Consider the following 70,707-nt stretch of genomic DNA (forward strand, 5'->3'; position numbering starts at 1 on the left):
ACTTCCGGCCTCCTCCCAAAGCGCAACTCATAAGAAGTCACATTCAAGATCAAGCGTAAGAAAATTCGATTGGAGATATAACAAGCGGTACTAATAGCCTCAGCCTAAAACTTTCTAGGAGTCATATGCTCATCGAGCATCGTCCTAGCCATCTCCACTAAAGTCTGATTCTTCCTTTCAACCATGCCATTCTATTGAGGAACATGTGGAGCAGAAAATTAATGCTCAATACCATATTCAAGACAGAAAGCATAAAAGAGATAGTGCTTGAACTCGATGCCATTATCACTGCGAATTATTTTCAATGCACCAGAAAGTTCTTTGAACAATCTCAAAGCTAAGCTCCGAAAGCGTGAGAACACTTCATCCTTGCTCAAAAGAAAGAACACCCAAGAGTAACGAGAAAAGTTATCAACAATGACAAGTACATACCACTTCCCACCCGCCGAACGAACCCAGGAAGGACCAACAGTGTCCATATGGAGAAGTTCTCCCGGTCGTTCAGTCATCACCAGATTGACTGGTGGGTGATAAACGGCAATCATCTTGCCATACCGAGAAGGAGCACAAACCAGATTCTTCTCAAACTTAAGCTTGAGCAACCCTTGGATAAAGCCTAGGGCACTCAAACGAGAAAGCAAATCAAAAACTCATGTGCTCTAGTCTCCTATGCCACATCCAAAGCTCAGAAGAGGGTTGAGCAATTAAGCATCGAGAAAAACCAAAAGGATCAGAAAAATCAGCTCCAAAGACTCTCCCTACTCGAGAAATTCGGCAAATCAAAGCACCCGAGGAATCAAGAACTCTAGAAGTATCGCACTTGAAGCGCACTTCCAAGTCCTCATCCAGCAACTGAGATACAGAAACTAAGTTGTATCCCAGATGCTCCACCAAAAACACATCCTTGAGAGTGAAACTCTCACTTACTCTTACCAAACCTTTGGCCTTCACTCTACCTTTTCTATCATCCCTGAATGTGATGTACTCGTGTCGCTTCGTCAGGGTGAGGCTGGAGAACCATGATGCATCTCCAGTCATATGGCATGAACAACCGGAGTCGATAAGCCATTCGTTCTCCAGGCCTACACCTGCTACCTACCTATGAGAAGAATAATAGGTGAATGGCTCAGTACTGGGGTTAGACAAAAACCTCTTGGGAATCCAGTACTGAGTCATCCGCCCTGAAGCAGTAAAAGCAGGTGTATGCAAATCAACACTAGTGCGCTGAGGGCGAGTGCCATGATAGGGAAAACGTGGTCCGCCAAAGCGCTGGAGCTCAAACCCTCTTACACGTGAACCAAAACCATATGAATCATGCTAAAATCCACGGTGGGCAACACCTCTAGAAGGCAAACTCAGTTGTCACACACTCATATCTTGACTTAAGCTCCTTCAACTCATGAACCGCTTTCTTAAGTAGTATATCCTGACTAATAAGAGCATCATTCAAGGTATCAACCTGAGTAGAAAGCTGGTCGTAGGAAGGGGATACCTCAGAAAGATCAAGCTTGGGGTCGCTATCGTTGTTGTCAGCCATGAAGCAAAGGTCGGTGAAGTCCTTGTTCTTCCTCTTGTGCTTCACGGGCTGCTCCTCCTCCTCCGAGCTCTCCTCCTCACTTGAGGATGTGTCGACGTCGCTGAGTGCCGCCATGAAAGCTCGAGATGTCGCCTTGGCCACCTTCTTGGCTAACTTGTCGCGGTTCTTGAAAGAGGGCTGCTTCGTCTTCTTATGCTTGTCGTGGTCATGGCCGTGATCTTCCTTTTTCTTGAGCTTTGGAAAATCTGCATTGAAATGAGTGATATCACCACACTCATAACAAGCATGAGAGCCACCTCTCCTCCGGTCTCTTCTGTTGTTGTAGAAGTGGGTGGACTTTTTCACAATTAAGGCCAAATCATCGTTGTCGGAGGGTTAACTCCTGTCGCAGGGATTCTGAGGGACCCCTTTTTAGATATTCGGCCGGGGGGTGATCCTGAATAAGTTCACTGGAGAAATAAATGGATATGAATGCGATGGCTGGTGGGGTGGAACGATCTAATGTGGAAAAGAGTAAATGCACTGGGGGTTTAGACAGGTTCGGGCCGCACGGAGGCGTAACACCCTACTCCTGTATGGATGCTATAAATACCCTGAGAATGTCCCTCAAGGATGTTGCTGGTTATAAGAATGTCTGTCTATCCTAGAGCCTGGAGCTCCTTGTTCTTCGGTCTGTGTGTGTCTGTTGGCTTTGGGTGCCCTTGGATTTCTCGATCTTCTCTACTTCCTTAACTTCTTCAGCCGTGCAGAGCTCGCCGGACTTTTCAAATTTGTCTTTTGCTTCTTCTTTTTTCTTTTTTCGCTCTTTTTTCCTCTCCTTTTCGCCCCTCTTCTTGTCCGCGCTGCCGGCAGCTTTAAATACCTACCGGCAGCGGCGTGCCCCGGATGGGGGGGGCACGAGTTCCAAGGCACCATAAATGGAAAGGGCGTCATCATAGCCTCTGTGCGAAGTGACAGGGGTTGAAAATACACCCCACGCTCGGTCTTAGTCCGTCATCATGGCGCTGGCCACGGGCGCCGTGGAGAGGGCCCATCGGGCAACCACAGAGCGGCCCGGCGTACCCGTTCTATCTTGTTTGCCTACCACAGCAGCGCGGCAGACGGAACGCCTCGGGCCTTGCGATGCTATCCCGAGGCACGCCGGATAGCACGGGATGGGACCCATGCATTTAATGTCCCCACGCCCTTCTGCCAGAATATGGCAGGAACTGACACCGAGCGTGGTGGGAGCAGTTGGAGGTGACAGGTCACACACGCTCTTAAATGCGGCCTCGGGCCTTTCACCGGTTGACACCTCATTGCTGGGCCCCTGTGGGGGCCACTGACGGGGGGCTTCCTGTGTTGTCGGGGAACCGAGTGCTCGGGGGTCACTGTTCACCTCCCCCGAGCACTCTCTCCCGAGAATGCCCTCTCTTGGTCCTCGGGGAACAGAAGGCTCGGGGGCCACTGTTCATGGTCCGAGCACTCTCTCCCGGATTTGACTGTACAGATCCTCGGGGAACAGAGCGCTCGGGGGGCCGCTGCTCGTAGCCCCGAGCACTCTCTCCCAGAACTACCTTCATTGGGTCCTCGGGATACTCGGGTGCTCGGGGGCACTGCTTTACCTCCCTGAGCACTCTCCTCCCGGTACTCGGCTTTCCTGGCTGTCGGGGGACTTGGGTGCTTGGGGGCCACTGTTCACCTCCCCGAGCACTCTCTTCCCGGGCACTTAGTCTTCACAGATCATTGGGGAACCCGAGCACTCGGGGGCTACCGATTGTGGCCCCAAGCGCCGTCTCCCGGGACTTAGTCTTTTTTACCTCGCGGGGGTGACCCCGCGGGAGGGTGCCACGTGGCGGAATACTGGCCTGGCCTCGGGATTCGGGGACCCCCGGTTCCTGATTCATCGATAATCGTCATCAAGAGAATCCATCTGCTCCTCTGTGATGGAGGCCAAAGAAGACTAAGCAAAACCACTCGGTGAAGGGTTAGCACAAGAAAAGCCAACTCCAGTTGAACTACCACCACAAGGTCCTGAAATCAATGCCATGTTCTGAGACAGTGGGTTTTCTAGACCTATTCTAGTCGTCTTAGCTATTTCACTGGATTTGAGCTTACTGAAGAGTTTATCACAAATTAATGTGTCATAACTGGATGACTCCTCAATGCTCAAGATCTTCACTTCCCATGTGCTACGGTCAAGAGCATATAGAAGCTTAATCGCCCTCTCATGATCAGAGTAAGGCAAAATCCCAGTTGATCGAAAATTGCTAACAATCCCATCAAATCGAGCAAATTAGGCATCCAAAGATTCTCCAGAGCCTTGCACGAACATCTGATATTCTTGATTATACGTGCTCTAACACCGAGCCTTGATTTGGTTAGTGCCCTCATGAAAGACACTAAGAGTGGACCAAATCTCACGAGCGGTACAGAGGTGCTGGACTCTGTCAAACTCATTTCGACTCAGGCTGGTGAACAATATATTTCTAGCCTTGTTGTTGGCTTCATATTGTTCAATTTGGGCCTGAGAAATACGAGCAGCAAAGATCTTATAATTGGAGTCCACAATCTCCTATATTGTACTTCCTTGGCTCAAGAGGTAAGCCTCTATGCGCACCTTCTAGTACGAAAAATCTCGACCTTCAAAGAGAGGAATCTTCCCATATCTCTCCATTGTCGTCTACGGGTCACAAAGCCAGTAAAGGTCAACAAGTGATCAAATCGGCTCTGATACCAATTGTAGAAACGCAAATGGTGACTAGAGGGGGAGTGGATAGGCACCTTACCAAATTCTTTTGAATCGGATGGCCTTCTCCTTTGCTTCACCCAACGCTCCTCAAAAACTCAAGCGAAAGCAAAATCTGGAGAGAAACAAGTTGCAAACAAGAACACAAAGGAAATCATGACTCTCATAGTTGTATGTGAACTCTATGTTCAAATGAAACTCAATCCATGAGTCATCGCCATAAAAAGGTTGTAACTTGATAAAAGAAACACTTCGATCCAAAGAAGTGATCACCAGAAGAAATAACTCTCCAAGTTGATGATCTAGAGGTAGAGGAATTCAATATCCACTTGTATAAATTTGTATGTGAATTTTATGCCTCTAGCAACAAGAAGAACAACTTTCCAAGGTGGGAAAATTTCAGCACAACAATCGAAACAAAAACCCAACCGAAAAGAAAGAAACTCGCAACAAAGCAAGGGAGCCAATAGACAGAGACTAGAAGGAGATGAACATAAGTATCGAAAGAAACAATCTCTTCATTTCTTGCGGAGGACAACCCTCTTTTTGGCAGATTACAAGATGTTTTTCTCATAAAAAGCTCTCACTTATTACAAAGGCTAAGCTCTCCTCTCTTATTTCCTCTAAAACCCTAGCATACAAACTCAAGTGGCTGACCCACACCTTCCACACAGTCCTACCCCCTATTTATAGGTATAGGGAGGTTGCTAAACCCTTAAGCTTCCTTGTTGCCAAAATACCCCTCACTTCCAATGACCTCCTACCTACCACCAAGGCATTTTGATCCATTTTTTGCTCCATCCAACTGACGACCGTGGCGTCTTCACAACTTAGCTTCGCCTCGACGCAAGCTCTGCGATGATCTCACGTGCACTCCATCCTTCCATGGTTTTGAGGCCAAATCGCGAAACCGCCTCGCACGCTTCTTAAAATATGACTCACTACCACTTGCATACACCTTATGCAAACATCCCGATGTCGACACGTGTACTCCGTCTTGCAATCTTGATTGTCGGCAAGTCTCTCCAGCTCCCGATTTCTCGGGTCGTCTTGTCACTTGCACCGGCATCCCCTTCGCTTGACTTTGTCAACACGTCGTCTTCATCCATCTTCTCATGCTTTGCTTGACATTCATGTGCACAGCTAGGATCACCCTCGACTCCGCCCGTCCTCCTTGATCGTCCGGCACTAACCACCCCGCTTGGCCTCGATCATCCCGCCGTCGGCCGCCAAGTTGCATCCTTCATCTGTACAATATTAGACAAGCAAACACATATCTCCACCTCCATTATAGATTAGTCCATAATCTAAAATCCTCAGTTAAATCATATCTCAGAAAAATCGTGAACGCTGGATGTTCCGGCATTGTCAGCTTTTGAACACCGAATCATCCAACGTGTACTTCTTCTTTCGATTAGTCATCTTGCAACCTCTCTGCAAGAAATGCTCCGGTGAAGCACCCAGCATTTATCTCTTTGAGCGTCAGACCATCCGGCGAGTACAAGTTCACCAGAGCCAGTTCGCAACCCTTCTGCAAGAAAAGCTCTGACGTTCAGTTCACTCCATCACCGAACCATCCGATGTACTCTTCAATTTTTGCCTCTGGGATGAAATACTCCGGCGTGTACATTTCCCATTGCCAGACCATCCAGCTTGTACATTTCCCATCGCCAGACCATCCAGCTTGTATATTCTTGCCAGAATCCATTTTTCAATCTCTCTGCAAGAAATAGTCCTGCATACACCTCACTTCATCGCTGGATCATCCGGTGTACACTTCATTTTCTGCCTCTGGTTTGAAATGCTCCGGTGTGTACTCCATCTGAACGCCGGACCATCCGGCGTGTTCAAAATCCTAGGCGTCGGACCATCCGGCGTGTACAATTTTTCTGGACTCAGAGACAAAACGTCAACTCTATTTTTCTTTGCAACTTTGGTTAGTCATGATCATACTTGCAGTATATAAACATGTTCATGCAATCTCACATATCAATAAACCAAAATAACAACATTGTCAATCACTCATCACATATAAACCAAGATACATTTCAACTTGATTTCTCAATTTTCATTCCATATTTCACATTCCATGTACAAATAATGGTTGGCATGCCTCTCTGTGTCATGCCTGTCAATTAGGTCGCCATGTGCGGCTTCCTTTTTCAGATTCAACTACAATTACAAACTTTCCCATCCAATTACTTCATTGTGATTTATGGACATCACCAATTGTCAGTTGCTCTGGCTATAAGTACTACCTTGTGCTTCTCAATGATTATACACATTACTCTTGGAGTTTTCCATTACGCTCTCAAGGATCCAAATTGGTATCAAGCTATGTTTGAGGAATTCACTATGCTTCAGTCCAACAACACTTGGTCACTCGTTCCACCCTCTTCTGGCGTTAATATCGTTTCCGGCAAATGGATCTTCCCGCACAAGCTTAATCTAGATGGCTCCTTTCCTTGTTACAAAGCTCGCTGGTAGTGTGTGGCTGACGGGGGCTGTCAAACAAGACCTATTCCCCAGGACAGGCTCCAACGGCTTCAACGTCATCAACGACCACAGCCTCAACCGTGTCCACGATCTCCTAGTCCTTAGCCTAGTCGTTACGATACTGAACTGTGTGCTGTCAGCTCAAGCGTCTAGAAACGCTCCTGTACTCCGTCTATTTAAGGCCATGAGCCATGAATACAATACAGAAGCTTGAGCAATACTTTTCTACAAATATAGATCTGGTCTCCAAAGGGTAGACCGCTGACTTGTGGGTCGTCTGGCCATTTTCTTCCCATCGATCTCTTGGCACTTGGACTTAATTTCCACATAATTAAATTCTGCCCTCAAGAACTGTACTGGTTTTCCACAGATTTTTGCATTCGGATGCACGAGAGTTGTAAGGTGCATGACTTTTCTAACCCCTCGTTCTTCCCGATCGACTATCCATAAATACGCATGCTCCCTCCCACGCTACACAGCTCAGTGCGTAGACGTACAACAATTAGCTAGCATCAATGGCGTCCCCGGCCGCCTCCTCGGTCCTTCTCGTCCTCCTCGCCGCCTTCACTGCTAGCGCCAGCGCGGCCACCTTCAGCATCGTAAACAACTGCGGCTTCACGGTGTGGCCGGCGGCCATCCCGGTCGGCGGCGGCTTGCAGCTCAACCCGGGCCAGATGTGGACACTCAACGTGCCTGCCGGCACCAGCTCCTGCAGGATCTGGGGCCGCACCGGATGCTCGTTCAACGGCGGCAGCGGGAGCTGCCAGACCGGAGACTGCGCGGGCGCGCTCTCCTGCACCCTCTCCGGGCAGCCCCCCGCGACGCTGGCCGAGTTCTCCATCGGCGGCGCCACCGACTCGTACGACATCTCGGTGATCGACGGCTACAACCTGGCCATGGACTTCTCCTGCAGCAACGGCGACGCCATCCGGTGCAGGAACTCCGGCTGCCCCGACGCGAACGACCAGCCCAACGACACGAAGGGCCATATCTGCACTGGCAACAACAATTACCAGGTGATCTTTTGCCCATGAAGCAATGGTCGAACAAGTGAATGATCCACCGGAGACTGACAGGGCACATCCGGATCCGTCGGTTTGTTTATCCTGGTCCTTTGTACGGCAGATCACTGATGGAGACATCATCAGGATTGATATATATTCACATCATGCCCATATATATGCAAAACGCTTGCAAAGTACGAAGAAGAATTATAATGAGTTATTGATGTACGTGCATGTGTTGTTGGAAGATGTGCCCTCCGGAAGCCTCAAGAGCCATCTATCGATCCTAAAAACTGAGGAGCCATTGCAGCAGCTCGTGTCATGGACTGGTGAGCTAGCTAGGTAGAAGCATGTCGCGAAATATATGTCTTAATTTGTAGACATGATGCATGTCCAGATGAACATATGCCCGTCTGCTACCGGTGTTTTGGCTGGTTAATTATATAAACCGACGATCATACTTAGCTTCTTGTAAGGAGGAGGATAAAAAAACTCCGGACAAAACAATTTGCAGCTCGATCCGATCCATTGAGTGCAGCTTAGAAGAACAAGGAACCGTTTTTATTTATTTCAGGCGATCGCTGGGCGGGTCGCCGGCGACGGGCGACGGAGGAGGCCGGCAGACGAGGCAGCCCTTCAAGCACGCTCCCGTTCAGGGGGGCACTACTGCTCCTGGCTATGGGCCGCAGCAAAGTGTGGGCTCGACCGCAAATCTAATCAAAGCCGTACCATTTTGATCCAACGAACAAGATTACCTCGACCTGGACGGTAAATGAAACATCCTCCACCCTTGCTCGCTCCTCCGCCGTCGCGCAGCCTTCCAGTTCGCCGCCGCCGTAGAGATTGGCGTCACCTGAGACCACACCTACTGTGCAAAAGTTCCACGCTTTCACCGGACGCCCTTGCTGGCGCCTCTGCTCACCGCAACTCGTTCTGCAGCAGGCGCCGCCTTCTCCGTGCCCTCCCCATTGGTTGGCAGCACCGCAGCACGATGCCCAGCACGTCCCTAAGCGCCACTAACCTTCTCCTCCACGGCCTGCTGCAACCGCTACCTGGGGACGGCCTCGCCGGTGGTGACCTCGCGTGTGGCGTGGCCTCCTCCGCCACCATGTCCCTGTTCGGCATCGCAAGCATGTAAATTTATGTGAGTAGAGTCATTCCTCGAAAAATGAAAGAAGTTAGTAGAGTTGCGGTCGGTGGATGGACAACCTTGCGAATTTCGAGCTGCCATGAGTCAGTTTTATGATCAATTTTGCGTATCTCTAGTCCCTTGGCTGGCCTAAATTAGGGCAGCCCATGGCACGATGATTTAGCATAGTCCATGGCCGATACCACACAAGAAAATTAGACTGGATCTGCACAGCACGGATATGTGGGTTGGGCCATGCCCAAGGTCTAGGCACGGTGGGCGGCCTGGTTCGGCCCAAATATTAGGTTGTTCCTGAGTCAGATCGGCAAAAAATGACCCGAGGCCTGTTGGTTCCTTTCTTTCTTTCTTGGCATGTTGGGTTGTATGCTAGGAGCAAGTCCTCTCTGTTCCTCATTCTGCTTGACCACAAGAGCCCAAGCCAACTTCTTTGACTGCTGCACGATCTCTACACCGAGGACTCCTAGCGCGACTCGTACCTAAGGACCACCTGCCTAGCCGCCTGAGGGCTCCTGCAAGAGGGACGCCGCCCCAGCCATGAGCACCTATGACAAGCAACGCACTGCTGCCTCGCTCAAATGCCCTCCTACCCACATGAAATCAGACATGGATCGAGCAGAGAGAGAGGAACAGAGAGGAGGGGCAGAGGAGATCACTAAGTAAGAAACCAGCAAAAGATTCACCAAATTAGTAACGGCTGCTTAACACCCGTCACTAATGTCCTATAAGGACGCGTCACTAATGTGCCTTCTGATCGGGACCAGATATAAACCCGTCACTAATGAGTGATCATTAGTGACGGGTCGTAATATGACTTGTCACTGATGATAATAGTGATGGGTCAAGTTATAACCCGTCACTAAAGACTAGATCATTAGTGACGGATCATCCTAGGCCAGTTATTAGTGACGGGTCAAGCTGTGGCCCACCTCTAATGATAAGGTCATTAATAACGGGTCGTCCTAAGCCTGTAATTAGTAACGGTTCAAGTTATGATCTATCACTAATGACTAGGTCATCAGTGATAAGTCGTCCTAGGTCAGTCATTAATGACAGGTCAAGTTGTGACCATTGTACACTTTTTTTTTATTATTTTTATCTTATTTTTTCTCACCTTAGCAGCACTAGAATAGGAACTATTATATATTTCTGCTCAAGTTTGATATAAGGTGTGGCGGCTATAGACATAAACGAGCGTTTCGAAAATAGTACAAAAACTTTTGGGGTCGAGAACTCAATCTTGTAAGCCATTTTTGGCCAAAAAAATTCTCCAAACCCAATAAAATAGGGGCAGAAATGGATGTAATTTTTTCTGCAGATGTCCATAGAGTAAAAAAACGACAAAATCAGAGTCTGTATGCAAAAGTTATGCCCGCTTTACCAAATGCACTCCGGGTCACGTATTAAATTATAACCCTCAACAGAATTTGGCAAAATTAGTCATTAGTGATGAGTTATGATTATGATGCATCACTAATGACCTTTGGCAAAGAACGTTAAAAGAATAAAATATATGGTTTCTATCACAACAACGTGATAGCAGAGGTGGTAAGGTGACTACACACGCGAGGAGGAGTCACGGGTTCAATTCCCATGGAACGCAAACTTGAGCATAATATGAAAATGCGTGTGTCGGTGTATCAGGAACCAGGGGTCCCTGAGTCCCGAGGCCAGGCTAGCCGTCCGCCACATGTCACCATCCCGCGAGGTTCCTCCCGCGAGGTGAGGAAAGTCTAAGTTCCGGGAGAAGGTGCTCGGGGCCACAGTCCCTGGTCCCCGAGCACCCCAGTTCCTCGATGACCCGCAGAGTCTAAGTACCGGGAAGAAAGTGCTCGGGGAGGTGCCCGATCACCCCCGAGCACCCTAGTCCCCCGACGATCAGAAGAGCTAAGTTCCGGGAGAGAGTGCTCAGGGGCTGCGCGCAGCAGTCCCCGAGCGCACGGTTCCCCGAGGGTCAGCGTGAAAGTGCTCGGGAGAGAGTGCTCGGGGTTGCGCGTGGCAGCCCCTGGGCTCTCGGTTCCCCGAAAGATCTGTACAAAAAGTGCTCGGGAGAGAGTGCTCGGGGTTACGCGTGGCAGCCCCCGGGCTCTCGGTTCCCCGAAGGTTCATACAAGAGTGCTCGGGGAGGTAAACGGTACCCCCGAGCACCCGGTGCCCCGAGGACAAGGATAAGCATTCTCGGGAGAGAGTGCTCAGGGAGGTGAACAGTACCCCCCCAAGCACTCGGTGCCCCGACGACCCAGAAAGGCCCCCGAGGGGCCTGCCGATGAGGTGTCAATCAGTCAGAGATCTGAGGCCGCATTTAATTAGCATGCGCGGCCTGACATTCCCAACTGCTCCCGCCGCAGTGTCAGTTCCTGCCATGTTTTGGCAGAGAGGCGTGGGGCTATTAATTGCACGGGTCCCGTCCCGTGTCATCCGGTGTGTCTCGGGATAACATCGCCAGGATCAAGGCATTCCGCCTGCCGCCCTGCCGTGGCAGAAGAACAAGACAGGGCGGGCACGCCGGGTAGCTCTGTGGCTGCCCGGTGGGCCCTCTCAATGGCGCCCGTTGCCAGGACGTTTTATGGTGACAAGTGACCGGGCGTGCGCCGCATTTTTCCACCTCCCCGGTCACTTCGCCCAGAGAAAATGATGACGCCTTTCCTAGTCATGGCGTCTTGGAACTTGTGCCCCCTCCTTCCCGTTCGGGGCATGTCGCAGCCGGCGAATGCATAAAAAGAGTCGGCACACAGAAGAGGAGGCGGCCCCCAGCAATCAACAAAGGATAGACTGAAAGAGAGTCCGACCAAAGATACATCCGAGACGTCCAAGAGACCGCAAGCATCGAGCACAGAAGCACCAAGAATCAAACCGTAGTCTCTGCCCAAGAACAAGGAGTCTGAAGCTCTTAGTTAGACACAATATTCTTGTAACCAGCAACATCCTCGAGGGACTTCCTCAGGACAGTTATTACATCCACACAGGAGTTAGGTATTACGCCCCTGCGCGGCTCGAACCTGTCTAAACTCCGGTGCATTTACTTCCCTTTGCACTAGGTCGATCATCCCCCACCGCCGGCCGTTGCATTTACTTTCACTTCCATTCATTTCTCCAACGAACTTATTCAGGATCATCCCCCAGGCCGAATCTCTAAAAGGGGGTCTCTCGGGATCCCTGCGACAGGAGTTAATCCTCCGACAGCGTGACTTGTGGAGGCATATGGGATGAGCCTGCGTTGGGATGGCTCAAGTAAATAAATATTTTTTTGACTTTTTGTGTAAAAAAATACGAAAAATATTCATCAGTCATAGTGACGGGTTAAGATTACAACATGTCACCAATGTTCAGTCAATAGTGATGGGTCACGGTTACGACCCGTCACTAATGATAATTATCACCTGTCACTAATAACTTTTTTCATGTAGTAGATGGTGGTGGCCAGCGGCGAGATTGGGCAGCGGTGGCTCATGCAACCAGCAAAACGGAGCGACAGCTGTTGGATTCGGCCCGTGCGGGGGCGGATCTAGCTGGCAACGGCGAGAAGGCCGACGATGGTGAGGGGCAGCCAATGCCAGCGTGGGTGAGGACTTAGCAGCACCGACTCAGTCCTGCTGCTAGCACGCCGAAGGGGAAGTAGGATGCATCCGCCGAGGCGGAGAGCTTGGTCGCATCCGTGGAGTCCAGCTTCGTGCCGCCCGAGGCGTCTTCGCAGTTGGCACCGTCTCACCATCGAGTTCCCGAGTCGTGCCCGTGTTGTCATGGCACGATGAGGCCTGTCGTGCCTTTGTGACGTGCCTAGGCCTCGCCGAAGATGAGACATGCCGGCACGGCACAACACGACGTGCTGATCATGCCTGGGAATGACGGTCGACATGGCCCAAGGCATGACAGGGCTGGGTCGGGCCGACCACACTCAACGGAAAGCTTTTAGTCTGCATGCAATGCGAGCAGGTGAGGTGATCGACGAGGTATGCATGCTTTTTATTTGTTGCAGTCGATGCCCGTGTTGCCAACCATGAGTGCCGAGGAGGTCGACTAACGAGGCAGCCATGATGACGAGGCCCTTCACTCGACCCAAAAAAGGCTCATACTAGAGGTCATGAGGTCGACGGAGATTAAACCGTCATGTAAAAGTTAAAGAGCTTTAACTGCACACTTTCCAGAGCGTTATACATTTTGAGAAACCAAGTTAAAAATGAGTTTTGGATTATTTGTGATGAGTTATTATTTTGGTTTGATGATTTCTAGGTTTGCATAAAAGTGTTTTTTAATTAAAATTATGATCATGTCTAACCAAAGTTAGAGAGAAAATTGTGTTGGAAGTTTTATCTCTGATTTTAGAAAAATTTTACACACCGGAAGTTCTGATCCTCACCAGAAGGTCCGGTGCTAGGGTTTTGTTCATGCAGGACCATTTCTTGTAGAGCAAAAATTTTCGAAGGGTTCTATGCTGTATTGAACATTGGAAGTTCCGGTGAGTACTCTGAAAGTTCCGGTGATGATGTCAGATTATTTCTTGCAGAGAAGAATTTTTTAGATGGTTCTGTGTTGTACTAAACATCGAAAGTTCTAGTGAGGACTCCGGAAGTTATACCGGATGTTCTGGTGAAGATCACAGACAGTAGATGAGGTACACACACGATGTTCTGGTGTGCAAACCAGAACATCGGGTGTTCACGATTTCTGCGGGTTATATTAACAACTAAAGATTATTGAGTTTGATTAATTGGAGATGGCATTTTTCTAATAGCATGATCCGTAGGCTAGCTACCTCGCCATAATAGTCCCCAGCTGATTTGGTCCTCCCCGTCCGCGTGTGGCATGTCGCGATCCCCCTCACGCGATGGCCCACAAGATTCGGTCATGTTCTCTCACTGTCCACCCACCATGCGCCATCTATCTCGCCAGTCTCCTCTCTTGCGACGGCCACCACTCCACGCACCCATCCGCTGTCCACCCTGGCTCCGCGTCCCCCGCCTCAGCAATAGCCTATGCGCTCCCATCTCCTTCCCACCACGCAGTCATCCAATGCAAATGCGTGCACACTCCCTATCGGTAACATCTTGAGTTTAAGCATGCCAATTAATTACAAAATTCGCTCCAAATTAAAACTTTTAGGATTAATTAAGCTAGCTAAGGGTTAAGAAAATAGGTGTATGGGTGTATATATACCAGTATATATATATGCATTCATGTTTATGAGTGGTGCTAAGTTGTATAAGTGGTTCAAGGTGCCCTAGAGTCAATTTCAAAGTAGTGTATGCATTAAGTGGGTTCGTATGCTCTAGTTTGAGATTTCTATAGTTTTTTGTGTGGAGATTTGAAATTGAATGTCTCTCAATTTCAAATCTACTCTTAGAATCTATTCAGCTCAAATTTCTTAAATTCAAATCCTCTCCTAAAGATCTTTATCCAAATCTAAATCAAAGTTCAAATTTTCCAAATGAAATTGATCTTAATCCCAAGTTAAAATTTAAAATTCAAATTCAAAATTTTCCATTTTGAATTTTTCCCAAAAATCCCTCTCTCTTTTCTTTTCTTTTTCTCTTCCCCTTTTCTCCTTCTCTTTTCTCCTGGGCCGATTTCCTCTCCCCTCTCTCTTTCTCGGCCTAGCAGCCGGCCTTCTCCTTTCTTCTTTCTTCCTCCCGCGCGGCCCAACCAGGCGGCCCGCCCGACCGTTTTCTTCCTCCCGCGCGCCGCACCTGGCCCGCAGCTGCATCGAGCAGCCCAGCTCGCTTGTTTGCGCCCTGAGTGCCGCTCAACCGTCCGTGAACCACGCGTCGCCCATCCGCCCGCGCGCCTTCCTCCCTCTGCTTCTTTCTTCCCTTCCAGCGCGACCACGCCTTCGCCGGCTTTTGTTTCTCAGGGAAATATTCCCCGCGCTCGCCCGACCAGTCTCCACTTCCTCGCTCTCTCTCTTCTCTCTCTTACGCACTCCCTCTCTCCTCCCATGCCCTGCACGCGTGACTTCGGCACCCACGCCCATGCTTGGTCGGCGTAGGCAGCCCATACCCTGGAGAATAAGGTGGGCGCCGGCCACCACCTCGCCGTCGACGTCCCCGTGACGCCAGCACGCACACCGCCTCCCTGTGCTCCCTCACCCGTTTATAAATAGCGCAGCCAATCCTTCTCTCGCCCTTCTTCCCCATTTTGCCTTGCCACTGCGCTCCCGCCGTCGCCATTACCGCTGTCGCAACCTCGCCGTCATCAATCCGCCCACCATGTGCTGCCGAGGAGCTTCAGGACCTTGCCGCTGTCCAATCGCCGGAAACCCGACGGGAGCCCGCCCGAGCTAGTAGCCGAGCAGCCCTGCCCGTCGCCGTTCCTGCACTCGGTGAGCCTCCCAATTCCCTCTCACGTATGCATAGGTAGCGTGTAGGTGTCTCCGGGGCTCCCTCTTAGCTTATCGCCGCGCGCTGCAATGTGTCTGTCTCCACTGCCGTCGCCATTATCGCTACCGGCATGTTTCTCCTCAATAGTGCGGCCGGTCGTAGCGCCATGATGCTTAGAGGCACTAGGCCTCCTTCCCTTGCAGGTTGGCACCTCCCAGTGAAGGGGAGGTGCTTCTCAATCATTTCACGCCTCTGCGCTCTCCTTCGGTCGTCGTCTGGCAGTACCTCCGTCTCCGACCGTCATCGACGAGCTTCCCTCTGAGTCTGTCGTACCCCATAGTATCTCGACGTCCGCTCGTCGTCATGAGTCTCTGGCCGAAACGCGCCGTCGGCGAGCACTCCGACGCGGCTCTGCCGCTATTCTTCCCCCTTCACCGCCCTGTGCGTCCAAGCACCTGCGCGCGTGCGTAACCGGGCCGCTACCCATGCGCCTGCGGCCCAGCCAAGCCGACGTGGCTCGGCCTAGTAGAATGGGCCATGATTCAGCCCAACGACCGGCTGGCCTACCAGGCCAGCCTGACTGCCAAAGACTGAGAGTCCGTAGGCTGGCCTAGCTCTTGTAGCCCACTAAAACACCCAAGCAAAACCCGAGCGGGCTGACACTATGCAGTCTAAGCCCAGCCTGATCCAATTTGGGCCCATCTTGACCCAATCTGGGCCCATCTCGACCCAATAAGTACTGTTCATGTGGGCTCAAGTACTGTACATGTGGGTCCCACTCATGAATAGTGTCATTTGGTATTTTTCTGATTTAATTTAGATTAAAACTTTCAGAAGCCATAACTTCTCCATTCTAGCTCCGATTTCGATGATTCTTTCGCTAAAATTCATCAAAAATCAAGATCAACTCATCTGCCACATTATGATGTCCATTAGAACTCATTTGGCTTTTCATTTGGTGTTAATTGATTCTTCTCTTGTGTAGCCATTATTGATCGTAGTCGCAATTGTAGAGCAACCAGAGTTCTGCGAGTGCTGCGTAGGAAGCATTAGGAGCGAGGAGGACACCATTACAATCAAGACTTCCAAGAAAAATCTGAGGAATGCAATTCCTATATCCTTGATCATATTGAATCTATGTTTTCAAATAATATTCATGATCAACTAAAACCGGACTTATTATCGCATGTGCTATGTATTACGCTTTTACAAACTACTGGTAATAGTTAATCCTATCAAACCTATGCCATGTCTTGAACATTATCGTCCAAAATACGTATCACCCTAGGATTACCTATCGTTATCTATATTAATGTCGGACGACTATCGTTATCTATATTAATGTTGGACGATGCCATGATATCTAGTATGCTTAGGATTGAATACGTCTCCTCGAAGATGTCGCTTTTAAAACACTTCTCCTCGGAGATAAGATTTACTGTTATCAATGACAACTCATATACCATGAATCCTTGATGTCATGTGGGATATTGATGGTGATGTGTAAAAATGGGTGAAAACTATTTTGGCGCGGGCAGGTAGAGTGGCCCTCTAGGGAGGATGCTCTTGGGGATTTGAGTTACACGATGGTATTCATTGCCCGTGAAGATGCCTAACTCGGCCACTTAAGAACCGAGTCTTGCACCGTCATGCTTAGCCACCCCCGTGCAACCATGCATCCTGTATGGGAAGGACTTGACTTTTCTTTCACTGGACTGAGTTGGGCATCATACCAGGAGGCTGAGAGCAACGAGCAACCAAGGGTCCATCTGTCCCGCTGTTTGGAGGTTTCAGGGACCGGCTTAGGCTTAAAAAGGGATGCTGCCCTTCGGAACATGCAGCTCTGGGACTTGGCGTGTCTCGTGAAAAAGCCAGGCAGGAAAGGTGTTTGGAGAGTCTCGTTATGATTCGCTCCTCCGCTAGCTACGGTTGGAGGCTGAGCATATTGTGTGGGTAAAGTTGTATAACCTCTACAGAGTATAAATATATTCGAATAGCCGTGTCCACGGTCATGGACGTGTGAAGGCATGGTAACGCTTGAATAGACTCCGGGTGCGTGAGTCTTGATGAGTGAGTGTGTGGACTAGATGTCCGTGTGATGAGGTTTCTGGCTCACTCCGCCAGAAGTTGTGTGGTACTAGAGGTACACCAGATGTGATAAAAGGGACTGCGGAGTGAGGTATAGCCCCTCCCAGGACCGAGAAACCCCAGATACAGCTCGTTGCGGATTTTTGAACTACTTAAAATGTTTTGAAGCCGATCATAGTTGATACAATTGGTTATCTACATAAACTGCTTTATGCTTAAATCTAAACCGTAAAACTTATCCTTGAATAAACCCTTTATGCATCTATCAACACCTTAAAGTAATATAGGGTTTGCTGAGGACCTTCCATACTCACTCCTGCTGTCATTCAGATGAAGATCACAATGCCGACTTCGCTGGAGGTGAAGCCGGGGATGAAGAATAGTCTCTAAATTCGTGTTTGCACCCTCGCTGCTTGTGGCTTGGGCTTTTGTTCCGCTGCGTATTTTGATGGCCGTTAAGCCAAGCTTGTAATATGCAATACAGGTTGTACCCTTTTGAATTCTGAACCTCTCTATAATGTACAAAGTTTGACTGTGATATTACGACTGTTATACTGTGAGTATCAACTACGTAATCCAAGTACTAATACTGGTGGCATAGGAGATCCCAGTAACCTGGGGTCTTACACCATCAGCCATCTCCCCAATTTCGTCCTCCTACCGTTCGGCTCTCAACAATCCGGAATATTGGTACCGAGCTATGCTTGAGGAATTCACCACACTTCAGTCCAACAACACTTGATCAATCTTTCCACCCCTTCCGGCATTAATATCGTTTCCGGTAAATGGATCTTTCAGCACAAGTTTAATCCAGATGGCTCCCTTTCTCGTTACAAAGCTCGTTAGGTAGTGCGTGGCTGAGAGGGGCTGTCAAACAAGACCTATTCCTCGTGTGTGCCTGGCTCCAACAGCTGCAACGTCCCAACGTCATCAACGGCCACAACTTCAACTGTGTCCACGATCTCTTGGTAGTCCTCAGCCTAGTCATTAGGATCCACAACTGTGTGTTGTTAGCTCAAGCATCTAGAACCCTCCTATACTCTTGTAGCTCAAGCGGCAGGATCTGGGGCTGCACCGGATGCTCGTTCAACGGCGGCAACAGCCACTGCACGACAGGCTATTGTGCGGGCCCGCTCTCCTATCGCCTCTCTAGGCAGTCCCCGCGACACTGGCCAAGTTCACCATCGGCAACGCCACCAACTTCTACGACATCTCGGTGATTGACAGCTTCAACCTGGCCATGTACTTCTCATGCAGCAACGGTAGCGCCCTCTGGTGCAGGGAATCTCTGGCTGCTTGGACGCGGTCAGCTTGATCACACGAAAGAGACAAGTCTTTCCATGGGCGATTTTCATCCTACCAATCAAACCAAAGCCAATGAACATGCAAAGCACGTGCAAATCTTTGTAAGTTAGCGATGCCAAGTCCTCCCCTCTATTTTGGTTTTGTAATTATCGGCCAACTCACCAGGCAATGGCCTTCACAAACTCTGTTCGGCTCCTCCCCTCTCCAAAGGAAGTTGTGACGTATGCGATCGATCTTCTTTTGCATCCATTTTTGTAACGGCAGGACGGTAAGGTGAAAAGTTACCTGAGAGGAAAGAATATCCTAGACCAATGTCTCATGACCCACAAAAGAGAAAAGTTTTCCTTGCTATCCTGGCAATTTGTTTCCAATCTTTTTTATAAGTGGTTGAACATCTACCCTCCGAAGGTGTCGTGTATGAAGTGGCAATCCTAGGTATTTGCAGGGAAATGCCCCACCTTTCTATGGAATCCCATCATAGCCTCATCAAGGTCTAGTTCATTGCAACAGATAGGGTAAATTTTTGTTTTTTTTAAGTTTGTTACTAGGCTTAAACATTTGACGAAGGCGTCCAAAATTAGTCGTAGGGCATTCAAGTCGTTTCTGTCTAGGGAGGCAAAAATGGCCGCATCATCCACATATAGAGAGCAACGAAGGTGTGCCGTTCTGGGCAAGATTTGCTTGAGGATGTTTGTACGGGCTGCTTCTGCGATGATTCTTTGAAGGGGATCGATTGCTAGGATGAAAAGCATGGGTGAGAGTGGATATCCATGCCATAGCCCTCTGGCATGTCGGAACTGAGGTCCTGGGATCCCATTTAAGATGATCCTGGAAGAGGAGGTCGCAAGCAAAGCTGAAATCCAATCTCTCCATCTGTGTTCGAACCCCATCACCTTTAGCACTTCGATCAAATATGGCCAATTTACTGAATCAAAAGCTTTGGAAAAGTCTAGCTTGATGAAAAGAGCTGCTTGTTTCGATCTGTGCAGTGCCTTTACTACATTTTGCACATACATGAAGTTATCATGTATTCAACGCCTCTTTATGAAGGCACTTTGGCTCATCGGCAGCCACGCATTGAGGCGAGTTGCTAATCTGTTGGCTAACACCTTTGTGATGAATTTTTATAGACTGTTGATCAGATTAATTGGTCTATAATTAGCCACTGAAAGAGCTCCATCCTTCTTGGGCAGTAGCACTATATTTGCTTCGTTGATGAGGCTTAGCTTGTCTGAACCCAAGCTGTGAAAAACATTAAGCACTTCAAAGAGGTATCATTTGATGATTTCCCAGCAATTTTTGAAAAACATTCCGATGAACCAATCCAGGCCTGGGGCCTTTTCCAAATGCATGCCTTTGATGGTGGAGTGTAATTCCTCTTCATCTAATGGGGATTCTAAATCTGACAAGTCTTGCGGTTGGTAGTTGAGACCATCCCGTCTATGACTAATTCTCTTCTTTTACTTGCGCCCAATAGTTGCGAAAAATGTTTGTACAGCACGGCCTCTTTTTTCTCATGGGTCATTGCAACCCCCCCCCCCCCCTCAGAGGTTATGATTGCAATGAACTTCTTTCTTCTTTTGCCGTTTGCTTTGATGTGAAAAAACCTCGTGTTTGCATCTGACTTTTTAATCATTGTCATTCGCGAATGTTGTCTAGCGCGTGCTTTCTCCATTGCGGCAAGTCCAACTATTTTTCCTTTGAGCCATTTTCTGTGTTTTCTTTCCTCCTTCAAAAGCGATCGTGATTCCTGCACGATTTCTAATCTATGAATAACTTCTCATGCGATATTTAGACGCGGCTGTAAGTCTCCAATGTTCAGTTTTTTCCAAAGCCTGGTTGCTTTTGCGGTTCGGTTTAGCTTGACGTGCATTCATTTGGAACCGGTGCTGCCACGCCGCTAAAACCGTCTCTTTGAAACCCGGCAGCCCATCCCAAAACAATTATAATATGAAGCATGTGTACCGGTGAGGAGGGTCTCACCGCTGGTGTCGGTGTATTCGGAACCAGGGGTCCCTAAGTCCCGAGACCAGGCCGTCCATCCGCCACATGTCACCACCCTGCAAGATAAGAAGAAGCTAAGTCCCGGGAGAAGGTGCTCGGGGCCGCCGCCTCTGGTCCCCGAGCACCCCAGTTCCCCGATAATCCGCAGAGCCCAAATATCGGGAAGGAAGTGCTCGGGAGAGAGTGCTCGGGGCTGCACGTGGCAGCCCCCGAGGACTCGGTTCCCCAAAGGTCTCACCCAAGTGCTCGGGAGAGAGTGCTCGGGGCTGCACATGGCAGCCCCCGAGGACTCGGTTCCCCGAAGGTCTCACCCAAGTGCTCGGGAGAGAGTGCTCGGGGCTGCACGTGGCAGCCCCCGAGGACTCGGTTCCCCGAAGGCCTCACCCAAGTGCTCGGGAGAGAGTGCTCGGGGCTGCACGTGGCAGCCCCCGAGGACTCGGTTCCCCGAAGGTCTCACCCAAGTGCTCGGGAGAGAGTGCTCGGGGCTGCACGTGGCAGCCCCCGAGGACTCGGTTCCCCGAAAGGTCCCACCGAAGTGCTCGGGAGAGAGTGCTCGGGGCTGCACGTGGCAGCCCCCGAGGACTCGGTTCCCCGAAGGTCCCACCGAAGTGCTCGGGAAAGAGTGCTCGGGGCTGCACGTGGCAGCCCCCGAGGACTCGGTTCCCCGAAGGTCTCACCGAAGTCCTCGGGAGAGAGTGCTCGGGGCTGCGCGTGGCGGCCCCCGAGGACCCGGTTCCCCGAAGGTTCGCGCAAGATCATTCGACGACCCGAAGGGTCCCATCGTCGGGGTGTGAGCCAGTCAAAGGCCCAATGCCACATTTAATAAGCACGCGCGGCCTGACATCCTGACATTCTCAGCTGCCCACGCCCCAGTGTCAGACCCTGCCATGCACTGGCAGGGGGGCGTGGGTCCATTAAATGCACGGGTCCCATCCCGTTTCATCCGGGTGCCTCGGGATAACGTTGCCAGAATCGAAGTGCTCCGTCTGCCACCCTGCCCTGGCAGAAGAACAAGACAGGGTGGGCGCACCGGGCACCTCTGAGGCTGCCTGGTGGGCCCCCTTTATGGCGCCCGAGGGCTTCCACAGTGGCGGGTGATCGGATGCGCGCCGCATTTCTCCACCGCCCCTGTCACTTCGCCAAGACGAAATGATTACGCATTTTTCCGTGGCACCTTGGCATTCGCATCCCCTCTTTCCCATTCAGGATATGTTGAGGTCGGCGCGCCTATAAAAGGAAAGGATGGAGAACACGTAAAAGGGGACCGGAAGTGTGTGAAGAAGAGGACGCAGACGCTCGAACCAGCTCAAGCCAAACTAGAACACGAGAGCCTCAAGCTCTCTGTAAGTGGCTCTCTCTTTTGTAACCAGTTACATCCTTGAAGAATTCCCTTCAAGGATAAATATAGCGCTCACACAGGAGTAGGGTGTTACGCCTCCGTGCGGCCCGAACCTGTCTAAACCCCGGTGCACCCATTTTTCTCGCATTAGGGCGATCATCTCCCACCAGCTATCGTATTTGTTTCCGTTCCCGCTTATTTCCCAAACAAGCTTATCCAGGATCATCCCCCCGGCCGAATCTCTAAAAAGGGGTCTCTCGGGATCCCTGCGACAGGAGTTCACCCTCTGACAGCTGGGGTATAGCGGACTATGGTCTGAGTTGATAGACGAGAGAGCTGAGAGATATGCTCTCGGGAAAAGCAAATCCAAATCCGATGACTGAGATAAATGGTCAATTCTTGTCATGGTAGGGTTTTCTCAAACATTGCTCCAGGTGAATCTGCGCCCATTGAGTTTCAGTTGTTTGAGACCCATGTTGTCGATTTCTTTCCTACTTTTTCTCATCATGCGCAGGTTTAGGTAGTTATTGCTCTTGTTTTGTGCCTGGTAAATGAGATTAAAATCACCATTAAGTAACCACTCAGGCTTCATGAGAGGCCGGAGAGAAACTAGCTCGTCTAGAAAAGGTATCTTGTCCTCGTCACTCTGCAGTCTGTACACCGTGCTTAAAGACCAAGTTCTATTATCTGCTAACATCATGATAGTGGCTGACAGGGTATGTTCGGTGGCCCGAGAGTCTGACATAGTGAAAAACGTTTCATCCCATGCTCGCAATACACCACCACTTGCGCCATTTGCTTTTAGAGCAGTGAAGTTTCTGGTAAAATTTGGCCCAAGAGTCTCGAAGGCCAGCGCATCAGACCACTGTTGGATCTTTGTTTCTTGAAAACAAATGATTGTAGCTTTAGTCGACATCAACAAATTTCTGATGCTCGATCTTTTGGCTGGGGAGTTTAGTCCCCTAACATTCCAACATAAACATAAGCGTTATGTTGCGGCATAGAAGCAGAGAGATACAACTGGAACTGATACTGAGTAGAAACAAATTTATGATGGAGCGGAAAGTTATCTCTAGACACTGATAACACGAACAAGGACCAAGCGGCCTCGCTGACCCTTGGCACGATATCCCATAACTGTTGTGAGTCAGGGAGTTCCAAGCAGAAGCACTTGACATATGGACACTGAAGCATAACGATTGCATTAGCCTAAGACACAACATGGGTAACCAATGGCATATTATCCATATGTCGCTTCATGTCACCTTTCAACGCGGCGGAAGCAGTAAAACCGTGAGGATTGGCATCTAAATTGCTACTAGTGGAGCTTGTAAGCTTCTCTGTACCACTTGAAAAGCCACCACCACCTGATGACAACATGCTCGCGGTTTGATTGCTGCTATCACTTCATCATCAGTTTCTGTAAATGCATTTGATTTTAATGTTGATACAGTAATTGGTTTGTTGTGTGCCACCCCACCATCCCATCATCCTCCAAGACTATGTGCCTAAATATAAATAATAGCTCAATTACATAAAAATATAGATAATGGTTCATCTATTAACGCCACTAAGAGGTTCCCCTTGATAGAAATTTAATTTGATAGAGGAGTAGAAAGATTCTATAGAGTGGCAAGACTATCATCTGTTTGGGGCAAGATTAAGAAAATAGCCCAAAGGTCAGAAAACTCCCTTGCCATTTTAACCGTTTCTTGTATAATAATAAGAGCAAGAAACATCGAATTTTTTGTTTTAATTATGCATGCTGATTTATCACTACAGAACTAAATTATCTTGATTGAACAACAAATATATGTACTTAAAGGTGAATATGTTTGCATGAAGATAATGATCTACAGGAGTCACCATGTTTCAAAAGTCAACTCTGTGCAATGATCTAAACCCTGCATTACCCTTACTCGGAATTTCCTGGCTCAAAAAAAATCTCTCAAATTTCTCCATGCAAACAGAGTAGAAACAAAAATAAAAATAGAGACTTTGATAGATGTAATCAGGACTGTCGAGTGTCCAACAACCCGATGGACCAGCGCTGTAGAATTCTGAGGCATCAGGGTATTGTCATCTACATATTCTAGATACAACAACAACAACAAACATGAAAAGTAAGCATTAGATCACGATAGCAGAAAACCACTCTACTGACTGGGATTTTGGGAATAAAATTATAAAACTCTCTAGCATCCCCAAGAAGATGCATTCAAACGCAAACAAAGCAAGATGTACAGATATCAACATAAAGCAGTCAACACGAAAGGGTGGTGTCCAAATTCGCAACGTCGACAGTTTGATAACCAACCGACCCCAGCTGGGTTAACTGACCTGACAATTACATACACAATGCCTAGCAGAGATCATGATGGGCCACACACTTACATTGCTTAACAAATATCGAAAATATAGAAATATTGCCACTCTATTTGGAGCCTCTTCAATCATCAAAAAATAGCAGAATTCCCTGAGGCAGGGCTTTAATTTGCCATACGATGTTCTGAACATATACAGCACAATCCCCTCAGACAGTGGGGAAAAACATTGGAATGCAGAGCAACAAGAGAGAACATTTCGGCATCAAATTGAAATGGATACCACATGGGAATCCCTGAGGAATGTGGAATGGTGCTGTCCTCGAGGCCCATGATTTTGCTCTCGCTGGTCGACGGAATGTGGGCTTCGAGGCCCACCTGTGATTCTGCAAACGGAGTATAGAATGTGGATCAAACCAAAGTTATATTTTGCATTTCCACATTCAAAATCTAAAAAAAAACATAGATATATATCATGTTGTACTTCTTATTCCAATTTGTGCGTATATATTTCGTATGCAGAGTAAAGTAGCTGCCATATATTCTCTCTAATTTCATGCAGCACTTGGTTGGATCGGATATTCTTTTCAGAATTCGATTTGCTCCGTACTCGCGATAAACACTTTGCGTGTTTGTATCCATTAATTTTTTTCGCTATCGTTATCTGAATTCGAATTCAAGATATAATTTCCCCATATATAATACAGACTGATACAGGTGTAAGTACTTTAATTGGTAAAGTGCAGTTAATTTACTCCTCCTATTTCCTCTGGAGCTCCAAATTTCCTACACGTGTTCAGCTGTTGGAGTCGGTGACGAATCGAATTCCCGGTAAAACCCTAGCCCGATGTATGCAAGTGTACGTGTCTGATTGATTGTTGCTGGATCTACTCGATCTTGAAAACTGCATGTGATCAAGAACCATGAGCCTGCATTTTAACCACTGACGAGGTTAGGAACTCATATAGAGTATATATACACTTATTCTTCTGTTGTAGAATCTTGCTGCTCACTAGTCTAGTGCTACCATTCCATCACACACACAAATATATATATAGAGAGAGAGAGAGAGTAGGTACGGTCTCAAGTGTTCTCCGTCTTCCACTTTCCTCCGCCCCCACTCAGTACATCGACGAGCTCCCTAGCTCGTTGAAAGACTGGTGCCTCAACGTTTCCAAGGCCATGCCCAAAAAGCACGTCCTCAGGATCTCAATGTCGTGTTTATTTACATCCCGTGGAATGTTTGGAAAGAGGGGAACCTTGTAATTTTTCAGAACGCTTCGAGGCGTCCGAGCCAAATTGCACACCTTGCAATAGAGGAAGTCAATCTCAGGACTCAGGAGGCAAGCGTTTGCTTTCCCGAGTACTTCGTTCGAGTCGTGGTTTTTCATGCCGAGGGCTTTTTATTTGGTTTTGGGTTCATCCCTGTAAATATTGTAAACACTCGATCTCTTTCTTCTATATAATTGCCATTTGGCAAAAAAATTCATCATATATAACTCGGTGTCACTCTCACATGCTTAGCAGGTAGCCCAAGACACTCACTTTTCGGGACAAGGAGATGGTTGCATGTCCAGTACAAAAGCTGCGCCATGGAGCCTTCGGGCCGAATCACAAGAGGCATCTCGCGGGCCTGGATGCCGCCATTGACGGCCATGATGTTGATAACTAAGCGAAAAAAATAAAAAATCATCAGCGGTTTGGTGATCAATCATCTGGAGCTCTTTGTCTTTTCCGGCGAGCAGCAGTGGCGGATCATGGCGGCCTAGATCCTTGAGGACGACGTCCGTACTCTCCCAAGGGTGGCGCTGCCCTATCGATGCCACTAGTGGCAACCGGATAAGTGATGCACTGATTGATTACTGACTACTGCTGATATTAATCTTTGTGTGTGACGAGAAATAAATAATTAATATATTATAATTTGTGTGTGATAAGAACCGAATATATATATAATAGAAATATGGTATATTCTTAGAACTGATATTAATCTTTGTATGCGTGCTGGTTGTTGGCTTGCGGTGGCTAGCTCTAGCTTGGAAGTGCTCTAGAAGACATATATGCAGCTCGATCGCACTCATGTCACTAGTGCAGCGGCTCGTCGCACCAGTAAGGCTGGCAACAGGTCGAGTCCTCATGGATTTTAGATCCGACGAGGACGGATGCAAATTTTGCCCTACAGGAGTCACTGGCCAGGGACCCGATAAGTACTCGAATCGAGCGTAGGGGTAGTTTTTCGCCAGCAGGTGTCCGATAACGGATTTACGCTAGCCCAGGACAGCCCATTCAACCAGCCACTGTATAACGACAGGAGGGGAAGACTAGGGTTCCCCCACCTCACTCCCATCCGCCGCACCCGCACCCTGGCGGCGCTGCCGCATCTACCTTGTGTCGTGTGTTGTGCCACCGCTGCTCTTGTGTGCCATGTGTTATCGCCCATTTGTGTCGTGTGTCGTGTGCCGAGTCATCGAATCCCCACTGCCGTAGCTCCCGTGCCACTTCTTGCACTCGCCTCGCGCCACGCTACCGCCCGTGCCTATGCCCGCGCTCCACCCGTGGGGTCCCCTTCGGGTTTCAGGTCCCCACCTGGTTGGGGCTGGGGGTGAATTCTCATCCGTTAGAAGTTTCAGGGTCAGATCGGGTCTTATATATCGGGTTTCGTGTCAGGTGTGTTCTCGCTGCATCCAACTTTGACCCACACCGTTGCCAGGCCTACGCATCAGTTGTCCAGTTGAGGAGTTTTAGAAGGTCTCGATCGATGCAACCATCTCATCTAGGTTTGTCCTCCGTCGCCATGCTTAAGAGCTTGTAGCTCTCCGGTTGATGCCAATGTAATCTTATGCCGCATCTGCATGCCTAATTTTATCTGAGCTCGATCTTATCGTAAGTAGTGCATGCTCCCACTAACTGAGACAGAGTCCAACTGTGCAATGAAAATCTGGAAGCAGGCCCAAGCAATTGACACGATCCATATCTCATCAAAGTTATGTCTAACTTGCCGGAAGAAATAGTAAATTGAGAACTCTCATAATAAAGATTTATTTTTCATGATTTTTTACCTCTGCATTATATTGAAGGATTTTTTCATGTAAATTCGTACCTGCCGTGTCTATTCCCTAGCAGAGTATTTATTGAATTAATTTTCTCCTTGTTATCTAAGGTCTTTCTTGGAATAATTGATCACTCCTATTTTTTTAGGCTCAAATTAAGCATCGTCGTTCACAATGCGCAACCATCGTCGTTTGAAACAGACGAAATTGGGGCCACTGACTTTTCGAAGAAATGATTTTGAAACTTAACGAGGACGTATACCACATCAGAAAAATCATTGTCCGTCCGTCAACAAATTAAAGCACAACGACGAAAGCACCGCCGTCGACAGTTCTCGGAAAAAGTGAGCACATAAGTTTATAAACCGAAGCCACACAGGCACTGCTGGCGATATTGGCCACGAGAAGCCCTGCGCGGGGAACGAGGCGGCCACGGCGGCGACGGCGACGTGGCGGAACCGGTGGCCCGTCGCCTTCCTTGTGGACGAGAGGCAACGGCGGAGTTGATCGAGCGATGGGACCAGCCAGCCGGATGAAGAGGACACGCGAAGTAGCGAGCGAACATGCGTTTCTGATGATGAACGTGCCGTCGTCGGCGCAGCACATGCGATATGGAATGCAAATGCGGCGATGAACTGAACTCGGCGGTCGTCCAGTCACATCCTATCATCTCTACATCGATCATCACTGCCTAGTCAGTGATTAAGAGTCACAATTAAAGCCTTAATTAGTGCTACTGGCGATCAGCCGCTGTCTGCGAGACGGCGCGCTGTCTGCTCCACACAGACACAGCACATGCAGGGGTGCAGCTCCCTGAGCCGTAGTACAGTATTACTTAACACAAATCTACACACGATCTTTAATATGTAAGTTTAATAAATATTTTCTACTAAAATATATTTATAATATTTAATAAATTTATGAGGTTATGAAAAACATTCTTCAAAACAAATCTACACATAATTTTCGTGTTTGATCAAAATTTTAAAAATTTAATCAAATCTTATTCAAAACATCAAGTATTTGTAATAGGAAGGAGTAAATACAGTAACTAATCTGGGGATGGTCACAGGTATATTAACCGCTGCCCACTTTTAATTCTTTATTTGCATCGGAGCATGTATTTTACATGTGTTTCAAAAGGATCGGATCTCGGCATTAGCACATCCATGTGCATGGATGGTTATATAGTTAATTTCAAGAAGGTTTTTTTTTCAAGATTGAAAAGCAGCTACTGTGGTGAAAAAAAACTGTGCACTATCTGTGGGGAGTGAGGCCATGGAGGAGGGGTGTGGCGGCATCATTCTCGTGCATTCCTTCTTGACGCCGGTGGGATCCACACGCTGATGAGTCAGATCCGTGCGCCGCTAGACAGTGTCTGAGCATGGGAGGTCGGATCTGCCGCGCCGCCAGTGGGATCCGCACGGGAGCGGCCTTCTTCTTTGAGGTGGTCGGGCTCTTCATGGCATTGTTGAGATACACACCTTCTTGTCCGCTACTTTTCGCATGAAGTCGCGCATGGGTGGCACCCTGCTTCATAGTGGTAGCCAGGTCTACGCATACAACTTTAGTGGTGGTGTCGCAGTTCCGGTGGGGTGACCTGCTGTTCGGGCTTTTGTGTGGTGCCCACCGCTGTTATTGTCTCCTTAGGACGCTTGCTACTCCCCTTTTTGGTTTGATCTCTTCCCCCGTGAACTGATCCACTGGGGGCTTGGTGACTTGGTGATGGTTCTATGGGTGGTACCGGCTGCCTTTGTGTCCTTGGTGGCATGTCTCCGATGATTGCAATGTGCTTGCAGCACGACCGTGTTTGGCTCCCTCTACACAATTAGGAGGTGGAGACACCTAGTAAAATGCTTTGGCCTCTTGTCGATGACGGCACTAATGACACCCCTCTGACGTCATTCCCTTATGGGAGATGGTGTTGTGATGCTTCCTGCCTTTTTTGCAAGGTTTTCCGAGTGAAAAAACCCCTTCTTTTTTTGTTTTTTTGGATAGACAACGGTAGTGCATGGGAGTACGGTTACTTGAGTTTTCGGGTGGTGGCTGGCTTGGGTGGCACTGGGCTATTATGTAGCGGAATTAGCTATCTTTGGTCTAGTTTAGCTAGATGGATAGACATAAGTTGTGGTGTCTTAGGTCTAATTTAGTTAAGTAGTTGCCTGTTATGTATTATTTTTTTACTTAGTTTTACCTAATTAACTGGGTGTTGTTACCTATCGTGTTTTTATTTTTATTAATATAATATAATAGTCAGTTCTCCCGTAAGTTATTTAAAAAAAACACCTGGAGAAGAGCGGAGGGGGAGGGGAGAGGCTTGGGTTGGGTCCACGTCAGCCTCCAAGGACCAAACGGCTACTCGGACCTATTTAAAAGGCAACCCAGGCGCAAGAAGAAGGATCAGACACGCACCTCAAGTCAGTGGCGGCCCTCTCCCTCACCACCCGCCAATCAATCTACTACCAAGCAGCCCGCCACCACCGCCCATCTCCCGCGCCGGATGCCGGGGTCCTCCGCGGTCTGGGCGGCACACCGCGGCTGCTGCAGCCTCCACCCGCAGAGGAGGCGGCACCACCCGCGCCGGGGGAGCCTTCCCCTTCCCCTTCCCCCTCCCTCCAGGCGGGGCGGCGCCTCCCTCACGAGGCCCCACGCGAGCCTCGCGGCGGTGAGGACGGCGTCGGAGGAGGCCGTCTACGAGGTGGTGATGCGGCAGGCGGCGCTGGTGGAGGACGCCGCGGGGAGGCGCCCGCGGTGGGCGGAGGAGGAGGACGAGGCCGCCTCTGGGGACGCCGGCCTGCTCGGGTGGGGCCTCCTCGGGGACGCCTACGACCGCTGCGGCGAGGTCTGCGCCGAGTACGCCAAAACCTTCTACCTAGGTGAGTCACCCAGTGGGCAGGGCACTATCTTCTTCTTCTTCGCTACTCATTTACCTTTTAATAAGTAGAATTAAAAGACCGATTTTCTTACATTTACCTTTTAATAAGGATTGTAAAGAGTGACCAGGGGTAAGGTAAATTCTCTGAATGGAAACTCTGAACAATGAATATCCTAGTTTCCTATAAAATACAGGAAATGTTCCCGCTGTCCCTAACCAGTTCCTCAACTCTGACGAGCCTCCCTCAAATCTCAACAGCTGTACATGTTACAGTGAATATTACAATATAAAAAAAAGATTTGCCGATCTCACTAGGTAAGATACTGCACGTGGGTCCTGGGTGCCATCTCAAGGGAAGAGAATTATCAAAACGGTTGGGGATGTTTTATTGGAAAGAGAATTATGACATCTCACTTTCCCATCTCAACAACCTAACCTCCTCCATTAATTTCTTCTCCCATCTCAATTTATTAGAATTATGCCATCTCACTTTCCCATATTACAATATACAAAAAAAATTCTTCTATAGAATTATCAAAAAGAAAGAGAATTATGCCATCTCACTTTCCCATCTCAACAATCTTTTGCTTCTGTTGTTTCCACTTGGATCTCTGACCTTATAAGTAAGGAGTTTTCTATTGCTGTGAGCGTATGGGCCTATGAGTAGCAGTGGGTTGATGATCCATACTGAGATTGACCGCACACAGTGGACTTTTGTCATCTTTGTTATGTAGTTTCTCATGGTTTATCTTTGCGATGATTTACCTTTCAGGTACACAGCTTATGACTCCTGAAAGGCGCAAGGCCGTTTGGGCAATCTATGGTACGAACAAGTTGCAGATTTACTTATTACTGTCAATTGTGAAAGCTAGTTTGAAGTTATTGTTCATGAATCATGACATCGTTGATTCTTACGCAATGTTTTTTCTAATTTTATTTTTACCTTTTGCAGTGTGGTGCAGAAGAACCGATGAGCTAGTGGATGGTCCTAACGCATCTTACATTACGCCGACTGCGCTTGATCGATGGGAGAAGAGATTAGAAGATCTCTTTGAAGGCCACCCGTATGATATGTTCGATGCAGCCCTCTCAGACACAGTGTCCAAGTTTCCGGTAGATATCCAGGTAAAAACAGCCGACTGAAATTTCACAGCATGTCTCTAGAGCAGTTATAAGTTACTAATAGTAAAATTAACTATGTACTACAATTTCTGTTGTTTCCGCAACATCATCACCTTCTATTTCTTTTTTAGCCATTCAAAGATATGATTGAAGGAATGAGGCTTGACTTGTGGAAATCGAGGTACAGGAGCTTCGATGAGCTCTACCTCTACTGCTACTATGTCGCCGGTACTGTTGGTCTTATGACAGTACCTGTGATGGGAATTGCCCCGGACTCAAAGGCCTCAACTGAGAGCGTGTACAATGCTGCTCTAGCTCTCGGAATTGCCAACCAGCTGACAAATATACTCCGAGATGTAGGCGAAGAGTAAGTACCAACTTTATTTAGCACTAAGCATATTCTTAAATTTTGGATTTGCACATGGACTACATCTTGTTGGATACAGCACCCAACAAATTTTACATAAACACTTGTGCATTATAATCTAGTGAAAAACATAAAATTTAAAGTGCATATGGGTTACTGTATTTTACTCTGTCTACTTGTCAGCAAGGGACATATTAACTTGTCCCTGTCCAGAATTGTTTTTCTCTTTTGCTCGATTGTAATGTAGCATGTTTGTTGTTGTGGATGGAATATCAGTGCGAGGAGAGGGAGAATATACCTTCCAATGGACGAGCTTGCACAGGCAGGTCTGACAGAAGAGGACATATTCAGAGGGAAAGTGACTGATAAATGGAGGAGGTTCATGAAGGGCCAGATTCAGCGTGCTAGGTTGTTCTTTGATGAGGCTGAGAAGGGTGTCGCCCATCTAGACTCTCCGAGCAGATGGCCGGTATGTGAGCTCAGAAATTCTTTGTTTTTTAGAGTCTATTGTGAATTGAGATTTACAGGAAAGTGGTGGGGTTTTTTATAGAAAAAATAAGGTTCGGATCACTTACTAGCTGGTCAATTCTTCTCCTGCAGGTTCTTGCATCTCTGTGGCTCTACAGGCAGATCCTGGATGCCATTGAGGCGAATGACTACAACAACTTCACCAAGCGCGCGTACGTAGGCAAGGCGAAGAAATTGCTGTCGTTGCCGGTCGCATACGCAAGAGCAGCCGTTGCATCATGAACCATCCCTAGATCAGATGCCTTTTGTTTTCTTTTTCTCCAAACCCACTTCATTTTTTTCCTTTCATTTTTGCAAGATTTCTTGGCTGCTGTATATAATCAGCTTCAGCTGCCTGCATGGCATGATAAGCCTGTCACTGTTTCTAGTGCAAGGGACTCATGTTAGAATACAGAAGGGGAAATTACAGTTCAAGAAGCATCTGTGAACACATTGCAGCTCCTCCTCCTCTTTTACAGATATCATAAATTCAGAATCCAGGCGTACTGAGTACTGACCTGAACACACTGAATGCAAAGAAAAATGTCATCATAAGTGAACTCCTGGCAGATGTTGCTGTTATTGGATCAGTTAAACATGCTTAATCTTGCATTCCTGATCGGACATGATGCTAACATGGTGATGTGAGTAAGTTTGGTTATTGTTGGCGTAAGAAAATATCTTGCACGAATAAATACGGCGAAAGCTTACTCATAGGAGTAGCTTAAGCTTGGAGAAGAAATAAAGAGAGAAATACCAAATATGTTGATGGTAAAAAGAATTGGGGCTTAGCCTAATGGCTAGAGATCTGTATTTATAGTACCGGTATGGTGTGAAATGTATAAGTATGCCCCTACAGAGATGGACATACAAATATCGTCATGTCGTATGAGCCTAGACCTGGTCGAATCACACATCATAGGTTTAGGTGGGATGTATTTACTCTTAATCGGAAGATAATCTCTACTACAGCACACATAGTGATGCAAGTGGTTGGGACGTGGTGTACAGTCGATCTCCTATTGCGGCGCCGCACTGTTAAGATGTCAGGACGGCCTCTACTTGCGTCGAGGATGTTAGGATGGCCTTCACTTGCGTCGCATTAAATGTAGATCACTTCCTTGCAGGTGGAGGACGGCTGGTGAGCCGCCTCTAGTTGATCTTTCTCCAAGGTCTGACGACTCACCCCCGGGGCTTCGGAAAGCCTACCTAGACTCCAGAGGGCAAGGGCTCCGGAGACTGGGGCTTCAGAAGGCCAGGGCTCCGGAGGGTTCTGGAGCCTAGTGATCTGCAAAGCGTCTGAGGACTCGTTTCTCCAGAAGCGCGGGCTGGCGGGGCCAGGAGCGTTGGGGGTCCTTAATGACGACTCCCAACAGTAGCCCCTCGTGAGGCCGACCAGCGAACCGTAGTTTTTTGGGAGCAGGGTCCCTGGCTATGCAGTCGATGGCTTGCGGGTCTTTGTCTTTGTGCAAATCATTTGGAAGGTCCCAACCAGTTGGTTTGGAATTTGACTGTCTGATGACTCCTGTGAAAGGGGTATTAAATGTGACCTGCGGTTAGTAGGCGATGGCGCCTTGTCAGGTGATAGGGGGCGGGCGTGGTGCCTCATCGTAGGAGGGTTGGGGGGGAGCGGTTTCGCTCCCCTATGATTGCGGCCTCGTGGATGAAAGGACAGGGCGTGCACGGGTTTCCGCAGGAGTAAATAACTCCCCCCTTATCTTTATAAGGAGAGGGTCTCGTTCGAGCGGCAGTTTTACTCAGCACCTTGTTCCTATCTTCGTTTGTATCCACGTCCGCCCGTCTGTTCTATTACAACGCTTACAGCCTCCACCGTCGATCAGTGTTCCTCGCCACCTCCTTGGGGCCCTCATGGCCAGTTCCAGCGCTTGAGGCGGGGTCAATATGTCATCGATGGGTGGGGTCGACGAGGCGTACGGGGCGGTCGGTACTCAGGTGGCACCGATTCATCCGCCGCTGTCTGGGTCGCCATCGGGCGTGGATCTCCGTCGCGCTAGCAAGAAGTATCCCCAGCAAACCAGCGTGCTAGGGGAATCCGTTATTGATGACGCTGCGCTTTATCGAATGGTTGAGGAGGGGAAGATCCCTTCTAGATCCGTCGTCCAGGCTCGGGGGGGGGGGGGGGGGGGGGAGATTCCGGACCCTCGGGGTCATGAGACTGCGTTGTTTGAAGCCTTCCTTGACGCGGGTCTTTTCTTTCCGGCATGACGCTCCTTGACGGGGTGCTTCACTACTTCTTCGTGGAGCTCCCGTAGCTCCACGCCAACTCCATCGCTCACTTGTCCATCTTCGAATATACCATGCGAGCAGAGGGGTGTATTTTTACCACCATCCATTATGTGAGTTGTCAACTGAAGACAAATGGAGGACGAGGTGATGAAGGCCTTCAGCTTCAACAGCGTCAACTTCCAGATACGGCCCTCAGCTTTGGTCATTGTTGGTGCAAGAAATATCTTGCGCGAATAAATGCGACGAGAGTTTACTCATATGAGTGACTCAAGCTTGGAGAAGAAGTAGAGAGAGGAATACCAAATATGTTGATGGTAAAAAGAATCGGGGCTTAGTCTAATGCCCATGAATTTGTATTTATAGTACCAACATGATGTGAAATGTACAAGTATACCCCTACAGAGATGATCATACAAATATTGTCATGTCGCATAGGCCTAGACCTGGTCGAATCATACAACGTTCCATTGCTTTCAAAATTAAAAATACTATTGAAATAGTCATAAAAATTCTACTTTTTTTTTATAGTTTAGAGAATACTATGATCTAGTACTCCAAATTTTTTTTAACTCAAACAATTATGTGTATAACGAGAAATAAAAAAGACAAATATCATTGTATAGAGTCAGACTCTGACACTCTATACAATAAAATTTGTCTTTTTTCTATATAATGAAATTTATTTTTTTCTCGTTGTACATATCATATACTCCATCTGTCTCAAAATAGATAACATTTTAGTCTCTTATATAATATTCAAAATATATGACGTTCTATAATTTCGAGGTAACTTTAGCCTAAGTTCTTCATTCTTATTCTTTCATTAAGTAACTTTTCTCCTAATATAAATCTCATTTTCCGTGTAATTAATGATATTAAAAAAAAATAAGATGATTATTTTATCTTTCACTTTAATACTTGTGCCTAACTCTAAAAGATCATCTATTTTGAGACTGATGGAGTATTATTTAAACTTTTTAGAGAGTTAAATCATAGTATCTTTTACACTATCAAAAATTTTAAAGACTATTTCGATAGTGTTTCAAATTTTAAGAGCAATGGAAAGTGACATTTTTATTTTTTAAAACTTATCGCTCGTTAGAAGGCCAGTGGGTGACAATAGCCTAGTTTTATAATTTTTTCAAATGGACGTTTATTTTTGTAATTTGTTGATTTTCAAAATATAAAAATATAAAAATGCAGAAAAGAAACGTGATGACCTGGGCCTCATCGACGGCCCATTTAGTGTCTTCGCCAAACCTACAGTTTATGGCTTTCTGAGATTTTTTTTTTCGGGAGGTTCTGCGATTCGTTCACCATTAGTGCGTACTGGCCCGATATCCAATAAGCACATGGCCCCATGCGGGCCATGGTTTTGGATATTAAGGCCCAAGGCCCAGATTGCTCGAGGCCCAGATTGTCCAAGGTCCAACGCCTCAAGCCCATAGGACGAGGCCCGAAACCTACCCCAGTCCACTCCCACTCATCTTCATTTCCGAGCCTAAAAAGAGGAAAAATTTCAAACCCTCGTCTCCGGCGGCGGCTCCATGAACGTGTTCGCGGGGGTCGGCGGCGGCGCGGCGGCGAGGGATGCGGCTCCCGCGGGCGAAGCAAGGGCTCTACTGGAGCTGACGCCGCACAAGATTGCGGTGTGCCACCTGGTGCAGGTCTTCGCGCCGCCGGCGCAGGTGGGTGGCGGGGCGGGGCTGCCCTTCCCGTTTGACTCCGTCGGGCACCACAACCGCCTCGGGCTCTTCCTCTTCACGCTCACCCGGGTACGCGCGCTTGCTTGCTTCCCCCTTGAAATGCTGCTACTCATGTTCCTGTCGCTGCCGTGTGCTGTTGCTGTCGAGTTAGTGTATCTGGTGATGTCGAGTTAGTGTTTTGGATCCGGGGCACTAGGGTGTCAGCCATTTTGGAATTAGCAGCATGAAGTTGTTCTAAACCCCGTAGCACTTACTAAATGGTGTTAATTTTTTTTTTCCAAAAAAATGGTGTTGAAATGTAGACCCAGCTACTACTTTCTGCGGGGTGAATGAATTTAGTGTCACAACATGACAAACAAAGTAGTGATTTGTATCTGGCTGTAGATAGATCGTCAGCCGTTAATGCTTACATTAGGAATTGGGAATTACAGGCATGAGTTACCATCTGCTGTTGAAATGTAGATCCAGCTTCTACTTTCTGCGAGTGAATGAACCATTTAGTGTTAAGCAAAACAATCAAAACAACCATATTATCATCATGACTTTGCAGTTGCAACCTTGTCAATATAATCTGTTTCATTGTTGTTTTCTTGTTTCTCGGATCCATCATTTCCTTCCATTTCTCTCAGAAGCTAAACAGGTCTTCTTAACTTATTAATCTTGTAGTCATGCGAGGATTTTTTGGAGCCTCCACTGGAAGAACTTTTAAGGCAGCTGAAGGCGGTAGATGATTTAGCCAATGGTTGGCTCTGTGAGCAGCTGACAAATACCCTGTCAACGCTGAACTCGCCTGATGATTTGTTCAACTTTTTCGATAAGCTACGAGGTGAGGTTCACATCACGTGTGGATGTTTTTGAGTTCTTTATTTCCTTCATAGAGAGGCTTTCCAATAAACAGCTCACAGCTTGCTCTGAAATTGGTTTTGCCAGGTGTGCTCACTGCACCAGAAGGTGCAAGTGTGGAGGACGTATTTCTGGATCCAAATAGTCAACTTGGAGTTTTTCTTCGCTGCTGCATACTTGCCTTCAATTCAATGACCTTTGAGGTGCTACAAGTAGTAGAATGCATTCACAACCATTTGTCGTTCACGTTTTTGCCCTTGTTTATTTTCTTATTTAAGGCACCAATGTGCTCACTGAAAATGTTTTGTAGGGCGTGTGCCATCTTTTGGCAAACCTTGTGGTGTACTGTAGCTCCGCTGATGCTTCATATGACTTGGCAGAAGATGAGGACTTCAACAGCGAAATGAGCAACTTGATGGATGCAGATATAGGTGCTCGAGCTGGTACATTTGACAAATACAATCAAGGTTATGCTGCTGAGAGCCATATTGGGGAGAGCTCTTCAGCTCTAACTCATGCACCAATGTCACTCCATGATTTTGATGAAGGTAAATCTGAACCCTAAACACTCTTTCGTTTGCTGCTTTGATTTTAATGGAAGTACGGAATTATTTTAAGATGCCAAAAAAGAAATAATATAAGGCACATAGGTGTTTTTGGAACAAACTCCACAATGAAAAGAAAATGGATTATCACAACCCGGACGGAAATCTATCTCAGGTTTTCACATTTAGTCAGTTTTTTTTGGTGCTATAATCTGGGACCTTGGAAAGGGCTATTTACAACCTAAATTAGTAGTGAATACTGAAAATAAGAAACAGTATCCATTACGAGTATTTTATTGTGATTCCAAGCCTACCGAGATTGCCTCCTTACATGTCACAACTTTGGCATCTGATACAAGAGAACTGCAGGCTAGCACAAACAGATTGCCTGCAAATTCCTGATGCATTTGAGTAATTGCATTTAGCTGGGTTACGATTCTAGCTTCCTTTTTTGTCATATAATTATTTGGTATGCCAGCATTTACTGATTCACCTCTATGTATTTCTCTGAAATGCCATTCTAATACTGAAAGGTGGAGCAGTCGCAACTTATATATTTTTTATATAATTTTGATATTTTATTTTTATATTTATGCTAGTCAATCGGTTTATTTTACCGACTAGATTAGGCTTATGATTTTTAGTTTATAATTCAACTTCTCAATACTCTGCGTCATATTATTGTGGAGAGTTATTTTGGTTTTATCAGGATGTCAAAAGGAATATTATGTGTTGAAAATTATATTTGTCTTTCCTTTTTATGATAGCTAATATTTTGAAAGCGGACGACAACCCGACGTGTCTGAGATCAAGGTGGCAATTAGAGGCATACCTTAACCAACAAGCTGATATTCTTGAGAAGTGAGTGTCTGTTCCTACATTTAGTCGACCAATACTACCACAAACTTGTTCTACTCCTTGAAAAGGACATGGAAGATGAAATAGTCTTTAGTTACAGCTCTTTTATTACAGGGATCCCAGCTCAGTACCTTTGAATTCATTTAATGCCACTATGACACAGCTTCAGACATTAGCTCCTGAGCTTCATCGTGTAAGTTATGACACAGTGAATACCTTTAATCTTCTGGGAGACTATGTGGAACTATGAACATCTCCTAATCATGTTGATTTTTTTTTATCCATGTTCTGCTTGTCAGGTCCAATTCTTGCAGTACTTAAATGCTCTTTGCCATGATGACTATGTTGCCTCACTAGATAATCTTCACCGCTACTTTGATTACAGGTCAGTCCCATTGTCCCTATTATATGCTGGGGCGTGGTTGATCTTTTTACCAAATTCTATGTGACTATGTAGTACTTCAGAGCATTTAGTGACAAACTCAAGGCTGGGTCGTGCTTGATGTTTAATCGATGCCTACTGAACAAGTATTCCAGTTCTAATTACCAAATCAAGGAATGTTAATCTCTAGCATGTTTCCTGTTGTTTGCATTCAAGAATGTTGTTGTTAGGGTAAACACCTGCTGGGAGGATAGCCGGGCGGCATCGGCTGTTTCAGAGGAGATATTAAACTATAGGGCGGCATCGGCAGATCATAGGAGAAGGGGGCTGGAAATTAGGTTGATTTCTTTTGCTTGATTCATTCCTTAATCACGGCTAGCGCCATGTATATATAGCCGGCCTACAAAGTCCTAACTCAAATTCAACTCTAATTTATCTCTAACTCTTATCTAATTTAAACTAACAGATCTCTAATCTTATCTTTAACTGAATCTGATTCGAACTAACAAACCAATCTAACTAATCTTATCTCGAACCAATCTGATTCAGTCACGTGAACAGTAATTCCTGCACATAACACCTGCAGTCTTTCTGTTTTTCATCGCAATCTCTGTCACTTTCTATATTAGCAAGATGTATTGAATTGTGATAATACAAGTTATGGGATCCTATTATTTTGGTCTACCCTTGTTCTAGACCATGGAAGGACATGTGTGAAGTAGAACCACCACAGGGCTGTTCATTAACCACCGTGTCCCTTTTATTTCCTAGTTTAAATTTTCTCAAACTACTAGTCTACTACTGATTTCTCCTGCTTGCTAGCTAAAGTTTGGAGTTTTTTTTTTTTTTTGCTCTGCAAGTTAAGAAGAAGCTTGTAATATGCAGTTTTCTTACGTGTTTAAGAAAAAAAAAAGAAGCAGATCATGTGATAATGACATGTTTTCGGCTTTTCGCATGAGCTTTATGTTGAAAGCATATAAACCTCTTGTAAATATGTTCTTATTTGGTCATTATATCCTGTTGATGTAGTGCAGGGATGCAAGGGCTTTTTAGTCGTTCTGTGTCTCCATCCCAAGATATTATTGTTGGAAAGTATGAGAGTGCTCTGCTCTGCTTAGGCAACTTGCATTGTTACTTTGGACATCCTAAGAAAGCCCTAGAGGTAATGTAAGGTATTTGGTTTTCTTGTTTTCTATATTAGCTTATCACTTTTTGGACATACTTGTTTCATTGCACATTGTTTATGTTCTGCTGGCCGCTTTATTCCAGGCATTCGTAGAAGCAGTGCGTGTTTCTCAAATGGTAAGTTACTGAACTGATCTCTTTCTGAAATCTGATTTTATCCAATGATTTTGGATGAAGATTGAAATTTAGTTCGTATCACACTACTATGGGTTGTTGAGGAAGGCTTCAGTCAGTTTTGCTATTATTAAGATCATAGTCACCAAGAACGGGGTCGAAGGCGCGTTCCATGACCCCGGGACATCGACCTAATTCGAGGGTCGGAGTCGAATTGGTTCGATGTCCCGATTCTGGTTGGGTCGTGGCCCCGTTTCCACAGGGGATTACGAGGGGACGAGATTCAGGTGGTGAAGATTATGGCTTACCTGATGCAGATAAGCATCATTGTCATTGGCAGCGGCACAGAGACAGGGGCGCCAGAGGGTCCTTGACACTCCACGGCACCGATGACATGTGCACCGGCGCTCGGGCACTCGGTACCTTAACCCGCGCGGAGCGCGGGCGGCGGACTCAGTGGGTGGTCGGCCGCCCCCTGATGCACATCTTCTTCAACAGCTCCGACGTCGGCCTGGACAGCACAGGCAGGCCGTCCTCCACCGATCTCTAGTGAAATTGATGGTACTGGAGAGAAGAGGAGGCCATGGGAAACCGATTTTGTTGGTCGCTGGTAGTAGATGCTGGCTGGCGGCAATCAATTTGTGACCGGCAGTGCTTGGTTTCCTGGGAGAAGAGAGTGAGGAGGAAATAGAGGCTGCGGCTATGTGCGTTAGTTGTGACTTGTGAGAATAGAGGTGGGTTAGGACAAGCAAGTTAGTGGGCTGGTTGGGCCATGGGCCAAAATATGGCAGCCTATCTCATCTCTCCTCGTTTCTTTTCTTTTTCTGTTTAACTGATAGATCTTCTATACCTACCTGTATGTGGCATTTTATACCTCATCGACCCGGATTAATTGGGGTCACGTTCCACATTCCGATCTAGCATCCCAAAGAACAGTACCCCCTTTGACCCACATTTTTGGACACCCTCGACCCGCGTTCCTCGACCCCAACCCTCGACCCGGTTGACCCAAGTTTCTGGTGACTATGGTTAAGATACTTTTGGCGGACTGTGTACTTTGGATTTTCCTATCTTTCAGCCATACTTTTCATCCACTAAATTATATTCTGGTCTCCATGTTTAGTTTTAATAATTCTATAATGCACAACGAATATCATTGAAATAGTAAACCTTGTCACCTGATTGCATGGAATTTCGTTAGTCTTAAGAATTTTGACACTCCTTGCCCCGAACATGTTGTGGCAGTAGCATAACCTGGAAAATACACTGTCACCATATTATCTTTTTCTAGCCCAACTCATCTGTAGTACAGTAGTAGGTTAGATGTTGACTTGTCATGCAGTCTCTGGTTTCGTCTATCAGGTTCCCAACTTCAAAATATACTGCATTCATATGTTTCCTGGAACTGCCAAGGTGGCCTGAGGGTCCTGAGAAGATGGATCTGTCCAAATTGTTAGTCTATCAGTCTCATGTGCAAGTTCCATGGTTCATCAGAGTCCAATTTCGTGTGTTCAGATTGCTGGATAAGTGATACTTGGTATAAGCTGTACATATTTTTGAACAGAATTTCAGCTGTTGTTTTTCGCAATGATATTTTTAACATTTACGCAAACTAAAAGGTGCTCATTAATTGGTTTCTTAACAGATGCTACCATTTTTTTCAGAATAATGACGACTCATGCCTTGCCTATATATTAGGAGCCATTTCCAATCTCTTATCAAAGATAGGAATGTCAAACACAGTTGAAATAATCGGTTCTCCGTATTCACTTGGGACCAATATTGGACTGGGCACACCATTATCCATTCAGCAACAGTTACTTGTTCTTTTAAAGAGATCACTCAAGAGAGCTGATATATTGAAACTTCCAAGCTTACTATCCTTTGATCACCTCTCTCTGGCAAAATTTGATCTGAAGGTAAGATCTCTGCTAGTATTTTAGTATTATTTGATTCTGGGAAGATAACTTTAATACCTAGCCATGTTTAAATTCATTTATTTATCCTCCTGTGGGCATCATCTGTACTAGTTATATCAACATTCAAACATGGCACACAGCTCCCAACTTACTGTATAGTTGTGGTTTTGTGTTTTTTTATCGTAGTGTTACTATGCCATCAGTTGTGATCTTGAAAAAGACCAGATGACTTTTAGTTAAAACTTAAAAACATACTCATGTGTTTCAATTGAGTGCATCCTTGTTTATCTTTCCTTTTGTTCTGACTGTAAAGCTTGACTTATCAGCATGTCCAAAGGCCACTAGTCTCCTTTGGTCCTAATGCATCTACAAAGCTTAGAACATGTCCTGCAGATGTCTGTAAGGTATGCTGCACTTCCTATACACTCAAAACATTATGCTCATCCTTGACTGAGGGTGTATACAATTGCTTCTAAATTAATAATTTCTCTTGTATCTTATTGCAGAATTTGAGATTAAGTTCTCGTGTGTTGACTGACTTTGGAACTGATGTCTTATCTACTTCAAATGATAATGGTAGTTTTAGTACTTCGTGGCTCAGGAATCTGTCTGCTGCTTCTAACTCTTGGTGTAGCAGTTCTACGAAGTCCAGAAAATTACATAAAAATGACTTTGACAATTTCCATTATCATGCACAACCAAGTCCAGTACCTGCACCTGTATTGCAATTAGCTGGTTCAACATATCTGCTGAGAGCCACTGCTTGGGAGCACTATGGAAGGTACTTATCTGTTCTCTGTTAATGTCAGGGTTCAATTTTCATAGTGGCTTGTCATACCGCCTTTTCCAGCTTGGACAGTGTTGTTGTCTCATGGAAAAAGGGAGGGAGGGTTGGATATGCAATGAACAAGTGTCTTGCAACTTAGAAAGAGCAGATGCTTAGATGGACAACTCAGAAAGAGCTTGATTCATCGTGGCAATCATTGATTGATAATTAATTTAATACTGACTATGGAGAAACTTCAACCTTGCGTCTATTTATATAAAAACCAACAGGATCTCTACCTCCCTCTTTGTTCTATCGCTCTGTCATCAAATAAACAAGACTCTATAATACTGGTGTTGTGTAGCTCTAATGCACCCGTGATCCACTTTTTTTTTTTTTTTTCATCATTTGTTGCCTGTTTGCTAGTGAATTTTTTCATTACTTTTATAGTCTTTTGGGAGCAGACCTGAAAAGAATCGGTTTATGTTATATTAAATCATATTTTAGAATGTACTTTAATCTACCTGTATCCTTTCTAAAAAACCAACACTATTTTTCATCCATATTTTGTTAACCCTCTTCACAGTGCTCCGATGGTCCGAATGAATGCTTTGGTCTATGCAACGTGCTTTGCTGATGCTGCAAGGTTAGAATGTGTTAAAATTTAGTGATTGTTCAGTAACTTTTACAACTTTATAGATTCTTCTGCCACTATGCTTTTGCCGTGTCATGAAGGCTTTAGCTTTATAAGTGTCATGATGCTTTCCCAATCTGGATTTCTGATGGTATTGTATTTTCGTTTACAGCTCATCAGACCTATCGCTAGCATATGTGAAGCTAATTCAACAATTGGCGGTATTCAAAGGATACTCAGGTTAGTTCCCATATAACCAAGGTGTGCTATGCACTGATACCTCCAAGCTTGTGTAAGTCTCCACAGTTTCTTATGGCCTTTCATTCTCTGATTGATATGCAGCTGCATTCTGTGCTCTCAAGCTTGCTGAAAAGAAATTCCCATCCTCAACAAGTTCACACATCCAGCTCCTTAGAATGCAATTACTACATGAGCGTGCCCTTCATCGGTACAAAGCTGTTTCTACACTTCGTTTAGCGGCTGTGTTTTGCTTCCGTAATCAGCTGATTTGCTAGTATTTGTGCAAAATTGATCTATTTAGAGGGCATCTGAAAGTTGCGCAACAAATTTGCGATGAATTTGGCGTAATGTCATCTTCTGTTTGTGGAGTAGACATTGAGCTAAAGACAGAAGCTAGTCTACGACATGCCCGCACTCTACTTGCTGCAAAACAATTTAGCCAGGTTCTCGATTCCTTGCTTGTTATGTTTTACCCAAGAAGCATGAATTTTCATCTTATATTGCATATTGGTCCCTTGATCAAGAATCTTGTTCATGCTGGTACAAGAATTCACAGAATAAAATATATAATTTCCAATTCTTGATTCTTCTTTGTGCAGGCCGCAACTGTGGCGAACTCTCTTTTCTCTACATGTTACAAGTACAACATGCAAGTAGAGAATGCAAGTGTTCTTCTATTACTTGCTGAAATATATAAAGTAAGACAGACATTTTCGTTCACACTAGAACCAAGTAAATACCGCAATGGCACACAGAGCAACTAATATTTTTCCTACTTCTCCAGAAATCTGACAATGCTGTCCTTGGGCTCCCTTATGCATTAGCCAGCCAATCATTCTGCAAATCATTCAACTTAGATCTGCTTGAAGCCTCAGCTACACTAACCCTCGCTGAATTGTGGCTGGCTCTTGGATCAAGCCATGCAAAGAGGGCCTTGAGTCTTGTCTATCAGAGCCTTCCAATGATTCTTGGTCACGCTGGACTTGAGCTCCGTGCACGAGCTCACATAGTTTTGGCAAAGTGCCACTTATTTGATCCAAAATTCTCAGGTATACCTTAATGGTACTCTCCCTTCAATGTGGCTTGTACTTTGCATTACTTCATGTTCTTTTATATAGACAACCTTTTGCAGATCCTTAATGTGCTTCAGCAGCTCACATTTTCTGTCATGGTTTTTATGTGAGCATTTCATGATATTGATCTGCTCGATACACCATCCTTGATGCTTATCTTCTTATTATTGCAGTTTCTGAAGACTCTTCTGCCGTTCTGGATCCTCTGAACCAAGCCACTGAAGATCTGCAAGTTTTGGAGGTGAGCTGTTGGTTCCATTCCTTGCATCGTTTCTGAAAGACACGTAGTCGCTTGTTCGAATCCGTGATCCTGTGCGAAACACATCGAAGCTTCTTCTAACATCTGATATGCTATGTGCAGTACCATGAGATGGTGGCAGAGGCGTACTATCTGAAGGCGATGGCGTATAACCATCTCTGGAAGCTAGACGAGAGGGAGGAAGCTGCGGCGTCTTTCAAGGAGCACATCACTGCCCTCGAAAATCCGCTCAAGGAAGAGGACTCGCTCGTGTACTGAGGTCGCCAAAGGCCAACGAGACCAAGCCACCCGACTGCTTCTGCTGCCGTTGTGTGTATACTGGTGTAGAATTGTGCCGCTCCAGTTAACAGTGTGGTAATTATGCCATAGGATGATAGGAAGGCCGACGTATCAAGTGGAAATTATGCCATCCTTGCCATGTAAGCAGTGTGTTGCAACACTATCATCATGACATATCATGCTGCCCAAGATGAACTCACTCAATGATGAGACGCTATGCATGGTCGAAACCCTTCCTGTGCCTGTATTGTCCATGGTTGAGACATTATAGTGCGATGCATTTTGGATTGTGCAGCAGTGTCTGTAAGCTACTCGTGCTGTCCCAGTGATATGGATCAGGAATACGTGTAGCTGGTTTCCATGTATTGCTGACTTTCATTATTTTTCTAAAAGAAATATAACTGGTATCTGGAATGAGATTTCACTGCTACCTAATGTTTTTTGGGACGTGATTAATTGTTAATCAGGTTGATTCAAATGTTAATGCAGGCCAGAGGCGACAAATTACGGCGATCTCTATCTGTGTCTGCCACGCCCTTTGGTTCCATCTGTTCGGTGATTCCTTCGATGCATCTGCACTCTGGCCCCCCAACAGTTAACGGAAAACGACCAAATGGCCTCGCGTGGGGCCCGCGAGAGATTTCTGATATCTCAGATTGGAGTGGCCGGCCTACTCCGCCATTGATGAAAGGTTGTAGCTTGAAGAAATCTCAGCGCGAAAATGGCAGCGATGTCTTCCCGATGGATTCTGACCGTGTTAGAGGTAACTGTACCAACCCTCACGCCTTTACCGTGTTTTATGACGATTCGTCCGTCTCCACGATGTATTCTGGCCGATCTTCTTAGCTTCATTTCGATTCGGTTTACTTCCTCATTCACTCAACTCCAAGCAATTTTTACCTTCCGATTAATTCTTTGAAAGTGTATACCATATGAATTAAGGTTCTATTTAAATTTAAATTATTTATTTTACCATACAAACTCTAAATTTAATATAGATCTTGAAGCTAGAGATATACCAATCATACTCTAAGTAAGCAAAAGTCATCCAATATCCGGCATTATGATACTATTGGCTAGTAGCTGAGCCGTGACATGTCTACAGCAATCTACAAGCAAGGCTCTATTTCACTGCAGTCAGCTGCCTGTCCGATGACGTTGCTGTCGCAAGTACGTACGGCTGCCAATAATTGGCGTACGGAAGGAATGACGGGCGTGTGGCATGCCCGGCCGACAGTACATGCACGCCGGTGTCAGTCGCCTCGACAGCTTTTTCTCTTTCCATAGAATCAACTGTGTCCGCTGCAGAAAACTTGGAGCTTGTCACATGATCGATCGGTGCAAGGATCTCTTTCCTCCCGTGGCTAAGGCTATTTGGATGGTAGGATTTTTATAGGAATTTTGAAGGATTTTGATTCTTAGGAATTTTTTCTATAAAGATCTTTTGAAATAAATGAGTGAGCTTGTTAAATTCCAATGAAAATCTTATGATATGATTTTCTTATAGAAATTTTAGAGGAATTGTAACATGAGGTCTAACCGCATGAAAAATTTCGTTTGTGTTCCTCTCTCATCTTATTCATATGTTTTTCCTACGTTGCATCCAAACGGTAATTCCAATACTATATTTTGTCTATTCCTTTATTTTAAGAATCATAAGTTCTAAAGAGGCCCTACATATATCCCACATGTGTATGAGTAGCCAAGTATATTATATCGACTTCTTCCAATGTACTCCATACATGTATTCCTCTTAAGTTGATGGTAATGTATCATAATTAATGAAGTAGCTAGGAGTTGATGAAGTGGAGATTTCCGAATATGTTTTTGATAATAACACCGTCATTTGTTAGCTAGCTTATATGCGCTAGATACAGGGATATATTAGCCCCAAAAAAGTCCGCCATTCAGCTTCTTGAAACCATCAGATTATCGAAACTGTATATATGTACTTTTATGAAACTGGGCAACTCGTACGGAGTTAGTTGGAGCCGATTAGTGACCTGCAGTTGAAGATCAGATCACATTAAGCCCTCAAATATGTAACTATGCTTAGCAAATTTATTTTAGCTACGAGTATGATGTAATATGTAAATACCTTCGCATTGTGAAGATGCTCATACAGCATAGTAATAAGTAGTCAAAGGAGTAATACTAGCTAGAAATTTGCAATTGAGGAACAAGAGTGAATTAGGGGTCAACATAATCCTTCTCCTTCATAGTAGGATTATTAAACAAAAGCAGCTCAAGCTAATTAGAGACTCATAAGCCAGCCCACAAAATTTACAGAGAGGAGAGGCCCAGCCGGGGCCGAGGCGCCAGGAGACGAGGGTGCTAGCTCGAATCGTCCTCCTCCTCGTCGCCGGCCACGGAGGCGAGCGCGCGGCGGAAGACGGCGGCGGGGCACGGGATGCGGAGCGGGCCCTGGTGGTCGTACCCGTACTCCTGTGCCGCTCGACCGAGGAGCTCCGCCAGCGCCGGCGCGCCCAGCAGCTCCGCGCGCACCACGAACCGTTCCTCCGCGACCTCCCCCGCCCCGCCCACGTACACCGGCACGTGCCCCTCCGGCACCTTCTTCCCCCCGCCGCCGCTCCCGCGCCGCCTCGCCGGGGAAGAGGAGCAGTTGCCGACGCGGGAGAGCCGCCGGATCAGCTGCCTCATCGGAGCCTCACTCTCACCGTGGTTTGGTTCCAGAGGCGTTTCTGCGAGGTGGTAGGGCTGCGCGATTTATAGCGCCGGGCTTCTGAGCAACTGCCGCGTGGGGTCATGTGGTCGCTGGGCCCGCAGCTCAGTGGGGTTGTCGGGCGCGGTGGAGTGGGTGGGGAGTAGTGGACGGTACAAGTGGCCGTACGACATCTTTTTTTTCTTTGCTTTTAGTGCTGTAGACTATACAGTATACTTATAGTGACAAAAGAGTATGTTCAATTTATTTATATGATATATCATATTAGAGAGTACAGATTAATTTTTTATATATATTCCACGGATGTGAACTCAAACTGATCTACTTGTCAAAACCTTTTTCTTCAAAATATGTGGCAAGTCATTATAAATTAAAGAGTTAGCTGGTACAACTGTGATTCTGTAGGACTCAACGCACTACACTCACCCGCAGAGTGCTCTTTAGTCTAGTGTAGGCAACAGTCAGCAAGACAACAATTACATCATCCGTCTCATTCGGACTAAGTTGTCTATACAACATGATAAATATTGGATGCACTAAACCAAATATGTGGCAAGTCATTGCTCATAATCAATTTTAAACGACTTTGATGCTTTGTGCATGACAACCTACTTGATCAGGGCCGTTCCTAACGTTTCGGGGGCCCATGCTACACGAATATGTAACTAAGTCGTCAACTCGTTTTCTTTTTTTCCTTCTTTTTTCACTTCTAGAAATTTTGTTTCTATACTTAGATGAAATCTTCCAAAGAAACAACATAAGAGATGGTGTACAAAAGGAATGTCGGCATCCCCGATTGGATTGGAAACGAAACTGAAGAACTTAAGCTTCAGCCGTACAATATGTGAAAAAATTCCAAAAAAATAAGACACTATTATAGAAAGAGTCATTTGTGCCTTACTTCACTGCTGATTTAAAAGCTTTAGGTGCATATAAAAAGCTAAGTCAATAAGAACCGATAGTAATAGTGATTATTATTGTTTATTCTAATTTAAAATCGGCAATGATGTATTAATATTGGTTCATAACACGAAGCAACAGTGATATTAGCTCATCAAAAGACGTGCCTTTTATAACCGGTAGTTATACTAAAAAATATATACGTCTTCACATGCATGATAGCTCGGCTTCACGTGTCCGTCTACTCGATCTTCTCTCAGCGCCTTTAAATATTGCTCAATCACTCTCGCTTTCTCACCGCCGTCTTCCACCGGCTCCTCCACCGTCTTCTCTGAGGACGCCTCTCACACCCGCATCATCCGAGGAGGAAGAGGAGGAGGCCCCGCTGGTGCCATCGTTCGACGAGGTGCCCCCGACCTCGGACTCTGACAACTCGTCAGGGTCTCCCTCATGGACGACAAGGTGTGGGAATTTTTCTTCAACAAGCTGAAGGGGGAAGAAGCCACGAACGAGCTCGTCGGAGGACGAGGAGGCCACAGATTACCTCAACAATGACAACGACGACTTCCGGTCGTGGATCAAGTTTCATCACTGCCACGGGTAGTAAGACAAGCGCGTTTAGGGTTTTGCACGCTATCGTATGCATGACGACAACTCTTTTGGTGTACAGTAGTATTAGTGGAATATAAACTCTATAAATATGGTGATTAGTAGTATTAATCTCATTTAAATTAACGTGTGAATATTTATTTTTTGTCTTAGATTTAGTATCAAAAAATGGTCATTTTCACAGGCGGTTTCTTATGTGAACCGCCTCTGAAAATGATCATTCATTAAAAAATTCATAATTTTTGTACATGAAGTCGGATGAGGAAAAAATCTATATGAAAATTGTGGCTCTCGATGAGATCTACAACTTCTTAGTTGAAAGTTTTTTTTTATTTGAAGTCATTTAGATATCTAAATAATTGTTTGAAGTTTTAAATAATTATTTGGGTATCTAAATGACTTCAAATGAAAAACTTTTCAACTACAAAGTTGTAGATCTCATCAATAGCTACAATTTTGATATAAACTTTATCCTCATCCGATATCGTATGAAAAAGTTAAGAATTTTAAAGATAAGCTGTCACATATTTTTTCAAGCGGTTCCTTATGTGAACCGGCCACATTTTTACAGCGGTCCGTTTAAGGAATCGCCTGTGAAAAATGGGTGACAGTTTATTTTCAAAAATTCATAATTTTTTTATACAAAGTCGGATGAGGATAAAGTTTATATGAAAATTGTAGCCCTCGACAAGATCTACAACTTTGTAGTTGAAAAGTTTTTCATTTGAGATCATTTAGATGCCTAAATAATCATTTAAAGTTTCGGATTGCAAATATCAAAAGAATTACATATGCTCAATGTTCAGTTGTCGTTCTCTGGTGTGATGGTGGGGAGGGATTGCGCGACCCGACAGGTTTCAAGTTCGAGTGGCAAAAACCGCGTAGCGCGCATATTTCGCGTGGGGTTCCTGGTCGGTCAAATTTTTTTTTTTGCTTTTTTCGGTTCAAAAAATATCGATTGAGTGACCGACTATCACATGCGGTCCGCTTAAGGAACCCTAAACTATCGATTGAAAATAGGTTTCCACAGGCGGTTTCTTAATAGATTTTCACAGGCGGTCACTTTTGCGCCTGTGAAAATTATTTATTTTTACAGGCCTTCGATCACAGGCGGATACACTAAACGTCTGTAAAAATGAGTTATCACCCGCCTCTAAAAATAATTTTTTAGTAGTACTGGTCAGAAATTATTGAAGATTAATCAAAGGATTTAAGTGTATTTTGTGGATTTAGGGTTGAGAGAAGGAGGAGCCATAAACACAAAATAGGGAAAACTCCTGATCGAAACTCATCTCGATCCTTCCTCTGCTACTTTCCTTATCTTTTCAGCCTTTTTACATTTTAGTCCATAGCTTAATTTATAATTAGAAATAACACACACCAACACTCCCCATCAAGGTAGGGCGAACACATCGTACAGACCCATCTTGCTAAAAAAGCAAAAAAAAAGTCTTCTCGAGCTGTCCTCCTGACAGAACATCAACCACCTGACTAGCTGAATTTACATAAGGTGATCAATCTCGATATGATTGGTTCGATTATGTTGAACTGAATTGTTTTGTTGTCACAATATAACATCAAATGCTTACTCTTAAACAACCTCAACTCCGTTAGGAGAATCTGCAACCATAATAACTTGTACACACCGTGGGCCATAGAACGTAACTCATCTTCAGCTGTAGACCATGTCACAACGCTTTGCTTTTTTTACTTTGCCATGAGATCAAGTTACCTCTAACAAAGGTACAATATCTAGAAGCTGAACATCTATCATCCAAAGAACCAACCCAATCGTCATCAATATAACATTCAACTTACAAGTCCCCTTGGTGAATATATAAGAGACCTTTTCTAGGGCAGCCATACGAGATGATTTAGGATCATGCAAAAATTGGTTCACCACACTTACCGCGAAGGCAATGTTAGGCCGAGTACAAAAAGGGTATATAAGTATCCCAACTAACCTTTGATAACACTCTCGGTCCACCAAAGTCCCTGCATATTTGCTCAAGCGATGATTTTGCTTAATAGGCATGGTTGCAGGGCGGCATCCTAGCATGCAAGATTCTTTTAATAAATCTAGGGCATACTTACATTGACATAGAAAAATGTCCCAAGGAAATATCTACTCCAAGGAAATATGCCCCAAGGAAATATCTACTCCAAGAAAATATCTATTCCAAGGAAATACCTCAATTGCCCCAAATCTTTTACTTTAAATTCTTGTGCGAGGTATTTCTTTAAACCCAAAATCTCATTTGAATCATCCCCGGTAATTACAATATCATCCATCTACACTATCAAGATTGCTACCTTGCATATAGCATGTTTATAGAATAGTGTATGGCCTGCATTACTTTATATAACCCCTTTTTAGCATTGCTTGCATGAATCGATCAAACCAAGCTCTTGGTGATTATTGCTTTAATCCATACAAGGAAGGATGAAAATGAAGCACCTTGCCATTAGCTAGTTTGATTTGTCTCAAATCCCAGTGGAATGTGCATATATACCACTTCATGAAGGTCACTATGAAGAAAGATATTCTTCACAACCATCTGATAGATATCCCAACCAAAATTAACTGCACATGATAAAAGTGTTCTTATCGAACTCATTTTGGCTACTGGTGCAAATGTATCATCATAGTCAATTTAATATGTTTGAGTGTACCCCTTTGCACCAAGACGAGCTTTTTATATGTCCACCCTGCCTTCTGTTGTATGATTAATGGTGAAAACCCACTTTCACAAATACAACCAAACTTCAACAATAAGTGTGGTGTTGCAATCTTTAGCCAAGGTCATCTTATAACAGTTCACAAAATTTTAGAGCCTACAATCTATAGAGCGAGATATGAAAAATCACTTGCTAGGACCAGTAGTTGTTTATGGTAACTCTATCCACTTCAGAATGTATGTGCAATCATGAAAAAACCCATAGAAATCATGGAGTTTTCAGTGGCCATGGTGGCTTCAACTGGTAGAGCCCAATGTTAGTTGAAGAAGATATGGACATGACATCATCGGATTGGCACCAACGTGCCTCTTGGTTCCCACCCGTATGCAAAGCCCTATGATCTAAATCCTTAAATTTCCTCCATGAAGGATCTGCCGACTGAGAAACAAATGTGTGGGATGCTTAATGCCATCTTAAATCCGACCACACAACAATACATCAAGAATATCATAATATTCATACCTCAATTTCATTTAGCTTCCAACAGTCCAGTCCACCGCAAACATCGGTCGTAAGGATCAATTTTGGTAAGAACACCACAAAAGTGATGTGATACCTATTTGAATGAATTCACATAATCAAGAAATATATTGATAGCAAGATAAAAAAACAAGGCATATCTTCATACAAGTGTACAACTCTTTTAGTTTGGGTGTTCTTTGTACTCCCACTTTAGTTATGTGGGGTAAAATGAACTTGTTCCAACAAAAAATTAGAAGATGATGAGATTTATTGTACATTTTCCTGTGCTGAATTCAGATAACATCCGACAGTTCGTTCTCACATCCCATATCTTTGGAAAACAAGTAACATATGTAACAAAGAATCCAGTGGGGTGGGGTCCCGGGGGGTGAACAGTTGATTAGCTTTACATTTTCTGATGCATAACTCTCTTTCAATGCTACAACAAACAATAGAGGATCACTTGGGTTCCAATGAACTACGCTACACTACTTATTTGGATGGTGACGGAAATTATTTACAAACAAGATAGCATATGAGAATATGGAGGAATTGATTAACACTTACTAACAGGAAGAGGAAGAAGTCACTAACTTGCACTTTGATTTCTTTTCTCTTAGGTCCCAAATCTCTGCATCATGCAAAAGACATTTAGAGAGGTAGTAACCAATTACAAAAATTGCAACTAGTCATAAAGAGAGGTAGATAGTCATAGAACATTACTGGTTATTTCATCATCACACGTGCTAGCAAGAATCACTGGATATATCGGGTGCCATTCAAAAAAATATGATATGAACATTAATCTTTGTTGTTATCCAGCATTAGCAAGCTGGAACCAAATTTTTTGAGAATGAATGTGTTATGCGGGTAATGTGAATTTGAATTTATTTAATTGCTATATTGTCACCGATCTCATCTGTTTTCGCTGAGTTTCCAATATGGCACTCAAGATCGTACACACTCAACTTCCCACCATGTGCACCAGAAGCAATTAAGTAAATTTCCATTGCTGTTAAATGAAAGACCAAGCACCTGCAAGGAAGGGTATTAAACCAAAATGCCATTGTAAGAGAACACCGGAGTTGAGCAAATCAGGAACTCACTTATCCAGTTATATCATTGATTAGCAGTCCAACCCTTTTATCAAGATGATCCTATGGGATAATCTCCTGGTTGGCCATTCCTTGTACAAGTTCCCATTCATCTAATGCATTGTTGTTGTTTTCAGGATGCAGGGCCAATTCATTGGACTTCTCTTTAGCAAGGCTGTCCTTAAGAGGTTCGAACTCAAATAGCATAATCTCAAACATTTTCCTCCCTGCATCATAGAAATTGATGAGATAGTGCACGTTTATGAAGCATGCTTGTAGCAGGACACAAATATGAGAAAATGTAGCATCAAATGATAAATTCGAAAGAGGATGACGTTGTCTTGTCAAACTTCGGTTTAGGGGGTTCATTTGCACACTACTACAGAATATTTCTTATATGCCGGCTCATTACTCCCGGTTCCTTACGAGCCAACAGTTATAGAGTATCACTATCAGTTCGTATTAAGGACCGTGTAGCGAAAATGACCATATTAGATCATGATTGTGATTTTAGTGATTAATGATAACATAATCAATGGGACTAAGATGTTTGTCAAGGATATATGTTAGTAGATCTCATGGATGCAATACATAAAGAAGTCACTGAAGTCGGGACAAAGTTTGGTTGAATTGAAAAAAGTCCCAGAAAAAATGATTACACCGGATGGTCCGGTGTTCACATAGTTGAACACACCGGGGCATTGTGTTCAGAGGCATTTGACCTCACTGGAAAGTCCGGTGCCAAGTGTTTGCTAAACGCCGGAGTATTTCTTAGTGACACGTGGGTAAAATGGACATAAGTGTTACGCCGAATCGTCCGGTGCTACAAAAGTGCACACACCGAACAATGAACAGTGCAAAAATGAAGAAGAAACAGAAGACCCCACCGGATAGTCCGGTGATTGATTGAACACACCAAAGGAAAGCACCGGAGCATTGTTGACAAAAGGGAGAATACAGTGACCTCACCGGAAGGTCCGGTGCTCTGAAGATGTATACACCGGAACATATTTTCCAGAGAGGGTTGTATTGGCTCGGCTGGTTGAAGATAACTCACCGGATGGTCCGGTGATGAAGTGATGTGCACCGGGAATACATCGGAGCAATTTACACAAAGAAGAAGTTGGCTCGGATGGTTAAGGTATATTCACCGGAATGTCCGGTGATGATATTGCAATATACACCGGAGTATACGGTGTTCACAGAGGCTTCAGTGGGGTTCCAACGGCTAGTTTGTGAGAGTGTACTCACCGGATGATCTGGTGTTAGTACCACTATTCTCACCGGATCATCCGGTGTTAACAGCTTTTTAGAGACATTGGGTTAACAGCTAGTGCGCCAGTTTGAGGCTATAAATACCCCTCCACTCAGTCATTTGAGCATGCTGGAGTCCAGAGAAATTCATGTACACTTGAGAAGACATCCAAGCCACCAAAATGCTTAAAGTGATCATCCAAGATGATTAAGCACAAGATTAATGAGTGATTAGTGCTTATAGTTGCTAGGTGATTGCTGCCTAGAGAGTGGATCAAGGAGTGATCCAACAGTATATCTCTTGGTATGTCGGCACCTTGGAGTCTTGGTGACTTTCCGGCAAGCTTGTTGACCCTCCGATTTAGTGTGGAGCGGCGGCAAGGCGATTGTGCGGGGACGCAAAAACCCTTGCTTTTGTGGCTCAAGCTCCGAAGTGATCACGACGGCGAGAAACTGGAAGAGAGGCTAGTTGTGAGACCTTGCCTTGGTGGCTTGGTGGCTCATCTGAGTGGAGGCCTTATCTTTGTGATTTGGTGGCTCAAAGGCCGTGACCGGGTGTGGATCGGGAGCATATCCTTTGTGGAGCTCCAATATGAACTAGGGGTGGTATTCATGCATTGATACCACGGAAAAAAAATTCTTGTGCCGAGTTTGCTCTCTCTACCTTATTTACGTTTCCGCATTTACTTACTTGCAATTTACCTTTTTAGATAGATTGCAAGCGCTTTGATCGATAGAGTAGACACATTAGATAAATTTAGAGCATATTTAGATAGAAATTGATATAGATTTATCGTGTGTTGTTTTTGAGCCGAAATAGCTTTAAATGTCCTAATACACCCCCCCCCCTCTTAGGACGTCACCGATCCCTACAGACCGACACTAAAAATCCATTCGAAAAGAACCGGCAATGATAGTCCTTCTTATGAACCGGCAGTGCAACTTGACTATCACTGCCAGTCCGTGTTACGAACCGGCAGTAATAATAAATGATAGACTATCTTAAAAAGTTCATAATTTTTTCATATAAAGTCATATGGGGACAAACTTTATATGAAAATTATAGCCCTCGACGAGATCCATAATTTTGTAGTTGAAAATCTTTTCATTTCAAGTAATTAAATGTCCAAATAATTGTTTTAAATTTCAGATAGAAGAGATCAAAATAATTGCATATGCTATTGTTATCACTAGTACTTCTATGCTAGAATGGTAAGGATGTATCATGCGAGCTGAGAGGTCCTGAGTTCGAGTGCCATGAACAACACACGCGAAAAATCGTGTGACTTGCGATGGTACGGCCGTGGGGTTCCAAAAACGTCGAATTAGGGACAATTTTTTTTAACCGGTCCCAAAAACATCGAGTCGGGGACAAACTGTCACTACCGGCTAAAACCTTCAGCCAGCAGTGATAACCCTCTTTACTGTCAGTCCCCAGATCGGCTGTAATAGTTAGGGACTATCACTGCATGTTGCTCATTGCCGGCTTCAAAACCGGCAGTGAATGTGGTTTTGGAGCCGACAGTGAAGATATTTTTTTAAGTAGTGGCAGTTGCTCCTGTGTTAGATACACTACATGAAGAGAAGCAGTTAGGAAACCAATCAATTTTATTTATACAATGCACATGAGGTAAATAGGTGTTGCAGAACCATAAATACGATCAACAATTTGGAGGCATGGATAAATAGGTGTTATGGAAATGTAACAATTGTAAGGTCAAATGTAGGTTCAGGGATTAAGTTCAAACATTTCACATGCAAAACCCAAAATACCAAAGCAACCAGCAGTAATTATGCTAGCTCCAATCAAGGCACAACTGAAATAGGTTTTGAATCTTACTAGGACAGCTTGGATTGATTAAAAAAAAGCCCTCCGGTATATAAGCCATGGGTGAAAGATTTGTACATCGGCATGAGACCTGGGAGTTGCTTTGAAATTGCATTAACCCCGAGTTCACTGCATGAACAAAAGTATGATTATATAAACAATAAGCAAACCGATATAGCCAACCTCTGCTTGTTGTTATAGAAAACAATCAACAGATTAGCTAAGTTTGGAATTAAATGAGTAATTTTCTTAATTATTATTTCTATGTTTAGTTGGATAAGATTTCTTAGTTATTTCCTTGTTTAGTTTGGAGGTTTCCTTAGTTATGTCATTCCATACCTATATATAAAGGCCGCAAATGCCATGTTCGGTTTAAGCAAGAAAATAATCAAAGTATAGATCAGAGCTTGCAAGATGGGATGATCTAGTTGTCCCAGTTACCCATTTCTTAATATTTGGTATCAAAGACACCAATCCTGTTCTCCACTGTCACCGCTCCACCAGCCAGCTACACCACACCACCGCTCCACTAGCCAACCGTTTTTGCTCCACACCGCAGCCGTCACCCTCTTCTACCATGGGTGATCAGAAGACCTTAGAGGACATCTAGCACTAGCTCTCCACTAACATGGCCGCCATCAAGACAGACATTGCCGCCACCAAGCTCCGCCAAGATAACTTCAAAGGGCGCCTTTCCTCCAGGAGGCCCAACATAGGTGAAGGTTACAAGGTCGGTGATGACAGCTACAATGGTAATTCATGCCTCTTTACCATGGATCACAGTGAAGACAAATGGAGAGTTCCTCGCCAAGGCTCAACTGATGTGAGCAACTGTTTTAGGGTCAACGCACTCTCGAAGAAGAGAAGGCTTGGCTCAATCCTACCACTTAACGGGCGACGCCCAATGGTGGTAGATGCAGCTGGAACGTGATGAAGGAACAATATCTTGGCGCAAATTTTCAGAATTTGTCAACATGCGTTTTGGGCCGCCGATCCGCACTAACTCTTTGGGTGAGTTAGCTCTATGGCATGTTATTAGAAGCAGTTTTCTCTCTCTTGAACCAGACCACACCGTTTCTCCCAGAACAACAGATTCAATTATTCACTTCAAGCCTCGGAAAACCCCTTAGCACTGATGTGGAACTCCAATTCCCTTCCAATCTGCAAACAACCATGAGTTTGGGACATGCTTATGAACAGCGATTGTCTAAAGAGCCTGATGATTCTCTCCTTAAGCACTCATCTCGCCCAACAGCAGCAGCAGCGAGCCTGAGGTTAGCTCCAGTAGTCCATCATGAAGGTCAACGAGGTCGTCAATCCTCTTCAATTCCTACGGTTCCTTCTCCCACCCCCGCTGTTGGACAACGCATGCGTCGCCTAATTACACATGAGATGGTGATCGCCACGCAAAAGGATTGTGCTTCAATTGTCCTAAGTCATTTTCTAAAGATCGCCTACATCAATGGTCAATTCTAGAATTAGAAGAAGATAAGTCTACATATCAATACAACTATAATGGGTAATTCTTAGGTGCAAGAAATTCAGCTCGAGGACGAGTTGTTTCATGGCCAAGGGGAAAATGTTATGGAAAACAATCAACAGATTAGCTAAGTTTGGATTTAAATTAGTAGTTTCCTTAGTTATTATTTCTATTTTTTAGCTAGATAAGATTTTCTTAGTTATTTCCTTGTTTAGTTTGGAGGTTTCTTTAGTTATGTCATTCCATAAATAAATGTACTTAGCCTATATATAATGGCTGCAGATGTCATGTTCGGTTTAAGCAAGAAAATAATAAAAGTGAAGATCAGATCCCGCAAGGCGGAACGATCTAGTTATCTCAGTTACCCGTTTCTTAATATTGTTAACACTCATGGATATAAATTTAGTCATGGATGTACATTCAGTCACCGTGTATGAGGACATCCAGCATAAGAAATTCACTCATGTTCTTCCCTCCCAGCATGTTAAAGAGGAGATAAAGGAGAATGCACTCAGCTGAACAATTTCATTGCTGATAACCAACATTAATAGTACCCGATGCTGATGTGCAAGATGGCAGAGTAAATAAAATGGCAGCATGCACTCAATATCTAAAACACCGGTTGATATAAAAGAATGATGAATATTGCCGAGCAAAGCCAAGTAGCCAGGAACACAAAGAACTGAATTTCAGGAACCAAACAGTGACACCGGTTGACTGAAACTGCGGGAACTGAATAGTAAAGACTTTAACACTCAAAATTGAGAGGAAGAATAAGGCAAACAGCAGACACCCATCCCTTGGTCAGTACCAGTCTAGCACAAACTGGGCTAAACAAGTAACACTAACATTTGAGCAAAATTATATCACGCTGTGTTGCGCTGTCTGAACAATGTGGCACTCCCAAACAACTACGGGAACAGATGAACAATGAGTGAAATAATTACCGCACGATGAAGTCAATGTAGCATCAAGATAATTCACTTGAGCTACATTTCAGATAAATAGTCCTACTCTAAGATTTGGCAACCATTGGCCTGCCTGAATCAGAACCGCAAGTAAACTTCAAAAGGATGCTACATACAGAAGCATCAGCAGATGACATAGTTCTACTAACAAGCTAAATAATGCAGGATATGAAGCACAATCCAGACATGGTGTCAACTACTCAACTTAGCATCCAGATTAAATGTATTAAGAGTGGCATTCTCATAGAGTTCAGAATAGCAAGTAAACATCTAAAAGATGCTTCAGATTCAGAAGACAAGTAGCCATAACACATTTAGAACTTGCAAGAACAGAATCTGACATGAAAAACTCGAGGTGCTACTTGCTCTTGGCACTGTCAGATCGCAAGATATAAGCTTCATCTGTCCGTCCTTTTACGTGATGATCAGAGTAGCGTTCAACGAGGATGGAGGGCATAGATCTCTTCTTCAAGTGCAATTAAGTATGACCGTACCGTTGAAGAACATCACAAGATACGGTAAAGGAAAATAATATTACCCAGTCCAAATCTCATCTCAAGGATCAAGCGGCTGCAGAAGAACCATTCGATCATCCCTTGACCGTTGAAACCAGTTATAGTGTCTAATACACCACAAAAGCTACAATTACAACCAAAATTGATGAGCACAAGACTCGTTGCCTGATCTGAATAACAACTCAATAAAAGCATCAGTGAAGGTTACATCTAGCGATTCTTCTCTTCAGCTCGTCGTAAGCGTATCTCAGTCCTCATTTGGAGGCTAACCAGTTCCAAATGGTTCCCAGTCATTCCATTTGATATTTTAAAGCGCTTTTCTCCCTGCAGACATGCAACATTGTAAATGGTTTTGGAAAGTTTGCACCGGTGATGTTATTCATTTGACATTGCTATTACTATATTACCTCTCGGCTGATGGCTTTCTGATATGGATGCATAAAATCGTGTGAATGAAGCATTTCCTTTGCTCTTCTCCTCCTGCATTCAAGGAAAAGCTTTTCAGCGACCTCAGTCAAGCTTGCATGCGGAGCAATTGACTACAAGGGAGGCACATTGCAATAACAGGGGAAATCCTACCTGAAGGAAGCTCTCAACTGATGCCTTATCATTTGGTGAAAAAGAGACGTTCTCTCTTTTCCTCTGTATAAAATCCTTGTTCTCATTAACCTGCAATTTCAGCATTTAAAGCAGCCGTCAGATTTCCACCAGATGAAACAGAAGCAAAAAGGATCCTGTGCACTTCCCTGAAATAAATAAATGATCTACTGTTCCTCCGTCAAGGCAGAGATGAAAATAGCAAGACAGCAAGCTTATGTGGAATATATTCACATTCAACAGCCTCCATGTAAATTTAAGGGTCCCATGCAATGTGTGGAGGTCATTGCAGAGTAACAAAGTGAGGTTCAACAGATCTTACAAGGATGCCGACAGATTCAGAAAGAATTTTAGAATGTGTGTATTCACCTGGTCTATCATGCGTTTAATAGGACGTTGAAGTGATTCGAGCGTTGTCTGCTCATGTAGTCTTTTCAAGAGGATAAGAGGAATTGTGGCTACTTCTGGAAAAGAAACATGATAGCTCCACTGGGCAAAGTGTGCCGACAGAACCTGAATCGCTGAAAGAATGCACTCCTCTTGAAAATCCCTTGATTTCAGCAGGTTCTTTGGCACCTAATAGCAAAGAAAACAGTAATTAGTACGAAACAGTTCTCAGGATAAACAAACTTTACAATACTTATGCAGTTGTACTTGTAATACATGTTTAGACAGAAGCCTGAAAAGATGAAGTAGCTACTTGATAGTGGTGACAGTCTGACAGAACATATTGCTGACTACAGAACAGACATGAAAGCACGTAAAGTTGTAATAATTACTAACGTCCAAACTGTTACCAACAGAAATGGCATACCTTCAACAGTGATGAGAAGTTGACCTTTGTTTTTTGTGTTTGTTCTTTCTGAGTTTCTCTAAATTCTAGGCAGTCAAATAGCAAAGATGAAATTGGAATAAACAGCTGACTGCAAATGGAAAGCTCATTCAGCATCTGCACAAGCCTCAGTCTCAATGGCAAGTATCGTGTGCCTGGGAATAAGTGAGCCGCTCCTCTTATTACTTGAAGAACTTGCGAAAATAATGGATGGAGATTGTAATCCTTGTAGTTACAACAAAGAAACCTAACCCATAGGTTCACACAATTGATATATTGCCAGTTATCTATCTTCCTGAGGTCTTCCTGCAGCCACAAACAAGAAGCAAATAACTGTTCATGTAAAATAACAAAAGATAGATAGAAGACAACATCAATAGTCTAAACCTCAGCATCCACGAGCAGATCTCTTTCTGTTCTTTTGGGCATGTGCAACAAGGGCATGCATATCGAAACAGATATTGTACTAGCACAACTGTGAAACCTTAAGATAACCTTAGTAAGAAAATGCTGTTAACAGCGAACGGCTCTCAGCCCGGGTGGCATGAGCTCCCGAGCGTTACCGGCAAGACCCGGATTTGAGGCCGTGGTTGGCAACGCCCCACCCGCCCCGGGTTCGAGTTTTAGGAGAACCCGGGGGTGCGCACAGGTTTAGGTGGTAGGGTGTGCGTGTGTGCGTTTGTACTAACAAAAATGCTGTTAACATGTTACAGACTCGCAATAGCCAAGAAGTTGTGCCAAGAAAAAAATAATAAATATGTTGCAGTTTGTGAACTCACCATCATTTTGTGCATGTCACAATTGTAAAAACCTTCTCTAAACTCTCCGGACAGGCAAAATTAAAAACTAACGGCCAGTCTAATTGTACTTGGATGGAGTCAATGTTGGCTTAATACTTCGGAAAATGTACTATTATAACTGGTATCAAGACACATTTTTGGCCTTGTTTGGATGCATAGGTTCCAGCCCAATCCCATACACTTAAAGACTCCAAGGATCTACCTGGAAAGGATAAGATAGGAACACCATACCCCTGGTCTAGAGTCAAACAAAGTGCACATTTGTATTAAGGTATAAGCATTGTTGCATACCTTTTCCTTTGTTTTAGAAGCCTGTTTAAGAATAGCATTCAGTTGCCCCACAGAGATTACTGCCCTCTCACATGATTTCTGAACATCCAGAGAATAAAGCTCTACCAGACAGTTCATCAGAAAATCAATATGCTTTGTATTTCTCTGATTCACAAGCTCGGTACTGGCAAGGTATGTATTATAGGCTTTAGTTAAGCAGAGGTCCAAACAGTCGGGTAACAGTGAAGCTACTTCTCGGATCATTAGAAATGCAGACAAAGACAAGCTCTGATCATCACTAGCCCATAAGCTAAATAAGATCTGCAGTGCAGTATACAATAGGTTAAAATCATGAGTAAAAAGGAAAAGAATTTGACAAACTAAAAAAATGTAGCTACAACATTGTAATATAATTCTTTAAAGAGCTGTCGAAGAAACACATCAAATAATTACCACTTCAAGGTTTTTGAAACAATATTCCTTCTAAAGGTCGATAAAAACATCTACTGTTCGACCAGGAACAGATGACTACAAAACCTATTTTAAACAATCAAGGATGCCTATTACCATCATACCACCATTTTCATATAATAGGGTCAGGCCAACAACAGGACCAGACTTTTGAGACAATATTACTTCTAAAATTTCATATCGTAGGGTCGACAAAAACATGCACCAGGAACAGATGACAAAAACCTGTTTAAAACATTCAAGCCTATTACCATCATACAATCACAAATTTCATATCGTAGGGTCTAGCCAACAACTGAGCCATGTTTCTCCACATCTCAATTCCTCCATGACAATCAAATAAGTAATGTAGGTTCTCTAATTTACTGGTATGTATAAAATAAACATATTTACCTAGCAAATAAAAAAATTCTTACAAATCATTATATTATGATTCGCTAGACTAGCTTTTAGACATGAATTCCCTTGAGAACAAAAGAAAATGCAAAATCGAATCAGATAATATCAAAAAGCAACATCATCAACAGACAGTACCTTAAGAAGCCTACTTGATGTTGACGGATATGCAGAAAAAAGAACCACCGATGCTCTCAGCCGAGTCAAAATAAAAGTAAGTATTTTGTTATCAGTAAGTTGACTAAGCAGATCAAGAGAATTCCGTAAGTAAGACTTTATGAGAGGACCAACAGTTTGCCATTTCTTAGAATTTCTCAGATTTATAATTTTCCCTTTGTTAGCATCATCTGAAATTTCCAAAAGAGCACGGAAAATGCTGTCTGACTGAGAAAGAACAAACGTTATTATCTGATAGAACACTCTGATATTTTGAAGTCTCTGCATCAAGGAGCTATCAGAGTAAACACCAAACCGACATGCGTCCCGAAAAGCATTTAGTAGGTTACGTAGTGCAGGTGATTTTGGTTCCTTTGCAACTAACTGGCACCATTCACTTATAGTCTTGCTTGTAAGAATCTTAGCATTTGGGGGATTTTTATCACTAGAGTCAACGTCATCATCCATAGAATCCATCTCATTTTCTTCATCCGAGTCCTATAACAAAACAAAATGTAATTGGTCATATCAGGCATAGAAAGTACATTGTAAACAGAAACTTGCAAAAAGTGTATCTCTATTCGGCAGCAGCTAAAGCAAGAGCTACTAATACTTACTTCTTTACTTCTGTAGTTCTCCAACTCCGACTGCCATTTTTCAAGGAAGTTAGCAAACTCTGGGTCCTACAAATAAAATGAACACTTAAAATCCACGATGCAATCAATTAAACAATGTTCATCGCATCCCTAGAATTCCATAAAATGCAGCTAATATCAATTAAACAATGTTCATCGCATCCCTAGAATTCCATAAAATGCAGCTAATATAAGGACAAGCCCACATTCTGCTCGTAGATGGAATGTGAACTCAGAAGCAGCGCTAACTGGCTAAGGCTCTGTTTGGCATTGCGGAGCCTTTTGATAATTATTTCTAATTTGGTTGTAGCAGTTAGTTGGAAGAATCTTGGACAGGCTGTAACAGAAAAATCTCACTGCAATCAGTATTGAATTCCCTAACTAACTAGATTCCACAAATTGACCCTAAGTATACAGGAACTATGTAATTGGCTGTACTTCGATTGTTACATAGACAGGACTGGCAGTTTGGAGTATGACTCATCTAATCTAACAATTAGCCTGCCCTATCAATTGGGGAGAAAGCCTGCAGTTCAAGACTATGATACAAACAACTATTAACTACAAAAACTTCCCAGCATTTTTATCCTCATATTTTCTTCCAGTCCCCCACTATCACTTATAGGATGAGTGCTGAATGGTGAAATCAGTATGTAAAGTGCATAAGATACATACACGTCAGACACCAAAGCAATTACTGTTCTAAATTGTTCTCTATGAGAAAAAAAATGTGGCACATAACTATAGGGATGCAACAAAGAACAAGATATCCTGAAAGTCTGAAACAGAAAGCCTGAAATAGTAAGAAAAGATAATGATAGTTTAAAATGTGCATGGTAAGGTCTGGAGGAGAAAGGAAGTTTCACCTTATCCAACAACTTCTTCAACTTTTTCTTTTGTTTTTTGATATCCAGATTCAGCTCATCATTCTGTCTGTACAAACCATCTTTCATGATACAATCTACACAAAATATCGATATATTTAGAAACAAACAGCTTAGCACAGCTCGAAATCAAAAGTCGTTACGACAACATACACTAACCTTCGACAACATCGACATCCTCACTATCAGAATAGTACGGACACTCAGAATCCTGCATAGCATGAATCAGGCAGCAGATTATAAAGGCGTGCAGCAACCCAGTAGTAATGCACTGATGTGTGTAAACTCTTTCAAGCAAAATCACAAACAATTAAACAATAGAACTGCTTCTGTGGAAAATGTCCAAAAAGGGTAACCGTTGAGAGTTTTGGGGAGCCTCACCATGAGCATTGAGCACATCATAATTCGTAGACAAAGTAGTTTGGCTGTGAATAACAGCCTGTGTACAGGTCAAGCAAACATACCTCTGAAAGATAACCATCACTGTCAGATAGATCAGTGTTCATTTCAGCCCCATCCTCTGGAAACTCCAGGCCAATAACCAAAGTAGCAGCAGGATCATTCATGTCCCTATGGGAAAAGCATTTTGAGCTTAGTTAACTAAAGGAAGGAATATGTTGGGTGAGTTAGTGTAAAACATTCGCCTGATTAGCAAACTAGGTTAGTTCTAGACGGCTATAACCTATAATCAAAGGCAGTGAGACCTTGACAAACCCATGACCTTGAACATTCCAAATTGTCACTAGTAATTAGGTTGCTGCAGCTTAGCTGTCCAGAGTTCAACCAAAAAGAAAAACATCCAATCTTAAGGCAAAGAGACTAAACTAATCCATCAAAAAGCTCACGTATGGTCAATTCGTCAAGCAAAACTACTCGCACTCGACTGTTACAGCAGAGCGCTTCAACAAGCCAGATCATGCAGAGAATGGTGAGAGAGGTCAGTTACATGGTGGCGCCGCCCTCTCGCCGCGGCACGTCCTCGTCGCCATCGCCCCGGCGCCCCTCCTCCCGGCCGCTCCCACCTGAAAACGGCTCGAATAAGCTCTCAATTAGACCCCTCACACAGCCAAACAAGCAGGCGAAGGCGAAGGCGGGGAGGCAGGTGAGAAGTGATGGGGCACAAGCCTCTGCGGGGGCGGCGGTGGGCGAACTGGGAGCGGATCTTGCGGTTGCGCTTGGCGGCGGTCTGCAGGTGCTTGCGCGCGAACTTGCGCGCCTTCTTCCCCAGCTTCTTCGCCATCGCCGCCTCTATCTCTCTCTCTCCCCGACGGCGGTGTGTGCAAGCGGCGGCGGGGTTTAGGGTTTGGATTTTTTTTTTTCCCTCTTGTAGGTTGACCAGCTGAAGAGGCTGCTGACACGTGGGTCCCGCTTGAATTTTAGGGGTCTAACTAATAATTCTAATGTTGTCGAGGTCCCTTTGGTGAAATGCCCCTCCACTACTCTAAAGTCTAATCTCGGCCGCTTAAGCCTCATCTAACGGTGAAACGGCCACCGGGGACCCACGGTGGATTTATGGCGGGGCCTTAATGGATAATTCAACATAAAAGAGGGTGTCCATCACAAAACGTCCCTCCACCATAGAAGGCAAAAATCTGGACCCATTTTTGGGGGGCCTAAATGGATAATTGGATACTTTGAGGGTTCCTACTGCAAAATATTCCTCCTCTAGGCGGGATATTTGCTTATTTGCTACTCAGAAAATGTCAATTGCCGCTTAGGCTGACATGCAGAACCCCTTGTATCTATGCATGTGGGGTAGGATAGTAAATGGGATGCCATATAAGAGTCTCTGGTGGCAAATAAGCGAATGCCCCTCCTCCAGGCTAGTCAGGACTCAGGACAGGAGCCATTGCAGATATGGGCCTCTGCGGAATTGTTTTAATAATATTATTTTATTAAAAATTATAAAAAATAATAAATAAAATTATAAAAATAGATATTTGTCTGTACACGGAGTGCTAATTAGGAATATATCGGTATGCGGACTAGTGCATCAGTTGAGCTAAAAGACGCCAAGAGAAGAACGTAACGACGGAGAAGATAATCAAGTCGCCACACATGCTAACCAAGGGGAGTGGGACTAGCCACTTGTGGACTAGATGGAGGTAGATGACGATAGGTTATGCACATTTATGGACTCAAGTGCTAAAATTCCGGAGGAATGGTCGAATTTTACATTGCAGAATTTAACGGTGAACAATTGACATAAGTCATCATGGCAGTATGATTCCATCGTGGTGGGCAAATGTCAGATGTTTCGTGACAAGGATCATCTGTAGCATGCAATAAAGAGATGGTTCTTCTTAGAAAAAAAAAAGGGAGTTTAAGGTGGTTATTTTCAATCCTCGGACATACAATGTGAAATATTTAGCTGAAGGTTGCATATGTCCATGAATTCTTGCCGAGGTGTGACACTATATGGGTAGTGTCCATTATTGAGCCGCATACTTGCAACTTGAGTCGACCTCTACACGGACATAAGAATATGACCGCAGATTATGTTGCAAATATGATGTACCCAGAGATTGTGAAGAAGATTAGTATATCCCTGTTTGAAATTATGCATGCTATTGATGACAAATTTGGGTATGAGATTTCATATGACATGGCTTGAAGAGCGAAATAGAAGGTGTTAGAGAACATGTTTGTTGGAGGTCGTTGTTAAGGACCCCTGACGGCCCCTTGGCTTAACCAGTTCGGCCTCCCGAAGCCCTTCCTCTCAAAGCCTTCACCTCCCGGAGCCATGCCTCCCGAGGCCTCAGTCACTAGCTGCTCAGGTCGGCTTCCCGGAGGCTACAGGGTGAGTCATCAGGCCTCAGGAAATATCTGCTAGAAGAGAAGCACCGGTCATACCGTTCCTGCAAGGAGGTGACTGACATTAAATGCTTAGGTTGGTGGATGTCGCTCTGACACTCCGGCGTAATGAAGGCTATCCTGACACTCCTGACAGTGCGACGTCGGGCCGCAGTTGGTGACCAGCTCACCCCTCAGGGTGCAGGCACCACAATGGTTATTATGGTAAATATTTATCTAGCGTATAGGGTAGAAAGTAGTTATCCAGAGTAAGGCCTAGTAATTCGATCAGATCCCAGATATTTATACATTATGATAACTTGTACGCCAAGCTACGCACGACCCTATAAATAGGAGCCCTGGTCGCCTGGGCAAGGGACGGCAGAAAGACCCAAAGGTGAAAAAACATCAAGTCACGCTGTGATACTCCCTCCAGATCGATCCATTATTTCTACCATCAATATTGTCGGTGTATCAGGAACCGGGGGTCCCTGAGTCCCGAGGCCAGGCCAGCCGTCCACCACGTGTCACCATCCCGCGAGGTTCCTCCTGCGGGATGAGGAAAATCTAAGTTCCGGGAGAAGGTGCTCGGGGCCACAGCCGCTGGTCCCCGAGCACCCCAGTTCCCCGATGACTCGCAGAGCCCAAGTACCGGGAAGAAAGTGCTCGGGGAGGTGCCCGGTCGCCCCCGAGCACCCTAGTCCCCCGACGATCAGAAGAGCTAAGTTCCGGGAGAGAGCGCTCGGGGGGCTGCGTGCGGCAGCCCCGAGCGCCCGGTTCCCCAAGGGTCAGTGCGAAAGTGCTCGGGAGAGAGTTCTCGGGGTTGCACGTGGCAGCCTCCGAGCACTCGGTTCCCCGAAGGGTGAGTGCAAAAGTGCTCAGGGTTGCACGTGGCAGCCCCCGAGCACTCGGTTCCTCGAAGGTTCGTGCGAGAGTGCTCGGGGAGGTGAACAGTACCCCCGAGCACTCGGTGCCCCGACGACCCAGAAGGGCCCCCGAGAGGCCCGCCGATGAGGTGTCAACTAGTCAGAGGTCCGAGGCCGCATTTAATGGGCGTACGCGGCCTGACATTCCCAACTGCTCCCGCCGCAGTGTCAGTCCCTGCCATGCTTTGGCAGGGAGGCGTGGGGCCATTAATTGCACGAGTCCCGTCCCGTATCATCCGGTGTATCTCGGGATAACGTTGCCAGGATCAAGACGTTCCGCCTGCCGCCCTGTCGTGGCAGAGGAACAAGACAGGGCGGGCACGCCGGGTGCCTCTGTGGCTGCCCGGTGGGCCCTCTCAACGGCGCCCGTCGCCAGGGCGTCCACAGTGATGAGTGACCGGACGCGCGCCGCGTTTTTCCACCGCCCATGTCACTTCGCCCAGAGGAAATGATGACGCCTTTCTCAGTCGGGGCGTCTTGGAACTTGTGCCCTTTCCTTCCTGTTCGGGGTATGTCGCGGCCGGCGAGTGCATAAAAGGATCGGCATGTAGAGAGAAGAGAGAGATGGAAGGGAATTTGAGAAAAACAAAAGCCCGAGCCGTCAACCGAGACACCCAGACGAAGAAGACGAACCCCACAACGAACCAAGCCAATGGGCGAAGACATTGCAAGCAAGCCTGAGCAGAGCTCTGGCTGAAGAACAAGGAGCCTCAACTCTTAGTTAGATACTATATTCTTGTAACCAGATACATCCTCAGGGGATCCCCCTCAGGACAGTTATTGCATCTATATAGGAGTAGGGTATTACACCCCCGTGCGGCCCGAACCTGTCTAAACTCCGGTGCATTTACTTCCCTTTGCACTAGGTCGATCATCCTCCACCACCAGCCGTTGCATTTATTTCCACTTCCATTTATTTCTCCGACGAACTTATTCAGGATCATCCCCCCGGCCGAATCTCTAAAAAGGGGTCTCTTGGGATCCCTACGACAGGAGTTAATCCTCCGACAAATACATTCGTAGTGTTCCTTCTACTTAAACTTCGTCTCTAAACTTGAGTCTCCTCCTTAGAAGAAACTCTCGCCGTACTTGCTGGGGTAAGACGAACTCTTGCTCCAACAATGTTATAAGGATCAGTACCACAACCTACCTTTATTGCTAGAGGTTATTCAGTGGAGGAACCTAGGAACTAGTATTGCTACTCATGATTTTATCAATCAGGATGGAGATCGAGTCCTTCAGCGGGTGTTCTGATCGTTCAACTATATGATCAAGGCACTCAGACATTATCGACCGGTGATGTGCATGAATGGGACATTCCTCACTGGAAAAAAAACATTGGGCAGATACTGACAACTATAGGGGTAGATGGTGAGAACCTGGTTGTGCCTTTGGATTTTGCATTCGTGGAACACGAGTCTACGGATAGTTAGTTGTGGTTTCTGTAGTGGGTTAAGAGAGGTGTTATTGGTAATAGGACGAACGTGTGTACTCTACGATCGTCATGCAGGCTTGTTGAACGATATCAACACATTGTAGAGGGGAACGGGGCGGGGTATTGTCGTGGCCTACTTGCATAGCCGATGTTGCATGCACCATCTTGGAGCAAACTTCTACAAACAATTCAGAGCAAGAGGTTGATGTATCTTTTTAAGAAGCTGTGCAAACAAAACCAAAGGAGAAAGTTTGATTGTCACGTCTCAAATCCTTAATTACACAATTAAGCATTATGTTTAATTTTTTGTAATTTTATTTCGAAATGCTAATGCAATTCATCTAAATTCAATTGAATGAGATAAATGAATTTGGAAGAAAAAATAATAAAATTCACAGTTAAAACGGACCCTTTCTTTAACATGCGGGCCCCGCCCACATATGATCCCACCACCCTACCCACCTAGAGGGGCAGCATCCACCTCCTCTCTCTCTCTCTCTCCCCCCCCCCTCTCCCTCTCTCTCTCTCCCCCTCACTCCCCCACGCATCTCTCTCCATCTCCAGCTAGCCAAGCAAGGGAGGAGCTCCCCCTCTCACTCCCTCTCAAGCATTCTCTTCCCCCCCCCCAAATCCGACCTCAAGAGAAGGATTTCAGCTATGCATGTACTATCCACACGACCACAAGCTCATAAGCTACTCATCTATCCATTTCGTTTTCGTTTT

At 45.1% G+C, this 70,707-nt stretch overlaps 5 protein-coding genes across 6 annotated transcripts; 3 read left to right on the top strand and 2 right to left on the bottom strand.

Moving 5' to 3' along the window:
• The first annotated feature begins 6,955 nt into the window (after positions 1-6,955).
• On the top strand, positions 6,956-8,195 carry LOC133905577 (thaumatin-like pathogenesis-related protein 4). The gene has a single exon (XM_062347401.1). It carries the CDS (start codon positions 7,277-7,279, stop codon positions 7,793-7,795), a length of 519 nt encoding a protein of 172 aa, XP_062203385.1. The 5' UTR covers positions 6,956-7,276; the 3' UTR covers positions 7,796-8,195.
• A 21,524-nt stretch (positions 8,196-29,719) lies between these two features.
• On the top strand, positions 29,720-32,645 carry LOC133904797 (phytoene synthase 2, chloroplastic-like). Its single transcript, XM_062346349.1, has 6 exons — positions 29,720-30,212; positions 30,984-31,034; positions 31,164-31,336; positions 31,465-31,700; positions 31,977-32,169; positions 32,301-32,645. Exons 1-6 carry the CDS (start codon positions 29,837-29,839, stop codon positions 32,448-32,450), a joined length of 1,179 nt encoding a protein of 392 aa, XP_062202333.1. The 5' UTR covers positions 29,720-29,836; the 3' UTR covers positions 32,451-32,645.
• A 3,291-nt stretch (positions 32,646-35,936) lies between these two features.
• On the top strand, positions 35,937-45,687 carry LOC133904993 (anaphase-promoting complex subunit 5). Of its 2 annotated transcripts, none has more exons than XM_062346668.1 (20): positions 35,937-36,229; positions 36,827-36,986; positions 37,091-37,206; positions 37,314-37,551; positions 38,316-38,409; positions 38,521-38,599; positions 38,706-38,791; positions 39,818-39,950; positions 40,058-40,090; positions 41,752-42,006; positions 42,333-42,410; positions 42,513-42,787; positions 43,359-43,418; positions 43,579-43,646; positions 43,749-43,854; positions 43,948-44,089; positions 44,246-44,344; positions 44,431-44,695; positions 44,893-44,960; positions 45,081-45,687. In XM_062346668.1, the coding sequence occupies exons 1-20, from the start codon at positions 36,002-36,004 to the stop codon at positions 45,234-45,236; spliced, it is 2,739 nt and encodes a 912-aa protein (XP_062202652.1). In that variant the 5' UTR covers positions 35,937-36,001; the 3' UTR covers positions 45,237-45,687. The 2 variants fall into 2 exon arrangements, with proteins under 2 accessions (XP_062202652.1, XP_062202653.1); XM_062346669.1 differs by having other exon boundaries at positions 36,089-36,229; positions 37,066-37,206.
• Positions 45,688-47,591: 1,904 nt separating this feature from the next.
• Positions 47,592-47,918, bottom strand: LOC133904638 (auxin-responsive protein SAUR71-like). Its single transcript, XM_062346105.1, has one exon. It carries the CDS (start codon positions 47,916-47,918, stop codon positions 47,592-47,594), a length of 327 nt encoding a protein of 108 aa, XP_062202089.1.
• An 11,870-nt stretch (positions 47,919-59,788) lies between these two features.
• LOC133904879 (protein REBELOTE) lies at positions 59,789-66,140 on the bottom strand. Its single transcript, XM_062346507.1, has 13 exons — positions 65,956-66,140; positions 65,777-65,852; positions 65,295-65,400; positions 64,990-65,041; positions 64,813-64,907; positions 63,929-63,994; positions 63,294-63,809; positions 62,310-62,609; positions 61,201-61,524; positions 60,756-60,962; positions 60,369-60,458; positions 60,197-60,269; positions 59,789-60,113 (listed from the first exon to the last, which is right to left on the bottom strand). Exons 1-13 carry the CDS (start codon positions 66,068-66,070, stop codon positions 60,097-60,099), a joined length of 2,037 nt encoding a protein of 678 aa, XP_062202491.1. The 5' UTR covers positions 66,071-66,140; the 3' UTR covers positions 59,789-60,096.
• Positions 66,141-70,707: the final 4,567 nt, after the last annotated feature.

The sequence above is a fragment of the Phragmites australis genome, chromosome 22 (genome assembly GCF_958298935.1).
Source record: "Phragmites australis chromosome 22, lpPhrAust1.1, whole genome shotgun sequence".
In the NCBI taxonomy this organism is placed as follows: domain Eukaryota; kingdom Viridiplantae; phylum Streptophyta; class Magnoliopsida; order Poales; family Poaceae; genus Phragmites; species Phragmites australis.

Bases quoted from the DNA above. Each gene is read 5' to 3' on its own strand.
- LOC133904797 (XM_062346349.1), top strand. From the start codon at position 29,837: ATGCCGGGGTCCTCCGCGGTCTGGGCGGCACACCGCGGCTGCTGCAGC. The intron at 30,213-30,983 runs GTGAGTCACCCA...TTTACCTTTCAG, and splicing joins CGCCAAAACCTTCTACCTAG to GTACACAGCTTATGACTCCT. The intron at 31,701-31,976 runs GTAAGTACCAAC...ATGGAATATCAG, and splicing joins CTCCGAGATGTAGGCGAAGA to TGCGAGGAGAGGGAGAATAT.
- LOC133904879 (XM_062346507.1), bottom strand. From the start codon at position 66,070: ATGGCGAAGAAGCTGGGGAAGAAGGCGCGCAAGTTCGCGCGCAAGCAC. The intron at 65,853-65,955 runs GCTTGTGCCCCA...AGCCGTTTTCAG, and splicing joins CCACCGCCGCCCCCGCAGAG to GTGGGAGCGGCCGGGAGGAG. The intron at 60,270-60,368 runs GTAGGATTTCCC...CCTTGAATGCAG, and splicing joins CAGTTGAGAGCTTCCTTCAG to GAGGAGAAGAGCAAAGGAAA.
- LOC133904638 (XM_062346105.1), bottom strand. From the start codon at position 47,918: ATGAGGCAGCTGATCCGGCGGCTCTCCCGCGTCGGCAACTGCTCCTCT.
- LOC133904993 (XM_062346668.1), top strand. From the start codon at position 36,002: ATGAACGTGTTCGCGGGGGTCGGCGGCGGCGCGGCGGCGAGGGATGCG. The intron at 38,600-38,705 runs GTAAGTTATGAC...TCTGCTTGTCAG, and splicing joins TAGCTCCTGAGCTTCATCGT to GTCCAATTCTTGCAGTACTT. The intron at 43,647-43,748 runs GTTAGTTCCCAT...ATTGATATGCAG, and splicing joins GGTATTCAAAGGATACTCAG to CTGCATTCTGTGCTCTCAAG.
- LOC133905577 (XM_062347401.1), top strand. From the start codon at position 7,277: ATGGCGTCCCCGGCCGCCTCCTCGGTCCTTCTCGTCCTCCTCGCCGCC.